Source organism: Salvia splendens, chromosome 19 (assembly GCF_004379255.2).
Source record: "Salvia splendens isolate huo1 chromosome 19, SspV2, whole genome shotgun sequence".
NCBI lineage: Eukaryota > Viridiplantae > Streptophyta > Magnoliopsida > Lamiales > Lamiaceae > Salvia > Salvia splendens.
This window is the reverse complement of record NC_056050.1, coordinates 5,650,692-5,722,780: the sequence shown is the minus strand read 5'-3', so window position 1 is coordinate 5,722,780 and position 72,089 is coordinate 5,650,692. Positions and strand designations below refer to the sequence as shown.

Sequence of the window (72,089 nt, the reverse complement as noted above, 5' to 3'; positions counted from 1 at the left end):
TATCCGACAAAACTATCATTTTATCAGTTTTATTTCATTTTGTCACGTTAAAGTATCATTTTATCAGCTTATATGCAATTTCTCCAGCTAAACTATCATTTTTATAAGCTTACTGTCATTTTATCCGCTTACATTATCATTTTATAAGGTAAAAGTATCATTTTATTAAAAAAAAATGTCATTTTATACACCAAAAATACCTATCATTCTATCGGCTGAAAGTATCATTCTATAGGCTGAAAGTATCATTCTATCGGGCAAAAGTATCATTCTATCGGGCAAAAGTATCATTTTGTCACGTTAAAGTACCATTTTTCAGCTTATATGCAATTTCTCGAGCTAAACTATCATTTTTATAAGCTAACTGTCATTTTATCCGCTTAGATTATCATTTTATAAGGTAAAAATATCATTTTATTAAACAAAAATGTCATTTTATACACAAAAAATAGCTAGCATTCTACCCAGCAAAACAATCATTCTATAGGTTGAAAGTATCATTCTATCGGGCAAAAGTATCATTTTATCAGTTTTATGTCATTTTGTCACGTTAAAGTATCATTTTTCAGCTTATATGCAATTTCTCCTGCTAAAGTATCATTTTTATAAGCTAACTGTCATTTTATCCGCTTAGATTATCATTTTATAAGGTAAAAGTATCATTTTATTAAACAAAAATGTCATTTTATACACAAAAAATAGCTAGCATTCTACCCAGCAAAACAATCATTCTATCGGCTGAAAGTATCATTTTATCCGGCAAAACTATCATTTTACCAGTTTTATGTCTTTTTGTCACGTTAAAGTATCATTTTATCAGCTTATATGCAATTTCTCCAGCTAAACTATCATTTTTATAAGCTTACTGTCATTTTATCCGCTTAGATTATCATTTTATAAGGTAAAAGTATCATTTTATTAAACAAAAATATCATTTTGTACACCAAAATTACATATCATTCTATCGGCTGAAAGTATCATTCTATCTGGCAAAACTATCATTTTATCAGTTTTATGTCATTTTGTCACGTTAGAGCATCCACAACCTTGCTCTTGCCAGCGGCACGGTTGTGAGCCCGGGCGGTACTATTCATGCCTGCTCTCTGGCAAGAGCACAACACCCACAAATGTGCTCTTTCGCAAGGACGAGCACAATTAATATAAAATTCAATTAAACAAAAACATTTCCATAATATTAAAATCCATTTAAAAACCACAATAAATATTACAAATTACAAATAAAATTAAAAAATACATAATTAAAATCCTAAAAATTAAAAATTACATAATTAAAATCCTAAAAATTAAAAATTACATAATTAAAATCCTAAAAATTAAAAATAACATAATTAAACTCCTAATAAGACTACGCATCCGGCGGGATCAACCCCAATTGTTTTTGGAGACCTTTTATCATGGTCTCGTGTGTTTCAAGTTGCGTGGGGGTCATAGATGACCTATCGGCCATATTGAGTTGGCTTAAGAGCATCCACAGCGAGTTGTTCGGGGGTGGAGGTGGCACATAGGGAGCGGGAGCGGCTTCGGGAGTGGCTTCGGTAGTCGAGCTGCGACGACGGTTGGCCGCCGCCTTCTTCCTTCCTTGGGGGCGGCGTTGGGAACCGCTCGGTCCGGCTTCGGGGCTACCCAAGTTAGCTCCGGCGAGTTGGCTAGCCACTTCTTCCGAGCCGGAGTCGGATAGGGCTACCGACCTTGATCGTTTGGAGGAGCCGCTAGAGGAGGATGTTATGCCTCCCTTATACTTCGGGTGCGTCCGCGTCTCATGCCAAACGTTAAGATATTTGAACGACTTACCGTTCATGGATTGGTAGGTGCTCAGCGCGGCGGTGATGATGTCGACCTCGCTTCGGCCGCTCCCGGCATTCCGGGACTCCTGGATGAAATAGCCGTTGAACTTGCCAATTTATTCGTTGGCTCGGCCGATGCAGTTGCGCACCATACTCTCGTTGCGCTCGATCATTCCCGGCGGCCGATTTGCATTGTACCGGCTAGAGACGCACCACCAAAAGTGATCGCCGGATTGGTTCGTTCCAACCACCGCATCTTCGGAGATTTCCAAGTACGCCTTGAACAATCTTTCCATCTCCGCCGGTGAGTACGGTGTGCGGACACCGGCGCGAGATGGAGGAGTCGGCATTTGGGAAGGGGCGCGAGGCCTAGGCTCCGGTGTCCACCCGTAGCGCCCTTCGGAGGCACCTTGGTCGTCGATTGGGTATGGACGGTAGCCACCCGGAACGGCCGAATCTTGGGTTTGAGGAGGGGCCGAATATTCCGTTTCCGAATATTCCGTTTCCGAATAAATTGGGGGTATTTATAGATGAAAGTGTGTATTTTTGGGGTAAAAAAAATGAAAAAAAAATTAAAAAGGTGTAAAAACGGTTATAAACGGATATATTTTTTTGGGGAAGTGAAATTTTTTTTTTATTTTTTATCGGTTTTTTTTAATAAAAAATGATTTTTTAAAATAAAAAATAAAAAATGTTTAAATGCAACGGCTACGCCGTTGACGAATGGGAGCGCGCCACGTGTGCGTCCGCTGGCACGGACGTGCTCGATACATCGAGCAGCGCCGTGCCAGCGGCGCGAGCGCAGCGGCGGCGGATGGCGTCCGTGCCAGCGGCGCGGACGGCGGTGGCGACGGACGCCACCACTGCGCATGCTCTTAAAGTATCATTTTATCAGCTTATATGCAATTTCTCCAGCTAAACTATCATTTTTATAAGCTTACTGTCATTTTATCCGCTTAGATTATCATTCTACAAGGTAAAAGTATCATTTTATTAAAAAAATGTCATTTTACACACCAAAAATGACTATCATTCTATCGGCTGAAAGTATAATTCTATCGGCTGAAAGTATCATTCTATAGGCTGAAAGTATCATTCTATCGGGCAAAACTATCATTTTATCAGTTTTATGTCATTTTGTCACGTTAAAGTATCATTTTATCAGCTTATATGCAATTTCTCCAGCTAAACTATCATTTTTATAAGCTTACTGTCATTTTATCCGCTTAGATTATCATTTTATAAGGTAAAAGTATCATTTTATTAAACAAAAATGTCATTTTATACACCAAAAATACCTATCATTCTATCCGCTGAAAGTATCATTCTATCCTCTGAAAGTATCATTCTATACGGCAAAACTATCATTCTATCGCCAAAAGTATCATTTTATCTACTCAGAGTATGATTCTATCAAGCAAAACTATCATTTTATCAACTCAGACTATCATTTTATCGGAAAAAAGTATCATTTTATCAACTCAGAGTATCATTCTATGTGGCAAAACTATCATTTTATGCATTAAACCTAACATTTATAAGCCAAAAGTATCATTTTATCTACCTAGAGTATCATTCTATCGGCAAAACTATCATTCTATGCAATAAACGTAATATAATCCGCACAATACATAATATACAAACCTACAAAGCAGTAAACGTATAATTTTATCAACTCAGAGTATCATTTTTATAAGGTTACTGTCATTTTATCAAGTAAAAGTATGATTTTATTAAACAAAAATGTTATTTTATACACCAAAAATACCTATCATTCTATCGGCTGAAAGTATCATTCTATACGGCAAAACTATCATTATATCGCCAAAAGTATCATTTTATCTACTCAGAGTATCATTCTATCAAGCAAAACTATCATTTTATCAACTCAGACTATCATTTTATCGGAAAAAAGTATCATTTTATCAACTCAGAGTATCATTCTATGCCGCAAAACTATCATTTTATGCATCAAACCTAACATTTATAAGCCAAAAGTATCATTTTATCTACTTAGAGTACCATTCTATCTGCAAAAGTATCATTTTATCAACTCAGAATATCATTCTATGAAGCAAAACCATCATTTTAAGCAGTAAACATAAAATGTATAAGCTAAAATTATCATTTTATCAAGTGCAACTATAATTTTATCAATTCTAACTATCATTTTACCTGATTAAACTATCATTTTATCCCCTCAAACTATCATTTTATACCCTGAAACTATCATTTTATCCCCTGAAAATGATATTTTATCAAGTGCAACTATTATTTTAGCCCCTGCAACTATATAAGCTGACACTTTAACCTGATAAAATGATATTCTAAACGGATAAAATGATAGTAACCTTATAAAATGATATATAAGCTGAAGAAATGACTTATAAGCTGATAAAATGATACTTTAACGTGACAAAATATCTTACAAGTTACTATTACAACTACAACCCATCTTTACGGGGTTCAAATTCTCTAATCATCTTTTCAACATTGATTTCCCCCTTTTTCCTATCATTCTGAAACTTGTGCTGTATCATTGAAAATGTCTGAAAAGCCTTCTTGTTAGTCTCTCCAACAAGCAATGCTTTAGTATATTTGGCACGAAGTTTTATGAACGCCTCTGTCCCGTTCTTTGTTAAACCTGAATTCCAGTTACGAACTGGACCACCCATGTTAGTCTCCATGTGGCGCATCACATAAACTCCACAGTCAACTTTATTTGTATCGTTCTGCCATGGTAGAGTCATGTGTCTGATTTTTGACGTTTTGACAATACTCTCGATTGTTGGATTAACACCAATTCCAAGATAATTTCGGAAGAAATTTTTCTATTCAAATAACACAAAACATACATGAGGTTGATTAAAAATGATATTATGTTATGGTACTAAATGATATTGAATGCATTTAACTAAACATACCAGAATAGCTGGTGCACCTCCATATTTCTGCTTTACAATCTCTTCCGTAACCAGAGCATTGTCAATCACATCCAGCATTTGACTTTTGAGATTGAAGCACATGATATAAAAATGATCGTGCGCCCATATTGGAAAGAATATCTAATTTTCAAAACATTATATACAAATGTCATTTTAAAAAATATAGGTACGTTGTTCTGTAATGTATATCTCATTATGACTTACCATGTCATAATTTTCCCATTTGAAATCTTCAATTTTTGACACAAATTCATTTAATGCTGTGCTGAATTTTTCATGCGCCTCGGGGTTGAGTCCAATCAGGTTTCCTTGCAGCAACATTGTATACCTGTCATGTTTACATTTTTGTAAAAAATTTAACTTTTAATGTAACGCTATTACTTATTGAAGTGGGTCTCGCTCGACTCTAATGTCGAATGACTAGACTCAGGAGTAAGCGAGTGTGCACATATGAGAATTAATGCAAAGCTCGGTCCAGACACAACGCTCCTTAAATCCACTGGATCACTGGGTCCAGGAACTCTAGAGAACTACAGTGTTTTTGTCGTTGGACACACTCGACTCCCCTTCAAAAAATAAATCCCTCAACCCGAATACTATAAATTAGTATAGGGAAGTGGGGTCGATCCCACAGAGATGGATTCGCAAAGTAGTGCTAAGAGACTATGGAACAAACGGCTGCTGCCACACAAAGGGGTTGAGATTTAAACTACCACTAGATCTAGGCAAGAAATGTAAACGCTGGACCTAGGACACAGAAAACTTACTGGAATCAGACATCAATACCGAAAGACACAATTACTCCCTAGACTAAGTAAACGACTACCTAATCTAGCTAAACAGTAAGCAACTAACAGTGGGGACCATATTTCCAGAAATAGCAAGTACGGTAAAAAGCTGCAGATAACCAACCCATGCTCCAACTAACTACGACATGCACCTTCGCAACTAAACTAAACTCGCAGATGAAGAAAACAGAGCACACTCCTAGATTCAAACAGAATATAAAGATTTGGACGCCGGAAACTTGCTATGAATCGGAAATACATCAGATCTACATAAACTAGGCGAAATGAAATGAAAACACGTAAGCTAGGCATAAAATTAAAACACTCCTGCTCAGAATCACTTCAGACGCTTAATCCACTCCGGATCCAAGCCATCCGAACTCAACAACCAACAAAATCAACTCCATAACTCCGATTCTCACAGATCTGCTCCGATCAACTCCAAATTCCAACAATCACAAACAACTCCACAACATCAGCAAAACAAAACCCCGATTCATCCACAAACAAACTCCATTCTTCCAGATCTCACCATTAACCTGCAATAATCCAGAAAATAACCACGAAAACAACCAACTCCAACAATCCAACTCCAGAATTCAAGTAAACACAATCAATCGACAAAAATCATCACGATCGACGTAAGCGAAAACGAAACTTGCATAAAAGTAGAGAAATATCCAGAAACAAAAGAGGACCGAGCTTCGAACAGCGAAGCTCGGCGAATTCAGCGGAAACAAAAAAACAGAAATAAATTGTTTCTTCGCCCCAAAGAAGGACGGAGTTACAACCCACAAACACTATCGGAATGCTAAATGTGAACCCCAGCGTGAACCCGAGATCCTCCGTGAATTAGAACCAAGTATGTGAAAAGTGAACTGAGCAACAGGCTGTTCGTGAGGCCTCCACCGAGAAGGTCCATCCAGCTTGCATGCTTCTTCCTTTTATAGATGCGGACATAGCCTTCTAGAGTCTTCGTAGAAATCCCTATTCTACCCTTCAACTCCGAGGCTTCCTCCGTCAAGCAATTTCTTTCATAATGTCCGCTCTTTCGCCAGTTTCCTAGGACTATGCAAGCGTCCTCTTCTTTTCCTGGATCTAGCGAAAACCATCACACACCTGGCTTAAAACATGCGTTAGACCCAGTAATTTCACGAAATAAAACCCCTAGACCGATGCATGAAATTAGCCTTATCAAACTGCTCACACTTAAACCATGCTTGTCCTCAAGTATGAAAGACAAGAGAAAGAAATAAGGCGAATTTCAATGCACGGTCCCCAAGAACGACTCTACAAACAAAAACAAAAACAGACTCCTGGACCTAGACAACTGGCAAAATAAAAAAAACAGACTTATAAAAGAAAACAACACAAAGAATCAAAACACAAACAAGCATGAACTAGGTTCGACTTTTAGGCAACCGTCCCCACAAGCTTAAGTTCAATCCGATCGTCTACAGTCTTCAAATCTTCCCCCTTCCCTCTTCTACCTAAACGGTCCGTCAGTTCGTCAAGATAGCCTATTGACACCCCAGCTGTTAGGTTCGCTCGATCACTCATTCCTCACCAGGTATGTTAGGATCAAAACGCTCCCCAGTTAAAGTTATGCCACTGATGCGTTGGGTTATGAGAGTTTTACCCTTCTTACTTCTCTTTTTTTCCCATTGATTTTCCTGGGTCAGGTTGAAATTGCTTCCTGCCCTTGAGGATACTGATATTATATTTATTTATTTTTTTATTTTTTCCTGTATTATATCCCCATTTCCCCTGGACTTCGTCCAGCTTATACCTCCAATTTTTTTTTTTTTTACTCTTCCCCTGGACTTCGTCCAGCTTATTCCACCATTTCCTGGACTTCGTCCAGCTTATACCTCTGAAACCCATTTTTTTCTCCTTCATACTATACCCCCTAAGCATCAAGTGGCAGCCCAATTTACATATTAGCACAAAAAAGTGTTTAGGCTTATAACTCGCTCTTATAGTAGGGCTGCACAGCTGGGTTATCTAAGGCTTTTTCCATCGTCCCAACTTCATTCAGACCACCTTTGGTTTATTAAGGAAGAAGGTGTCAAAGTTGACATGCATTCTCTCTTCAATCGCTCTCACTAAGGGAAACCTGCCTTATTATCTCACTAGCTCATGCGAAACACACATCCTAAAGACTCTTAAAACAGAAAGAACACAAACACCATACTTACTCCCCCCCTCCCACTTCACTCAAGCTTGTCCCCAAGCTATCCTAGTGAAGGGGGGAAAAGGAAGTAAGAACAGCAGACAACAGACACAAATGCAAACAAAGCACAAAAACAAAACAAACTTCTCACACTTAGACCGAACATCGGGCTAAGTGGGAGAAAGCGCAACATACAAAACTAAAACAAAACAACCCCTTCTCACACTTAGACCAAAAATTGGGCTAAGTGTAGGAAGGTATAACACATATATACAGAACGATGCATGCTGGCACATAAAAACACAAGCGAAAGAAAAACGAAAAGTAAAAGACAGAAAAGTAAAAGTTACTTGGTTCTGGGGGAAATTCAATTCGGGTTCTGGCCCCCGCGGGAGCCAGACTTGGGTGGCACTGTCTGTTGGGTCACTTTAACTTTCTTTCTTGCCGGTGACTCCGGCGTTTCCTTCTGATCTTTTGTGGGTCGGGGTACGGTTTTCTTCAAAAGCACGGGCCTGGAGGAAGACGGGGTGGTCTGAGGCCTTTGGGCTTGTGGCGGCTTCTGCACAGCTAGACTCCCTTGACCTGGCGTCTTGGAACCGCCGCTAGGTTCAGGAAGTCCCTTCGGTGTCTCGGGGAACTTCGCTTGAAGCCACTTCGTCATCTTCATCATCAGTGCGACGGCCTCCGCCATCTTGTCGGAAAGCCTTGACGATTCTGCCACTAGGTCGGTGATACGCCCCTTCAGGGCTACGGCCTCCTCTCTACTTCTCCCCATTTCCCTCCGTATCTACGTCACTTCTTTTCGTACACCGATTACCTCCTTCCTCACATTCTCTACTTCGTTTCTCACTTCCTCAACTGACTTTCTGACTTCTGCATCCTCAGCACTGTCCCTTCCTTTACCCCGTAGGGCCACAATCCCCTCCAAAACCATTTTCATCTCTGACCTCATCCATCCAACCTCTTTCCTTACTTCTTCTACTTCTATCCTGGCTCCGGCTTCCATGTCAGCAGTATCCTTCGCCTCCACCATCTCAGGCTCCTGCTTCGTCTGCGCCTCCGACTGACCAACTTCATAAAAGCACACGTCCCTTCCCTGTGTAATGACCAGCCCCTTATTGAAAAAGTAGTCCACGTTGAACACCTCCGGGGGTAGACACATCTTCACTTCTCTGCAGGACTTGTGGATTTTCATAATAACGTTGCGTTGCAGGTAAGCCCCTAGAAGGTGGCATGTGTAAAGATGTCGGGAAGGGTTGGCTGTCACTTGATGGCAGGCTTGGGCTAACCAATAGCCCAAGTGAACACGTACTCCCTTGGCCATGCACCAAGTAAAGTACAAGTTGGGGGTCGTCAGAGCGTTGTTGGCTGTGCCCATCAGGTTGTAGCTAATGAAGGTCTGGGCGAATCGCAGGACCCTGTTCTCAATATGGTGGGCCTTCGACCAGCTGGTTTTGAACTGACCTACCCTAGGGTGAGCCACAAACTCCCATGCGTTCTGCGTCTTGAATCCCGGCGTCAGCTTCGGCGGACCAATCATTCTCTCGCTCCACAAACCCTCATCATCCTCTGCGCGCGTAAGCAGTCCCATCCGTAGAGTCCATTCACGGATGCTCATCACATGCTCTTCATTGAAGAGCCGGAATTTGATGGAGTCAGCATTCAGATCGGTGTGATATACATTATTTCGTTCTACTTTGCCTAAACATTATTCCCTGAAACACGTACATTATTAGACATTACGCGTACATTATTTCATGTACCCATGTACTTTCATAACATTATATTTCGTCATTAATTTCACACTTCTCGCTGCAACTTTTAAAATTAACATGAAATACCTGACAACAATGGAACAGATCAAAAACAGAGATTTATGGTCTACTCACATAGTTTAGTTGATTAAATACAGAAAAAGATGTTCAACTATGAAGAAGTTTAAATTGTTCGAATTGATTGAATATAGCAAAATTGTTCAGACTCCCATCATAACTTGAATTGTTCAACGTTGTTCAAATACTTTGAATACAACAAGAATTAGATACTACGGATAAATACATACCTTCTTCCATCGTTGAATAACACGGGATGATATGGCAGAAAATAGTTAATCAATTGGTTGATATTTCTGCAGAGTTCAAGAGTTGTTCAAATTGTTTGGGAGACGACAACGATGAAATCCTTCTCAGAACGGCGCAACCAAATATTCAGTGATTATTATTTCTTAATTGTGGAAACAAAAACTGAAGAAATAATATTGAAGCGTGATTTATGGGAAACGCATAACTGCCTATTTTTTTTATTTCCTTTCATACGCTTTACTATTAACCATTAGATGAACAAAATCGTATGGATTAGTTTTATGTTTAAGCAATATTTAGTGTAAGGATATGAATACATTTTTATATATATATAGGCGAATCCGAGCAAAACATCGCCAAATCCAAATTCGCCGGTGACTGCCCCTGGCTCGGTCCTCGTCCCAGCCCTCGCCTGCGCCTCCTTCATCCCCCTCATTAACGGCTCTGGCGACGAAACCTAACATAAACCAACCAAATCATCGACATCAAAATCGATCGACCAAATCAAAACAGAAGTAGAATATCCTAAAAAATTCATCACATCAATTCCATTCCGCATTCCTAATTTTTTTACCTCAGCAGTCAATCACTTCAAATTCGGTCCATTAGAAATCAATTTGATCAAAATCTTGAAGCATTCATGGAAAGAAGGGTTCATAAAAGGCACAATTCTACTGCTGACGAACTTGCGTCACTGCATCTGCATTATATACCTAGGGTTCTTCGTTGCGTCGCTGAAAGAAGAAGAAGAAGGAAGAAGATGAAAGAGAAATAAAAATGATAATTTACTTCATTGTTTTCCTGAAAGAGGAAGAAGGAAAAGGATGAATTGAGAAATAAATGTGATATTTACTTTATTTTTTTAAATGTGTCAAAAACGGCTAAACAACTATTCAGCGTTTGTTTATCACGGGGCGCCGTCCATTTTGGACTGATTCTGGTCTGACTTTAAATGTGTGGAATGTAATAATTCAATACGTAATGTCTAGGACGAAAATTGTAAATACGTCATATCTTTAGGACCACTTGTGACCTTTCTCATTAAATAATAATTTAAATTAGCTAAACGTTATTAAGTTAAATTAAATACTCTTATTAATCATGTACTATGTAAAATGGCCCGATGCAATTTTATGTTGATAAGTGGAAATTTTCATGTTGGGGAATGGGTGGCTGACCTCCTATTCCCCAATCCGCCAACGAGGTAAAGGATATATGGTAAAATAGTCGATAGTGATTATAAATTAAATGAAAAAGTATGCATTTTTGTGGTAAAAACAAAAATGATTTCAAACATAATAATTGAGTTATTTTTTATTGTTAATATCCAATAATTCAAATCATATACTCCTTTTTTATTCTAAGTTAATTGACTTATTTTTTTTAAGAAATTCTAATATATTTGAATTATTTTTATTTTTTATAAAAAATAATTTTATAGTACTACCTATTTTCTATCTTCTTAATATATTAAATATCTCTTTCTTAATTTTCATGTCAAAATAAACAATTCAACTAATAAAGAATGAACGGAGTAATAAATAGTAGTAGCTTAAAATTCAATGCATATAGCGTCACGTTATTTAGCAAATTCTAATTTGCAACTCACGTTTTATCAGTTTAATGTACATAGAGAGGATGTGAAATATTAGGTGATTCATAGCGCTATTAAATCTGTTCTATAATTCTTTCCATCCTAATTTTCTTCCTGTCACGTCACATTTTATTCCAAGTGCTGGACCTACAATAGCATCCTAAATTCTGTCCTTAAAATTACCCTATCACATTTTCCACCACTATTTTTTTAAAAAAATATTGTATTATCAAATAAAATAAAATTGAAAAATATCATAAATTAAAGGCAATAACAAAACATGCTTAATTTAAAAAAAATATTACAAAGAAAAAAATATACATAGGAAATATAAAAAAACAAACAAGAAAAAGGGGTGATAAATAGAATGATATTATAGAGTGAAAAAATAGTTAGAAAAAAGAAACCACAGTTTTCTTTGGGGATAAATCCGTCATTAAATCTGCTGATGATCGGTGGTCGCCCAGGACGTGTGCTAAGGCATTTTCTTCAGACAATGTCTCGCTATATCGCTCATAAATCTGCCAATAGGCGAATTTATGGGCGCTATTGCAAATGCCCTAATATCATTAAATGCTTCCTTGATGTATGAAAGCAGTTTTGAGTGATTTTAACTTTTGCAATCGTCATTTGCATAAAAGTGAAAAAGGTCATGCAAGAACTTTTCACTTGTTACGCGCTACAAAATATATTATAATTTAATTCTAGAAATCAAGTTTATTGTATAGTTGAGCAATACATATAACATGAGAAACAAGTGCAAGATTTATAATTTAATAATAAAATATCTTAACTTTTCATTCTAGAAGTCAAGTTTTATTGAGGGAATATCTTTTTTGTTCCACGAAGTATATCAAGTTTTAGGTCCGTGAACTTTGAAAATATCATTTGATGTCCTTCAACTATGAGTTAATACTCCCTCCGTCCCGCACTACTCGCACCTTTCCTTTTGGGCACGGAGATTAAGGAATGAGTGATAGACAAAGTCAATAATTACGGCTGTAGGTATAAATTGTTACTAAAAATGGAAAGAGTGCAAATAACTTGGGACGCCCAAAAAGGAAATAAGTGCAAGTAGTGCGGGACGGAGGGAGTATCATTTAAAGTACTTTTTACTATTTCCAAATTTTTGTGGACGAAAATACCCTTAATACCTTGAAGGGTATGTATTTTTAATAAATTTATCACATTCTCATATATTTTATAAATATCTTTACTATATATTTTTGATGAATTTTCTAAATATAATTTAACCTTCAATATTATCACTTAATTTTGTGACATACAAGAAAAGTTTCTTCTTCAACTTTTTATAATTAAATTTTTTTTAAATATAGATATTCGTAAAAATTAATGTCAATATTGAAGTATAGTATTTATTTTGATTTCAATAAAAGGTTGAGTAGACCATGAGATCTTTTTAGTTCTCTCCATACTTGAATATTGACATTAATTTTTATGAGTATCTATATCTTAAAAATATTTTGAAATTCTGTAATTATAAAAAGTTGAAGAATGAACTTTTCTTGCCGCAAAATTAATTTATAATATTGAAGGTTAAATTATATTTATAAAATTCATCAAAAATATATAGTAAAGATATTTATAAAATACTAATGTGGTAACTTTATTAAAAAAATATATACCCTGCAAGGTATTAAGGGTATTTTCGTCCACAAAAATTTGGAAACAGTAAAATGTAGTTCAAATGATATTAACTCATAATTGATGGATCTTAAATGATATTTTCCAAGTTCACGGACCTAAAATGATACTTTGACAAAGTTTGTGGACCAAAAAATATATTCCCTCTTTATTTTATAGTCTAGCAATATATATCATGAAACAAATGCAACATTTATAATTTGATAATAATCAAGTGTGAAAATATAAATTTGATGGAAATGAAAAGGCCTAGTTTAAAGAATGTTGACATTTATTCTCGAGTATTTGAGTTGGTCTCTTGCACGATTTCTTGCAACTATTTCATCCTCTGTATGATTTCGAGAAATGTGATCCCACGGCATATTCGTGCTAAGCTGGAAAGGTCGTGGATCAACTGTTATTCTGTGTAGTGCAACACCATGCTTGACAAACTTTGCAATCAATTCAAAATGATTAAACACACCACGATAACCAACAAACTCTACTTCCTTGACATGAGAATAAAACTTGCGAAATTTCTCATGTCTATTCCAAAGACGAATTATCTCATCTTTGTCCCAAATGTCATTACCATCATGCAAGTCATCACAAGTATAACACTCTTCGCCTATCTCTTGATGTGATGCCTATTAATCAACAAACAAAATAGGAGCGATTAATCATTTTGCGAATAAGTTAAGAGATACTGAAAAATGAATACCTCTACTACAAATCTCTGCACGCAAGGTGCCACTTCAAACCATGGTAGGATAGACCATTTGTTACAGTAATTCCTCCCAATGACCACCACCAATTCCTTAAGATTAGGCATCTTCTTCTTCATAGTGAACTGTACAATATATGTATGTAAGAATTAAGTTAAATTTATTGAAAATCAACACAAAGTGTATGTACCGTATAGTCAATTTTGAAGGAAGTGTACATCTTGAGAGTATGTAACTGTAGAAGCACAGAACGAAACATGTGTAAAATGCCTTTTATGTCACTAAAATGACGAAATTGCAGATCCGGCTGAATCCAGAGGTGAGTAAGGAGAGGAACATCAATGATGACAAAACGACGACAAGGTGTTCCGCCGTACTTGATGCAGACAACCTCCGATTCTTGGACATTTGAACACCGAAGAGGTCCCAACAACTTGAAGAGACGAAAGGTTGTCTATTTGAGACAAGGAGAGTTGATCGAGTAGACGGCAGTTCCCCAACATAAATGCCACGGCCTCACCACTCACATTCACTGAATGTAAACACAGTTTCTTAAGAAGCTTCAAATTGTCAGGGAAGTTCCCTTGTTTGTATGGGAAAGTGTAACGCTTTTCTGGTAAGTAATCGATCAAGTTCAAATCAAGAGTCTCAACCTTTCTAGTGACAGCATAGTTGAGCCAATCATGGATCCATAGTGTGAAAGATGAAGATAAATGAAATGACAATCTGAAACTGACAAGATTAGAGGAGGATTTGGGGAGTAGCTGTAGTTGGGTGAGTAGGCGATCAACCCATCTAACATACATGCATTGTAATGTGTAGGTCCGTGATGGTGATGTGCATACTACTTCGAACTTACTGGGCTGCTGCTTCTGTAACGCTGCAAAGTAATCGATATGTAGATCTAGACTGGATGTGAACATCCACGAGTACCTCAATCGAGAACAAAGTATGCTAGTCGCCATAGCTTCTTTCATGCTCAATGAAGACAATACTAACCCTAATATTTCATCCGGAAGCGCGCTAAATCGATCATCCTGCAAAATCATATCAAATCAAATTACTTTTTTTAACATAACTTAACAACAACAATCAGTATGTATACAAACAAAAGAATTTACCGTGTAAGCGAGTCGCCTCCGCTCGACTCTCGCCATTTTTATTCAACTCTCTCTTTAACCCCTAGGCTATGTTGTATATATATACTCAATTTGAGTTTTGTTTTTTATTTACGAAATTATCGGTTACAAAAAACATTCTACAACCATAAATCAAATCTTCTACTTCTAAACAGAATATTTGTACCCATAAAAACAAATCTTCTTTTCCGAAATAGGATAAATATAATAGTTTTGGAGATATTTTTTGTATTATTAAAAATATGAGAATATATTAAATCTTTTTATTCGAAGAACTTAAACAAATCTGTAAACAAATTAATCACATATCTATCCCTTTGTTACAGAGGTTGTTTGCTAAAGCGCAGCGAATTATGGTTAAGTCGTTATTGTTAATACCATAAACCTTTTGGTAATATCTAGGCCTGGGGAAACGGTCTCGGTTCTTGGTTAACCAAGAACCGAACCTTATTTTTTAGGTTCTCGGTTAACCGAGAACGGAAAAAATAAGGTTAAGGTTCGGTTCCGGTTATTAAGTTTAAGCTAATCTCGGTTCCGGTTCTAACCGAGAACCGAAAGGTTAGAACCGAATAGCCGTTATTTTCTAAATATGTAATTTTTATATATTTATTTTAGTTTTATTATTTTGGTTCTAGAAAAAATTAGTTTGAATGATGTTGGTTTATATTGGTTTTGGACTTAGTATTGGACTTGTTAGAGTTTTGGTTTTTGTCTTTTTGATTTCACGACTTATTACTTAATGTATTACTATTGCACTTGAGTTCGGTTCCTTATGTGGAACCGAGGACCGAACCGATCAGTTCCTCGAGGAACCGAATCGACAAAGGGTTAGGTTTCAGTTCTAGATTTCGAAAAAAATGGGAGTCAGTTAACTGACTAATCGGTTCGGTCAGAACCGAACCGACCGAATTCCCACCCCTACTAATATCTATACAATTACAAACATGCTCTAGTGCTGTAGTGCATATTTCCGTTGCTTCGTCCTTTGTGTGCATGTGGTTTTCTCCCTTCTTGAGTTTTTCCAAGTTTTAATCTTTGGTATCGTTTCGCTTTGTTTACATTTCTTTTTCTAATAAAAACGTGTTTAAATATTTATGGTAAGAATAAGGAAACCCAAATCAAAGAAATAGATGCAAAAGAGGAAATGGTGGTGTAGTGCACTAATATATCTTATGATGTTACATACCACCCCCTTCACAATGTTACTCCCTCCGTCCACCATTAGGAGTTTCATTCCTTGGCAACACAAATTTTAAGAAATGTTAAAAAAAGTAGGTGGAAAAAAAGTTAGTGGAATAGGAGTCTCACTTGCATATATTAGTTTTAAATGAAATGAGAGTGAATTGAGTTAGTTGAAGGTGAGACCCTATTACCATTTATGCTAAAAGTCAACTGGGACTCCTATTCACGGACGGAGGGAGTAATTAAAAGTAGTAGTACTATCTCCCTGTACATGTAGGTGTTTGCGGTAGTTCTTGATTATTCCTTAAAAATAAGAAGCAAAGTATGCTTATTGTATTCACACCCTTTCTAGATGCCGACACAAACACTCACAAAATTAATTGGTTTTGGTCAAACCTTATTGTATTTGTGTCCTTATTGGCTGACCCATTATTATGACCTATTATTATTATTATTATTATTATTATTATTATTATTATTTGACTCATTCTCCTACTTACCAATTGGTAGCATTAAAATTTGTGTTCAACCAAAATTGCATATTCTTGTGAAAGGTATTATTCTTTTAGAAAAATATATTTTTTAAATTTATTCAATACGTTTGTGTAAAATAATTACTGACAGAATTTTATGTACTCCCTCTGTCCAATAATACAAGGCCTAGTTTGGCCGGCACGAGTTTTAATAAATGTAATGAAAAATAAATGGAAAAAGATAATAAAATGTGGGTCATACTTTTATATATTAATTTTATAATAAAATGTGAGTGAATGAATATCAAAGATGATTCAGATAAAGGCGTTGCTTTTTTATTCTCTTGGTTCGGCATGATCCACTCTCTCCTTCCACCAACAAGGAAGATGGGCTTATTGTTATGGAGGAGATACACACAAAACAGATCCAGTCAATGTCATCGTCTCTCTCCATTGTGCTTTACTGATTCCACGCTGAGGACAAGGAGATTTTCAATCCAAATTTTTTACATTAATTTAGAATATAATTTGTATTATATTTACTATTTATTTCATAAGTTATTAGATTATACTATTTGATTTCGTTTGTTAGGATTTGATTTAGTTCTTTGTTTTAGAAGATCTTTTCATTTCGTATGTTAGGATTTGATTTAGTCCTTTGTTTTAGAAGTTATTAGGATTATACTATTTGATTTCGGTAAGGTACCGAGGTATACCGCGGCATACCGAAATTCGGTGTATACCGTTATTTAAGGTATATACCGTAAAATATAAATATAATTATATATTAAATATATTTTATATATTTTTAAATCATAAAATATATTGTGAAATATAAATATAATATGAATAAAATATACTCCCTCCATTCCATAGTAATAAATGCATTTCTTTTCGGCACGGAGATTAAGAAAAATTGTGTTATATGAGTTAAGTAAAGAGAGAATAAAATGGAAAATGAAAAGGGTAGAGAGATGAAGAGAGAAAAAAGTAAGAGAGAGTAAAGTATGTGTGGAAAAATGTGTTGACTTTTACTAAAAAGGGAAATGACTCTTGCAGCAATGTGTTGATTATGGAATGGAGGGAGTATATTTTTTCACACATACCAAAATGACTCTATTACTATGGAACGTACCAAAATGGCAAAATGTCTCTATTACTATGGAATGGAGGGAGTAGTATTTAATATATTATTTAAATTATAAACTATAAATAGTATTCTAAAAGCTCAAATATTCAATTTTCATTGATGTTGAAAGTAAGGTATACCACAAAAGTATGGTATACCGAACTTTGGTACGACATACCGAAAATGAGGTATGGTATCGGTATGAAAAATCTTTATACCGAAAATAAGGTATACCGAAATTCGGTATACCGAAAATTTGGGTAAGGTAAAGGTATAAATTTTTCGAATACCGAATTTACGATAAGGTATACGGTATGATGGTTTCGGTAAGATATACCTTATCTACCCATCCCTACTCAAAATCACGCCTTGTCCCTTAGGCCATCCGTATTCATGTCTCTTAACTGTCTCAATACCATCTCATCCCTTCATTATTCATGGGCTTCCTCATCTCTTAACTATACACCGCACATGCATCCATCCATCTCTTAACCATCTCATCCCTTAACTATTCATTCAATTTTATTTTTTATTTTTATTTCCAACAAATTCAATTAATAAAAACAAACTTTATTAAATAAAAGAAAATTACAATTTAAAATCTAAAAAAATAAAACAAAACATACAAATCTTTAAATTAAATAAAAATAACACATAATTAAAATCTTTTGACACGCCGCGGCTTCCTCCTCCTCCCTACGTCGATCTTCTTCTAGCGATTCTTCCATTATTTGACGCATTTGCCCAAATTGATCCATGAATGGATTAAATTTGGGAGAAGAATAATGTTTTGAGATAAGAATGTAGAGTGTTTGAATAAGAATAGAGAGTTTTTTTTTTATGGTGGATAATTTGTGGGAATGATTTGATATTTATAGAAGTGATTGGGGGCTAAAAAAATAGAAAAAAAAAATTTGAAAAAAAAGGCTATAAACGGCTAGTAATTTTTGGGTTTTTTTTTTATTTTTGATTTTTTTCTGAATTAAAAAAAACATTTTCAACGGATATAAACGACGCCCACTCGCGGGCCGGCGAGTGGGCGTCACGGGCGAACGGGAGCGCGCCACGTAGCCAACGCGCGTGGCGAGCTGGCTCGCTAGCTTGCTCTCCGCAGCGAGCTATGGGACGAGATGTGGTGACGAGATGGGAGACTGCATCGTTGTCTCGATGCGGTCTCATTTCTTCGAGATGAGATCGAGCCCACACCAAGACGCGATGCGGATGCTCTTAATATCTACTACTATGAAATGGGAAGAACAAATAATACTACGTATCACCATATTACAGGAAGAACAAATAATGCTACGTATCACCATATTACAGGAAATTCCAATAATAAAAATAAAGAATTTTTTTTAAAAAGTCAATCATTAAGAATTTATTCCCATATGTTTAGATATATTTATGCTTTGGTAGAGAAAGAGAATTATTATTTAGAATATAAACCTGAAGATAATCTAAGCTTCCAAGTCCAAGAGAAGATATTTACTTTTTTCAATTAGTACAATCTAAAATAACAAGTTTATCAGCAAAATTGACCATTGGTTAAAAAACAAGTACACGTAGGGGTTGTTCGGTTCGTAAGATTGTATCCGGGATTAAATTTGTAATGTGTTTGGTTCAAGAGATTCAATCTCACAGCTTAATCCTAGATGGATAATCATGAGATAATTAGTCATAGCTAATCCCCTATGTCTAAAATAATCTCACGACCCAATCATTGATTACATCTTGGTACTATTTTATCTTAGAGTACTAACAAATATTTGGGCCTCTATAAATACCATGATAAAACAACCATGGGAACTAATTTACAAAGACAATTAAACTTTTCTCTCCCAATCTAATATACTTAGTTATTCATGTTCTTTGGCATGTTTCTCATCTTGCTTCAATTTTTATTTTTCTTACTGTGTTTTCTTATGTTTCGTTATTTTATTCACAATAACTTATACAACATCTTCATGACATTTTTGCAGTCACCTGTAAATAACAGAGCAAAAGGGAACATGTGAGTAGCTATATGAAGAGAAGAAGACACCAATACCTCATCATGTGAAAATGGTATGACTAAATATGTCTAAGTCAATAAATTCTAAATATAAGAAACATACTAATCCCTTTGTCTCATAATAGATGTCACGCTTTTTTTTAATTTGTCCCACAAAAGATGTCACATATCCTCTTTTGGAAAAAATTATCTCTCACATTAATATAAATATATTATTTTCTCTCTCCACCTACCACACAAAATAACATCTCCTAAAATTATGTGTAATTCTCCAACTATGTCATCTATTATGAGACGGAGGGAGTACAATTGTTGAGCCATGCAGGTCAGATTTTAAGTTGGCAAAAAGAGAATGAGAGGAGTAGAAGTGCAGAAGAATAGAGGAATAAGAGAAGAAGAGTGAGTAATATCATATACAGACTAACAGAAGGTAGGTTTTATTACTTTTTAGAAACGTATTATGGACAAAAGATTTTGACATTTAAATTTTTTATGTTCCAGTGAATCTGCACTTATAAAAATGGCAAGAAAGCAAAGGATACCAACAAGAATGGAATATTCAAAAGAAGAACGAATTCAATGTCATACCTCCTCAAAAACTTACAAGCATTTATGTTTTTTAGGTTTGACAGAAGCAAAAATAAGTTTTCACATGGTTAAAAGTGTAGGGAGTAATTGACTAGTATTAATTATCCCACATTGGAGATGAGATATATCTTTAAAGGTGTATTTATTAAGTGTCCTAACTACACTTATAAATTATAGTGGATAAAGATGGGAGAAAGAGCCCATACACCTGCACACGCGCGCCGGGCAGTGCCCGAGCCCGCACCCGTACCCGTGGTCTTGGACTTGGATCATGGCAATTGGTCTTTGGGCCTGTGCCTGGGCTGGTACCTTGATCCAGACTTAATGTGTTGGACCACCTAAGTTTTGAGCAGCAGCTTGATCAGCAGTCTGATCAACTCGGCATGCTGCGCCTTGAGCAGTAGCCTGATCAGACATGTGACGGTTGAACTAGGGCGTGTACAACATCTAGATTCAATTACTCCAGCTTTCAAACTCGTAATGGCTGGCGGTTACTGCCACGCCATGATGAGCCATGATGACAGTCATCAAGGCTGAGTTGACCCCGCAGTGGACCAAGCGTATAAATAGGCTAGTCATTCCTTGCATCCATACTGCAACACATATCATATCATTGCAACAACAAATACACAAGCATCATACTCTCTGCATAGTCTTTCTTCCGAAGCTCTGCCCTCTCCTCTTCCTTTTCGTCGGAGCTCTGTTGATTGCGGTGCTGCTTCACTAGAGACGTAGCCGTTTTATCTTTGGGAACGACAGCCAAACCGAGAGTAATACCGGGGCGTATCTCGTCTTGCGGAAAGAGGGCTTCCTCGACTCGGCTAGTTTTATTCCCATTTTGTAGTTTCGATTTTCGTTGTAATTTTCAGTTTTCCAGTTCTTCCTTCTCGGGTTGTATTACGCTCGGTTTTGTGTATCTCTTGCAATTTACAGTCAACTCCACCGCCGCCTCCACTGTTCCGGCCACCGCCGCCTCCACTGTCGCCGCTCTCTCATCAACCTTGATGGGTCAAGGCATTCCCAGTCCTGGATCAACTACCCCTTGGGTATGGGACAACCCCTTTGGTGCTTCCACTGGATCCACCTTTGGTGGATCGATGGGTTCCACTTTTAGTGGTTCCTTTGGATCCTTTAATGGATCGAGTGTTGGTGCCTCCGGGCTCAGTACTGGTGTTGGATCTCTCGGAATCAACACGAATGATGGGGCCTTCAGGTCTCACGCGGGTGCTAGTTCCTTCGGGGCTGGTACGACCATGACGGGCTCTATGCCCAACCATGTTGTTGGCTCCTTCGGGGGCAACGGAATTGATTCCTTCCATGGACCAAGCTCGGCACCTTTGGCACCAAGAATTCTGAGACGAGAATTGAGGATGAAACCACTAGTTCTAAATCGGTGGATGGAGAGCCAGTATTGTAACGCCCCACTTTTTGAACCCTAATTTTCGAACCCTAAGATGATTGCTTTAATTTCTTTTAATGTCGCGAATTAAATGACAAATTTTTTTATGTGATTCCTTTGGTGACCTAATTTTGATTTGACTGAGTCAACTTCGTTGGTTTTTATGACGTGGCTTTTAAATAATTGATGCGGGATGAAACGTATTACTTTCTATGTGTGAGTGGGATTAAATAGGATCATCAATAATTTCCTTGCCCTTTCTATTTGAAATTTTCGACCCCTATTATTTATTGGAGAGGAATTCTATTTTCTTGAATTTAATTATTGGCTCGGGATAATTTCCCAAATTAAATCCAAAGCCAATTATATTTTATTTCTTCATGAGAAAAATCGACACCTATGCCTTATACCATGGAGATTTCGAAATTTCCTAATTATGAGGGGAAGAAATTATTTATTATATTAATTGATCCTCTCTTTATTTCCTCCCATTAATAAATTGATATATCCTAGCAAATCTTGTCTTATCTTATTCAAATTAAAGAATTGAAATCATTCCTTGTTGAGGGGGAATAAAACACGCTTATTTCCTATATTTTTGGGAGGCTTATTTTTATTTTTCCTGCTCCGTATTATTTGATTCTACTCCGTGAAATATAAAATTAAATCACAGGCTAATTAAATAGCCTATGATTTTCGAAAATCTCCCCTTATTCCTCCCAAGAATCACGTTAATCCCTCCCCCCTCAAATCTTCTCCAAATCTTCATAAAATTAATTGGAGGATTTATTTTTCTAACTCTATAAATAGGGATAACACAAACCCAAACCCTAGCCCCCACAACCTCACATGCCTACTCCCTCATTCCACACACCCATCCCCTCTTCTCCACTCCTCTCACACTTGTTCTTCTACTCCACTCAAGATCCTTGCATCCTTGCCAAGGGTTTGTTGAAGAATCAAAAGTTATATTCGTTTCTACCGATTGTTTCGTTCAAGAAAGGTACAATCAAACCTCTATTCTTCATTCCTCTCCATCTAAACATTCTTTTGACTCCCTCATGCATATAGTGAGTGTAGGGATTTCAAATCTAAGGATTTAATCGGTGGGAATTCGTATTTGTATGTGTGTATGCGTTTGAATGATATTGTAAGAAGATTTAATGAATCATTGGTGAATGATGTATGATTATATGAAAACATGAGTGTGTGGACTCTTTTAAGCATGTTTGTGTGTTAAAACCATGAAAAGGTTGTGTTTGAATGAATGGGAATAAAACCCTAAATTCAAATTTTTAAGCATTGAAAATTGTGAATTCGGACAGTAGATTCCGACACGTGTTTGACCGACCAAATGAACTCATTTTTATTCGATTATTTTTCTGAGTAAACTTCATGATGTCTTCTGTGTTGTGTGTGAATTTCAACTCATTTGGACAAAAGATGATTGTTTGGTGAATTTTTGAAGTTGACTGCGCAGTTCTGCCGGAAAATATTTTCTCGACCAGTAGGTTACGTTTTCGAATTGACCGACCTAAAAGGATTATTTTGATGTGAAATTTTAATTGAATGATATTTGAGGTGTCTACTGAATTGTGGTAAAATTTTAGCCCCAAGGGAAGTCGGGTGAATTTCTAATGATTTTTATAAAATAGTTGCGCAGTGCTGCCAGATTTCTATCTTTACAAAAACAACTATGTTGTTATAAGTGATATACATGATTTATATATGCGATGGCGTGATGTGTTATTCGATGATGTATGCTATGATGTGTTTCCTTTTGTTGATGGGGAAAAGGGAAACGAGGAGACATGCATAATGATCAGTCAATGTTTGTGACTGATTGGTAATACATATTATCTAAAGGTGATAACTCGTGCGCGAAGCGTGATAACAAAGGGAAAGCAGTACTTGAAATCTAAACGGTCGAGGTGGGCTTTCTTTTAACTAAGGACAATGTCCTAAATACTTTATCGATGGAAATTACTATGTTTATCATGCCGTGTTTTGTTTTAACGTGCCTATCTGATGTGGCTTTTGCCACTATTATTTAAATCGAATTCGGGTCCTCGTAGGGCCGCAAACCCTACTTGGATTAGTGTACACCTATGGTAGATCGTGTGCTAGCGTACGGGCTGGCCGGTCTAGTGACCTGGTTTGCGGCAGCATTCCTTGTCATGTATTGGCAAATATGGCTAACGTCCATGGGAAAATGACTGATCAGTCGACTTTTACAATGGGAAATGATTTTGAATGCCTCGGGCCTTTCTAAAGCTAAACCCCGATGGTTACTTACGTATGGCATGATAAATAACAATCTTTATGAAAATGTTTTCGGCATAATTCCACTGAGTATTTTTATAAGTACTCAGCCCTGCATGTGTTTTCCTTATGTGCAGGTTGAGCGGTGACGAGCAGTTGGCGGTGTTGAGCAAATTAAACAAATTGATAGTATTTTCCTTTACCTATTTGCTTTTGGGCTTGAACTTGATTTTGTTCGGTTATTTGATTTCTTTAAAGTCTTGTTGGATAATGTCAAAATCTTAATCTTTTCCTTGAATATTGATGTCCGACCCAACTCATTATTTAAACCCAGGTCCTCATCTTGTTTTATACTTAATTGCTCAATTAATATGTTGGTCAAACCTTCTTGATGAAACCCTAGCCTATTTTCCTTGTTATATTTAAGTCTGTTTAAGTCGCGATCGCCGCATTTATTATACCCTAGAAGGGCGGTCGTGACAGTTTGGTATCAGAGCCTCAGTTCTCTCCGCTCTGGGCCCAAGAGTCTTGTTGAGTCAAAGTCTATTCATGTGTAATTTGACAAATTGATAAGCATAGAAAGCTCAACACCACGACTCGTCCCCGCCCAACCACGAAGAATGAGGTAACAAGTATCTTGATTAATTGATCTGAAACTGTGAAATGTTGGAAATTGCGATGGGAATATTACTCTTGTGAGAATGAAGATTATTTCGATGGGAATCAAGGATAATATGACGTCTTTGAAAATGTTGCTTGGAAGTATGGGATGATGAAAATACATGGATATGAAATTGCTTAATACGACTATGCCAAAAATGATGAATACTGTTGTGCACACCCCGATAAGAAAAATCGGCGAATATGTGATTGGACTTCTACGAGTTTGGATAGATGAAATTCTAAATGATTGAAAATTACATGAATTATGAAACGTGAAGTATGAGTGTGATTACTTGGTTGTACTATGAAACAACACCTTTGGGAAATGAGTAAATACTATGGCTTTTGGAAAATGTTGTGAAGATATGAACCGAGAGACACTATGAGATTATACAATTGCTTTTGTTTAACAGTGAGGCATGATGGCGTAGAATGTGCTGGATATTGAAGTATGATTGTGAACTTGTATTGGTTATTGTTGAGATTTTCTATTACGTCTACGAAACTACAAATTTTACTTGAAGAAAATACACGTTGCTTCCATGAACGACAAAACTTTCATGCCTAGGCGGTTAAAATTTCATGACTATGAAACTGTGAAATACAAAGCATGATACGCGTGTAGTTGCGAGTTGTGATTGTGATACAGATGAGCATGAACTGCATGATTTATGAAATGCGATTCCATGGATGATTGATTGACTGAGTGTTGCTATTCACATATATTGATATACGGTGTTTGTTATGCTATGGAACACCAAATGATTTATACGAATAAATGTGTTGATTGTGCAATATATGTATGACGTCTATGTGGTGAAAATTTATGACCGATGAAGTACGAGGTATTGTATAGAACCACTATTAAAGTGAAAGGTGGAACTTTTGAACTTCGTTGCGAACGTAGGAGCTATATGAACCTTGAGTTATGTAATGATCATATATACGTTGAAGTACGAGACTTCACGCTATGCTTGAAATTATAGAGTACCTAAGAGGTAGGCCAGACTGAACGTGCTAGAACTTGTTGTAAGTTGACAACTGTAATATCGCTTTCCTGAGTGATAAAACCAACGAAAATATATATTTCGAACTTTGGTGTATCCTCACAATGGCGAGATCATACCTAAGATCTAATAAAATCATGCAGTCTTGCATACCATGCCAAAGTGGCGATGCGACACAAATACGACGACGTTTTCGACACTTTAAGACCACGTGTACAATGGCAATGCATTTCGAAAACTACGTGGCATGGCAAGAAGACTTTGAAGATGTGACCATCAAAAAACAATGTTATTAATTTCGACGATACGATGAATCTCAACTTGGAATCCACGAATTCATATAACGACGTTACCATGTTCAGGCTCGCGAAAAATGTGCGAGGGAGTGCGACCCTCTTAGCTAGAATGAACGATTTTTAAATCAACGGTACTTACTTGGATTCTAAGTTCTTTTCGGGACGTTTTGAATAAACGTGAGCCCTTGTCTATTTAAACACCTTGGTTGACTCCCAATTTGCAAGTAATGTCCATTATTTTTTTTCCATATATCGAGTCATGACTCACTTGTCTCGAAAGTTTGTGTTTTCCTTTGTAACATTGGATAGCTTGATTGAGTAGTCTCCTTTGATTCATTATTCATAAGGACAATATTTTGACCTTATGAACTTCCGTCATTGAACTTCATTCCTAAGGTTGTTTGTAGTTATGACCTTCAGTATAATCACACCTCTAGACATGTTTTCTTCAAAGGATGGAATATTCTTCTTGGAACTACTGGTTCACCTCTTTATTTTGTAACCATGTATGTGGTAAGTTCTTTCTTGCAGAACTGAAATTCTTTTTAGTTCGGTTTCACTACATATATTGTTTCATACTCAATGATTTTCTTTCTGCAACACCAAGTTAAGGCTGTCATGTTCTCTTCTTCCTTAACGGGTTGATCGTGTTAAATTTCTGAAAAGTTCCATTCACTTTGAGTTGTCTTTAACAAACCCGCGAACCCATTGATGTGATTTCATCTTTTTCCAATAACATGATGTTGTTGAACCATCATTTGTACTACTTCATGACATTTGTATATATTTCTAAATCCTGCCGCGACTGATTATTTTTGGCCTTGATATGTTGAACGATATCATTCATTGCTGTCCGGAATTTTTGCAAATTGTGATCTAGCAATCGGCTATGGAATTTGAGAATTTTTGTAGTTTCATCCTGTTTCCATGACCCATCTCATGTTCTTCCGAGCTCTCATCAGAAGTAAATTCTCAAAATCTCTACGGGTTTTATTTGATACCTCTAAACCATTTAATTCTCAGAATGGATGGGTTGAGTCCAATGAAACTCAATCATTGCATTGTTGTTCTTGTTTCCTTGATTAATTTTGGAGCCTTCCCAACTAAAGACATCCTTAGCAATGTTGCAACAATTTGAAATCTGTTCGTATCCAAGTAAGACTGTTGGGTCAAATTTCGAATCCTTGATGCTAGACGGTAGGGAAATGTAGTAGTTGACTCGGATTTACGCAAGGAATAAGTTTCAATAGTCGGACATGCTCAAAAATGACACACCAACCAGAAGCGTCGACATAACCGACGAGATACACATACGAGTGAACAATCAATCGAACGATAAGCGAATAAAGAATATGAGAAGATGTATTTACGGTCACCATCGTGCGAGGAAATTGTAGAGGAAGTACAAGCCCCTTCATAGAGTTTATTGCACAAAATAAATATCGTCAACAAGAGAGAACATATGAAAGACGACGAGAAAGAGCCACGGGACGACGAGACGATCGAGAAAAGAAATGTGTGGTAATACCATGAATATTAGAAAATTGTGTGGGAGTTGGAAGACAAAACGAGGAGAGTTAAGAGAAAGTTTCATGGGAGAACTTAAGTAAGTCGCTCATAATTTGTAAGTTATGGCGATGAGGGATATCGACATAATTCTAGGAATGGTTTGGTTAACCATGAATTTTGCGATGATTCACTGTAAGGAGAGACAATTATCTCTGCAAGCCCTGGGGAAGGTACCCACCATATACTATGGAATCTCGATGAACCGGCGAACATCTATCATCTCCGCGCTCCAAGCTAGTACGATGGTAAGAAAGGGGCGTCCCGCCTATCTTGCCTATCTACAAGGAGAGGAGGTAGGAGAAAGGAAAGTGGAAGATGTTGCCGTTATACGAGAATTTCCCGACGTTTTCCCTGAAACCTTACCTGGACCACCGCCAGATCGACAACTGGAGTTCACAATCGACCTAGAGCCAGGGTCGGCGCGTGTGTCCAAGGCACCATACCGAATGGCGCCTAAGGAGTTAGAGGAACTCGAGATACAACTTCAAGATCTTATGGACCTGGGTTTCATTAGACCCAGCGTTTCACCGTGGGGCGCATCGGTGGTTTTTGTGAAAAAGAAAGATGGATCGATGAGAGTGTGTATCGATTATAGGGAGCTAAACAAGATGACCATCAAGAACAAATATCCACTACCGAGGATAGATGACCTTTTCGATCAACTTCGAGGAGCCGGTGTGTTCTCTAAGATGGACTCGAGGTCCGGGTACCATCAGTTGAGAGTCTGAAGAGAGGATATCCAAAGACGGCTTTTCGGACGAGATATGGTCACTACGAGTTCGTCGTAATGCCGTTCGGATTGACGAATGCACCTGCGGTATTCATGGACTTGATGAATCGAGTGTTTCATCCGTACTTGGATAAGTTCGTTTTGGTGTTCATTGATGACGTGCTTGTTTACTCGAAGAATGAGAAGGAGGACGAGGAACATCTACGAATCACCTTGGAGACTTTGAGGAGCGAGAAGTTGTACGCCAAATTCAGCAAGTGCGAGTTTTGGCTAAAGGAGGTAAATTTCCTTGGTCACATCGTGTCGGCAGCAGGAATCCGAGTGGATCCCGCTAAGGTTGAGGCGGTGCAACAGTGGAAAGCACCTTCAACACCAAACGAGATCCGGAGTTTTCTAGGTTTGGCGGGATACTATCGAAGGTTTATAGAAGGGTTCTCCAAGATAGCGAGACCCATGTTGGATGAAGAACCAACATCGATAAAAGTAGCATTTGCTGGCCCAGACGGGTTGCAATGGAAAGAAGCTGTTCAAAGCGAAATTGATTCAAATTTGCTAAACCACACGTGGGTGTTGGTTGATCTACCTGAAGATGCTAAACCTTTATGATGCAAATGAGTCCTTAAAAGAAAGTTTAAGGCCGATGGAACAGTTGACAAGTTTAAAGCACGACTAGTGGTCAAGGGCTTTAAACAAAATGAAGGGTACGATTTTTACGATACCTACTCACCTGTAACGAGGATTACATCGATTCGAGTGCTTCTCGCGATTGCTGCTGTGCACAATCTTGAGATTCATCAAATGGATGTTAAGACTGTGTTTCTAAATGGTGACCTTGAGGATGAGATCTATATGGAACAACCAGAAGGTTTTGTAGTACCTGGAGAAGAGAAAAAGGTTTGCAAACTGGTTAAGTCCCTCTATGGATTGAAACAAGCGCCATTGCAATGGCACTTGGAATTTGATACCTTGATGTTATCAAATGGATTCAAGATCAACGAATGTGACAAATGTGTCTACATTAAGAACACTGATAATGGATACGTTATAGTGTGACTCTGTGTTGATGATATGTTAATCATGGGTAGTAACACCCAAGTGATTAACGACACGAAAGCCAAGTTAAAGAGAAACTTTGACATGAAGGACATGGGTCTAGCCGATGTAATTCTTGGAATGAAGATTCTAAGAACATCCGAGGGAATCACCTTAACACAATCTCATTACGTTGAGAAAGTGCTAAAAAGATTCAGTGCTTATGATAGCACGCCGGCTAAGACACCGATAGAGCCAAATGTTGACTTGACCAAGAACAAAGGCGAGCTTGTGGCAAGAAGAATATGCGAAGGTCATTGGGTGCATTATGTATATGACTAATTGCATTCGGCCCGATATTGCTTGCGCCGTGAACAAGTTAGCGCGTTACATGAGCAATCCAAGCAAGGAGCATTGGACGGCTCTTGTAAGGGTGTTGAGATATTTAAAATATACTGAAATCATGGGCTAAACTTTACGAGATACCCCCGGTACTTGAAGGGTACTGTGATGCGAACTGGTTATCCGATAACAAATACTCACTTTCTACAAGTGGATACGTCTTTACTATTGGGGGTGGTGCTGTCTCGTGGAAGTCCATGAAACAGACTTGTATAGCCCGATCAACAATGGAATCGGAATTCATAGCTTTAGATAAAGCTGGTGAAGAAGTCGAGTGGCTTAAGAATTTCCTAGAGGACATTCCTTGTTGGTCGAAGTCTGTGCCTCCAATGTTAATTCACTGTGATAGCCAAGCAGCTATTGGGAGGGCAAACAGTGGCTTGTACAATGGTAAGTCTCGACACATTCGTCGAAGACATAATGCCGTGAGACATTTGATCACAACAGGGGTGATTGCAATTGACTATGTGAAGTCAATAGATAATCTAGCGGACCCGCTAACCAAAGGGTTAAACCGTGATCAAATGAATAAATTGCTAGAGGGAATGAGGCTGAAATTGATCAACTCGCATGAGTGACTTGATCAAGCCGCCGCTAAAATCCACAAACTGAAGAATGATCATAGTGGTAACCCAACTATGATGACTGGAGATCCCAAGAACTTGGTTCAATGGGACAACTGAGCTATGAGAGTTCGTGAGGAACACTCATCTAGATCTATTCCCTAGAGAGCAATAGAGTGTTGAAAACCTGCGTAAGTGGTGAGGCTAAGTCTATGACTTTTAATGGTTCTTCAGGATCTCAAAGAGATGGAGTTCTCAAAGAGATCAAGTACGGCGGGGTACTTGGCTAAGAATCACCTATGTAAGTGTGAAGTGTGGTCGCTTCATAAGACGCACTTATGAATCCAAAGTGGTGTCCAAGACCGCAATGGACACAAAACTTGAGAACGGAAGAGGTTGAGGTGTCTAGGTGTGAACATCATTGTCTCGGTACACGCCATGGAGGAATAGTTCAAAGCATCGCGCTACTAGTCCGCCTGTGTATCCAATGGTGCTAACTATGGATGGTTCAAAGCCAAAAACTACCTATCATTATGCTTTCATACCTCATGAGGGTTGAGCTTATGTCTGCATGCATATGCATTTGGCTATTTCCACTCATGTGGGGGATTGTTGGAATCTTGAATTTAAGATGTCCGGTCAACGAAGTTTGACGAATAATAAATGTGACTAGACATTTAATTCTGCAAAATTAAATGGTATAGCGTCGATCTACGTTCCGCGTAGATAACCGTAGTATATTCACTTTCTCAAATCCGATTCCCGGTGAGTGAGAATTAGTGGATTAAAGTTGGTCACATTGTAGTTTTTGATAAAGCTAGGAGTTGAAAGTTTAGGGAGTAATTGACTAGTGTTAATTATCCCACATTGGAGATGAGATACATCTTTAAAGGTGTATTTATTAAGTGTCCTAACTACACTTAAATATTATAGTGGACAAAGATGGGTGAAAGAGCCCACACACGCGCACACGCGCTGAGCCAAGCCGTGCCCGTGCCCGAGCCCGAGCCCGCACCCGCGCCCGTGGAGTTGCAACAGCAAATACACAAGCATCATACTCTCTGCATAGTCTTTCTTCCGAAGCTCTGCCCTCTCCTCTTCCAGTTCGCCGGAGCTCTATTGATTGCAGTGTTGCTTCACCATAGACGTAGCTGTTTTATTTTTGGGGACGACACGCCAAACCGAGAGCACTACCGGGGCGTATCTCGTCTTGCGGAAAGAGGGTTTTCCTCGACTCGGCTAAGTTTTATTCCCATTTTGTAGTTTCAATTTTCGTTGTAATTTTCAGTTTTCCAGTTCTTCCTTCTCGGGTTGTATTACCCCGATTTTGTGTATCTCTTGTAATTTACAGTCAACTCCATCCGCACCAACAAAATATACTCGGACCACATAATAAACATATCATAACCCTAAATCACTTTTTGAAAATAAGAACATACTCCATTATCTAGATTGAAATACTATAATCTACTTGAAAATGGTTATGTACAAATAAAAATACAAAAAAAATATAATAATGAGTGTTGATTTGCAGTAAAAAAAATATAGTAAAACAAAAAATTGACTTTTTCAAAAATTAGAAATGGAACTTGAGAAATACATGAGATAAATAGTTTATAAACTGAATGAGACAATATTTTAGATCCATTATGATTTTTTATTTTTAGGCAGATTTTTTGTAATTAAATTGGTAATCGCAAAATTTTAAAAGGAAATGAAATATGATAACGGTTTAAAACATAAGTAAGATCGTGAAATGAAAGTGTTAAATGAAGAAACTAGAAGTAAAAAAGAAAGAGGCCTGGTGAACGATTTCAAAGGAGGCGCCGCTATGTAATACTCTCAAAAGGACCGATTTTAATTTTTTAAACCCATTAATGAGCCCAATAATTCAATAAAGAATTAGTAGTAATTAATACTCCTACTCCATACTAAATAATACTGATAACGTAACATAAATGGTGTCCCACAATTTATTGAAATCTATTTTTGATTACATCAAAATGGAATCCATTATTACTTACCCATATCTATTTAATTATTTCAATTTTTAATAACTCAATCTGTTGATAATTTAGTGAAATGTGTGTAGTGTGTGAGGTGTATTTAGTGTGTGAAGTGTGTGTGGAATTTTTAATGGTTAAAAATTTTAAATTTTAAATTTATTATAAAATTGTGATAATATTAAATATAAATATAAAATAAAATAATATTTTTTTAAAAATTAAAATAAGAAGAAAGGAAAATGGAATGAAAAGGCTATTCCTTAGCTAAATGGATGGATTTCCATTTGGAATGGAATGGATGGTGTTTCCAAAGAAAAAAATTTATAAAGCAAAAGAATGGAGGTAGGAATGTCATTCCTTTTTCCCATTCCATCCCATCATACCAAGTAGAGCCTTAGGGTTTGAGTCTGTAAACGCAATTGACTCTTGATGCTCTTCTCCCCTCACCACCGCAGGACCGACGAGATGGCACCGTCGTCACCGCTGCCAAGCACCAGCATACCAGAGACATTTGTTTGCGATGTTACTCAAATGGGTGCTCGATCTTTGAATGCAGTATCTAGCCAAAATTGTGCTAAGGGGAGTGGTCCCAAGAGTCCAAGACATTTGTTTGCGATGGGTGTATGAACATGGAATCCAACTACGTTGTTGATAATAACATTGGTTTTTGTTAGTATTATTGACTGATCAAGTGAAGAAAGGCCGAGTAACTATTCAAGTCAGATTAAGAAAACTAGCCGTTGGAGAGGGGGGTCAAAAATTCTGTTTCAGCGGTTACAACCGCTTAAGTTCATCACGAGCTGAGCTGGGGGTGAGAGAGGTAACCGTCGCGCACACACACGCATTGATACAAATAGATGGTGAGTGTGAACTGAGAAGGGTAGAAGTGAGGATCATTCTCAAGTGAAATCACAAGAAGAAATGAGAGTTTCATCCATCGTTTGAGAGAGGTTTTTCCGAGAAGAGAGAAACAAATCAAAGAGAGTTGAATGTTCTTCGTTGTTGTATTCTAGAGCTAGTTGTTATCTTGTAACTCCATTCTTGTATCATCTCAATACAAATCCATCATTCCATCCGTGGACGAAGGCTACGGTCGAACCACATATTTCTTGGTGTTCTTGCGTTTCGATTTGTGCATTTTCTTTTGATTTACAACGTGGCGCCGTATGTGGGAAGCGAGGCATAATCGCGCAAGGATAGTGAAGATGTCGATATCCAGATTTGAGGCTGAGAAGTTCTCGGGGAAGAACGATTTCGGTCTCTGGAGTTTGAAGATGAGGGCGATGCTCGTGCAACAAGGATTGGCCGAGGCTTTGAAGGGCGAGGATAAGGCGAAGTTGCCTGAGGATGTTGATCCCAAAGAGATGGCTAGGAGGGATGAAATCTTTGAGAGAGCTCACAGTGCCATTATTCTGAATCTAGAAGATAAGGTGCTGAGGGAAGTTGCAAGAGAGACAACCGCTGCAGGGGTCTGAGCAAAGTTAGAGTCATTGTACATGACTAAGTCTTTGGCAAACAGACTCTATGTCATGCAGAGGCTCTATTCCTTCAAGATTGCGGATGAGAAGATAATAGAGGAGCAGTTGGATTTGTTCAACAAGATCATAGATGATCTCGAGAACATTGATGTGAAGCTTGAAGATGAGGATAAGGCAATAATCTTGCTGAACGCATTGCCTAACTCCAGTGGCAGAGAGTCTTGTTGTTAAGAGTGCAAAAGGCAAAAAGGGCTTCAAGAAGAATGCATCTAGATCAAAGCAGTCATATCCTCAGAAGGCAGGGCAGGATCAAGAAAAAGAGACAAGGTCTTGCCACTGCTGCAAAAAACCTGGCCACCTCAAGAAGAATTGCTATTCGTGGAAGAAGAAGCAGGCTGAGGAAGAGGGAGGAAAGAACACTACTGACTTCACAGAGGAGTTGGAAATTCCTAAAGCTCTAAATGAGGCTGAGGAACCTGAGGAAATTCCTTAGATCATGGATTCTGGTTGTAGTTTCCATGTATGCCCCTTCAAGAGCTGGTTCACTGGATTGAAGGCAGCAACTGGATCAGTTCTTATGGGAAACAACCAGATTTGCAGAATCAGAGGAATAGGAGATATAAGGCTAAGACTCCATGATGGATCAGTTAGGCTGCTCACTGAAGTAAGGTTAATTCCAAAGATCAAAAGAAATCTGATTTCTGTTGGAGTCTTGGATGCTTTTGGGAACACTTGTGTCCTCACTGATGGGATCATGAATATTGTGAAGGATGGGAAGGTGATCATGATGGCAGAAAGAAGGAGTTTGTACTACTTGCAGGCATCAGGAGCAGTTAATATAGTGCAGAATTTGAGCCTGGGAATCTGGCATCTCAGGCTTGGGCATTTGGGTGAAGCTGGGATAAGAGAATTAGTAAAAAGGGATCTGATCAAGCTAGCTGATCCAAATGAACAGTTGGGATTGTGTGAGCAGTGTGTGCTCGAAAAGAGCAAGAAACTACAATACTCAAAGGGAATTCACAGTTCTGTGGCTCCTCTTGACTATGCCCACAGTGACCTGTGGTGGCCAGCTACACCAGTCACATTAGGTGGAGGTATATATTTTCTATCCATCATTGATGATTTTTCGAAGAAGCTTTGGGTTTTCATATTAAAGGAGAAGTCAGATGCTTTCATAAGGTTTAAGGAATGGTGTAGAGAGGTTGAGGTAGAAAAAGGTTGCTCACTGAGGTGCTTAAGAACTGATAATGGGTTAGAGTTCTTGAGAGGAATGAAAAGGCACATGATAGCTTCTAGTAATCCACAACAAAATGGTGTTGCTGAACGTATGAATAGAACTATTTTAGAAAGAGTAAGATGTATGTTGTTTAGTTCTGGGATGCCTAAGAGGTTCTGGGGTGAGGCTGTGAGCATGGCTGCAGTCCTCATAAATAAAAGTCCTTCATCAGCAATAGGATTTGAGACTTCTGATCAGAAGTGGTATGGGAGATCAGTGGACTACTCAAATTTGAAAGTTTTTGGGTGTATGTCATATGCTCAGACAAAGCAAACCTGAGCCAAGGGCTTTAAGGTGTGTGATGATAGGATATCAAAAGGGAGTCAAAAGATACAGATTGTGGTGCACAGAGTCGGGGAATCAGAAAGTGATTATTTCCAGGGATGTACAATTTGAAGAAAGCAGAATGCCTTTTATGGAAAAGGCACAGTCAGGCAAGAGTTCAGCTCAAGGAAACATGGAATCAGATCATGGCAGCACAATGCAGATGGAATTACTGGAACCTGAGAAATCAAGTCAGGTGGAGGCCAGTTCTGATAAAGAAGAGGCTGCTGAGAATGGGCAGCAGACAGCTGATCAGCAGACTGAAGTAACAGATGAAGAAGAGGCAACCGGTGGAACACTGGAGCCAGTGGCTGGGCATCAAAGTCTGGATGATTATATGCTGGCAAGGGACAGAACTAGGAGAGTTCCTAGGCCATCATCAAAATACAGTGAAGCTGAATATTTGCTGTATGCACTATGTGTGGCAGAAAAAATTGAATATGTTGAGCCATCGAATTTCAAGGAAGCCATGAAGTCTAAAGAAAGTAAGCAGTGGATGAAGGCTATGATTGAGGAGATTGAGTCTCTTATGAAGAACAAGACTTGGATACTAGTCAAGAAGCTAGATGGTCAGAGGCCAGTCAGTTGTAAATGGATCTTTAAGAAAACAGTGGAGGCTGGGAATAAGATCAGATTTAAGGCAAGATTAGTGGCCAGGGGTTTTACTCGGGAAGAGGGTATTGATTATAATGAGGTTTTCTCTCCTGTGGTGAAATATGCTTCCATCATAGTCTTGTTGGCAGTAGCTGCATAGAGAGATCGGGAATCGGAGCAGCTTGATGTCAAGACAGTCTTCTTACATGGAGACTTGGATGAGACCATTTATATGGATCAACCAGAGGGTTTCTGTTGCATGGAAGTGAAGAGAAGGTGTGTTTCCTGAAAAAGAGTTTGTATGGGTTGAAACAGGCTAGTAGGCAATGGCATCTGAAATTTGATGAACATATGGAAAAGATGGGATTTCAGAAATCTGAGTATGACAGCTGTGTTTATTTCAAGAATGTGTTTATTTCAAGAATAGAAATGAGGAAAATGTAGTGTATTTGCTACTATATGTTGATGACATTCTAGTTTCTTGGCCAGACAGAGAAGAGGTTCAGAAAGTAAAAAGGATGCTTGCTGAGGGGTTTGAAGTAAAGGATCTGGGATGTGCTCAGAGGATCTTAGGCATGGATATTCAGAGGGATAGGAAAGCCAAGAGGTTGTGGTTATCTCAAAAGGATTACATAAGAAAGGTCATCAAGAAGTTCCAGATTGATAACAGCAAAGGAGTTTAAGTGCCCTTATCGCAGCAGTTTAAACTCTCAAGGGATCAATGTCCAAGAAATGAGGCTGAGGAAAGGGAAATGAATCAGATTCCTTATGCCAACATAGTTGGGAGTGTAATGTACATGATGATATGTACAAGTCCAGACATTGCTCATGCCATCAGTGTAGCAAGTAGATACATGTCATGTCCAGGGAAGGAGCATTAGTTGGCTCTGAAATACATTCTCATGCACTTGAAAACTCATGATGATTTGGGAGTATTATTCAAGGAAGAAGATATAGCTGGAGAGGATGCTTTAGTGGGTTTTTGTGATTCGGATTATGCTGCTAATCTGGATAACAGGAGATCTCAATCGGGCTATGTCTTCATCTTGTTCAACTCGGCTGTGAGTTGGAAATCAAGTCTCCAATCAGTAGTGGCTTTGTCAACGACAGAAGCCGAGTACATAGCCTTGACAGAGGCTGTGAAGGAAAGTCACTGGTTAAAGGGAATTGCTTGTGATTTTGGAATAAAGCAGGGGAGTGTAGCAATAAAATGTGACAGTAGTAGTGCTATATATCTGGCCAAACATCAGACTTTTCACGAGAGAAGTAAACACATCGACGTAAGGAGACATTTTATTCAAGATGAGATAGAAAAGAAAAAGGTCAGAGTGGAGAAGGTTGGTACAGAGCACAATGCTGCAGACATGCTCACAAAGGCTCTACCAAAATCCAAGTTTTATCATTGCTTGGATTTGGTGGGACTGGTCCGGAATTGATCAGGTGTTGTAAGGAGATGGAGATGAGGTTTGCATAGGGGTTGATCATCCAGGTGGATGATTTGTTAGTATTATTGGCTGATCAAGTGAAGAAAGGCCGAGCAACTATTCAAGTCAGATTAAGAAAACTAGCCGTTGGAGAGGGGGGTCAAAATTTCTGTTTCAGCGGTTACAACCGCTTAAGTTCATCACGAGCTGAGCTGGGGTGAGAGAGGGAACCGTCGCACACACACGCATTGATACAAATAGATGGTGAGTGTGAGGTGAGAAGGGCAGAAGTGAGGATCATTCTCAGAGTGAAAACACAAGAAGAAAGGAGAGTTTCATCCATCATTTGAGAGAGGTTTTTCCGAGAAGAGAGAAACAAATCAAAGAGAGTTGAATGTTCTTCATTGTTGTATTCTAGAGCTAGTTGTTATCTTGTAACTCCATTCTTGTATCATCTCAATCCAAATCCTTCATTCCATCCGTGGACGTAGGCTACGGCCAAACCACGTATTTTTTGCGTTTCAATTTGTGCATTTTCTTTTGATTTACAGTTTTGATACAATAGTTTGCGATGGGAGTTCAGAATCAAATGGTGATGAGAGTTTGGAATCAAATCCCACTTATGTAGGTACTGTTAGCGATGAAATTGTGATTGTGGAGAGAAAGTCAGGAATCCGCACTTGCCATTCAAGCACCGGACTAATTAGGTAAAGAAAAGAAGTTAGATGATAGACATGGGGCACGTAGAAAAGAAAAGAAAAGAAGCAACTCCTCTGATGCAACATTATGGAATACATATGCATAGCCGTGCGTATGGGCGTGTGATGGTGATAGATCCTTGATCGATCGGGATTGAGCACACACGTTTGTAATGAGAACTAAAGGAAGATAAACACTAGTTAAGGTGTTAAGTGGCCGGAACAAGAATGAGAATAATTTGTTTCTTAATTCTCAATGACGAATTCAACGATAATGACTCTATTCATACTACCTTAATTGAATTAAAATAAGAAAAAGATATGCATGAAATAAGAGAAAGATATCCATGAATCTAATAAAATCTTAGAAGACTATCACGTCTTGATATTTTGTTTGCCTTATCACTACAAAAAAAAGGCTCATTTTCGAGCACTTACTTGCAAGGGCATCGGGTGCTTGCAAATTATGACAGTTTTTCAAGCACAATTACGAGCAAAATAAAAAAAATAGCGACCACTTTCTAAATAGTGAGCACTGCTACGTGCTAGAAAAATTGTGAGCAACTGATGCTAGCAAATTGTGAGCAACTGATGCTAGCAAATTGTGAGAGCACAAGTAAATGTACTAGCAAAATCTTTAGTTCTTATCCGCTTTCTTCATTCTCATTTTTCCTCATTTCCAAATTTTCGTTCTTCACATTTTCATTGCATTAATTTGTCTAACTTAATCATTTCTGCTAATTCCTCCTAATTCTCATTCAATTCCCCTAATTCTCAATTCTCCTCTTCGCCGCCAGCCACCGATCAGCCACCGACCAATTCTCTCCGCCGCCAACCACCAGCCAGTCTCTCTCTCTCAAATTCAGGAACAACAATTTCAGTGAAGATCGCTAGAAAGTAAGATCGCTAAAAATTCGACAACGATGTTTTCCTCTTCTTTTTTTTTTGAAATTCTATCTGTTCGATTGCATCAGAATTGAGCAATGCATGCTATATTTTAGTTCATCTAGCAATGCATGCTATTGTTTTAATAATTGGACTGATTTGCATATTTAGGGATAATGATGTCAATTTTACTGTTTCAATTTCGTGGAGAGCTAAATCAGGTGTTTAATTGAATCAATTTTGCTTTATAATATAATTTTGAGTACATTTCTGTACACCTCTACTATTCTGTTACTGCTTTGTGTGATGACCAGCTACACCTTAAAATTCAAGTTGGTAATGAGAGTGAGAGTAACTATACAGACATTACGGTGATCATATTGTGGTCATTGTATGTGAGAGAATAAGCCTTCCATGCCAACTTGAATCAGATGGTATTTCTCTTGATATGGTCAATGTATGTGGAGAAGCGCCTTCCGTTGGTATTTCTCTTGGTTTGCCACAGAAGGCTTATTCAAGTTGGAATGACAAAGTTGACCAGATAATAGGTAACTCTTGTGTCTGTCAAAATTGATTGCAATTGCACTTAAGGTTAGGATTTGTGACTGCCAAAATACTTTTGTTATGTGTTTATAGTTTTGAACTTATTTGCAATCTTGTAGAATTATTTGAGAAGCATAAAAGAACTGACCCCTGGTCTTGCATAAGCTGGAGCTTTGGTCAGGATTCTATCTGCATAGTCTACTACAGAATAATTTAGTTGATAAAGCTTGAAGCATTTGGTAGGTTGGTGAGAATTTTGGTGTGTATTTGTGCAATCAGTTTCTCATTGCCTCTTTCCTGCTATGCGAAACCCAACTGAAACTATAGAATGCTATTAAATATTCTGCCTGCATGGGATATTCTGTCTCGGTTTATCAAATTCATTTCCAATGTTCTTTTTCACTGGTATTATACTTGGTAACACAGTTTTTCCACTAGTATTTGATAGCTCGATGTACACATTATCATTTTTCAGTGGAGAGCCTTGAGATAGTATAACTATAGTTAACTCATCCATTGCATTTACTTGGCAGCACATATTCCTAGTTGAGTATGTCTGCCAAAGAAGATAGCCCACAATTTGCAGTGGAGCAGTTCTTACATCTGCACCCTCGGCCCAGTTGCATCATCGGCTCCCTCTCCAGTTTCAAAGACAAATACAGGTAACCAACCTGTAACTCAATGATATCAAATAGCGGATATGGCGGCGCCATGGTGCTATGGCATGGCACTCGGTGGTGGAAACGCCATAGGACCATGGTGCTGCCATAGCACTGCCATATACGACATTTGACAACATTGCGTGTGTACTGCTTTTAGGAATGGGGCATTATGCAAGAAACATGGATCTTAGAGTTGTATTTTATGCTTTATTAATTATTTTAAGAGTTTTAGATGATATTTTTTATTATTTTCTAATTTTTGAATCAATTGATCAAATCTAAATCTCGGTCGTCTGAGTCAATTGATCAAATCTATATCTCGATCATGCAACTTCTGATGGCGCATAGGAGATGGCAGGTTTTCAGAGGAGAGCGGATTCAAAGAATATGCTTTTTTTAGTGTGAGAAAGTCATCATTGATTCAGTTCAAGACGAAGCTGGATATGTCCATGGTTGCTAATTCCAAAGAGGATCGATGTGATTTTAGGATTGAAGGCAGCTGGTTTGAGCGATCATGCGCCATATACGCCAGAGACACCAATAATGACATTGCTCAACTAAGATCCAGATTTAAACCCACTTCTTCTCTAATTTAAATCTATCCATTAATGATGTAACTATGAAGCACTTGGTTTATGGTCTATCTTATTCTTCATCAGCTTTACTCAATGGATTCTACTACTAATTGGCTATCTTTGTTGAGGTAATTCTGCATCTAAGAGCCTTACCACCATTATGTGATTTGCACAACTAACATAACCCCTTGACAAATTGTTTGGGTTTTATATTTGCTTTGTAACAAGTATTTTATATGATGTTGTTGGAAAACTCCATGTTTCTAGAGAGAGGCCAAAAATATTGTGAGTGATCAAAGGCCTAAACTATTGAAGTTTATCGGCTGGAATTCAAGGTAATATGCATCTTTTTTTTTATCATCATTGATTGGATAGTCTTTAGAATTTACCTTGACTGTCATTATAACACACTTCTTTTCTTTTTTATATTTATTTGATATATTGTTCTAACAGTCTTTTTCTTTTATTATTTGTGCAAAACATGCTAACGTCGAGAAATATGATCAAAATCTCGCTTTAGATGCATTTAAAAGAAAATGCAAAGTTAGGTATGGAGATTATATCAGCAAGATGAGAAAGGCACAAAAGAAAATAGAAGAAGTGGCTAGTAGTATTTGAACTAAATTGTGGAAACTAGTAGTATTTGAACTTAATTTGTGATTTGATTGAATTGAAGTGTGAAACAATATTTTGTATCTATGTAAAATTTGAATTTTCGTCATTCAATTGAGTTATTTCATTTAAAAAATAGATCCTGATATTAATTTTTAAAAAAATTACAAATATGTAATAGAAAGTATTTTCAAATAAATGATGAATAGCGAGCACAGCGGTGCTTGCAAAATGAAGTCAGAAAATGGAATTATTTTTGCGAGCACAAGAATGCTCGCCGAAGTTGAATTTGCGACAACATTGAGGAAGTATTGCGAGCAAAAAATTCTTGCAACGGCCACCAGATTTTGCAAGCCATTTTGCGAGCACTAGTCAATGTGCTTGCAATTTTTCAAAATGTGTTTGCTATTGTTCTCGCAAATTTTGCGACAAGCGAAAAGGCTAGCACCCTTTCTACTCGCAAAGTGCTTGCAAAATGATGTTTTTGCGAGCATATATGCTTATTTGCAAGCACTTTGGTGCTTGCAAATCAACGTTTTTTTTTTGTAGTGTCACCCATGGCTGCACGGTCTTGTAGATTCCTTCGAATCACGTTCAACATCGGGCTCTTCAGTGAATAGGCTTTGCGCTGACAGTGGCTGTCTGACTGTGGGTGATGATATTGGGCTGCGAGGTGATGTATTGGTGACCGAAGGTCCCTACAACTCTCCCACAATTGATATCCACCTTGCCCTCAAAGTGGGACTTGAAAGTTAAAATAGCAGTAAGTAGCTGTCATTATGCCCTTCCTTCTTCGTCTGAAAAGAGTGCTCGATCTCTAGTGCAGGACCTCTATCTCTCATCGGGAATGAACCTAGCTCGCCAAACTTGAAACAAAAATATGATAGATAAGTGTGGAAAATAAGGGTTTGAGTGAAACCATGCATGAAGCAAGAATGAAAAAGCATGAAGCCGAAAGAGAAAGAATGCAGGTGCATGTCACGTATGCATGGCGATAAACTGAGTTGGTGTGCAACGGAAGGATGCTGAGTCACCTCCAGCTGGCATCTAGTCAGCAGCGGAGTTAGTTAGAGAGTTGGTTATGAAATTAGTTGGAAAGTTTGTTAGTTTCATTAATAAATATCTTAGTCATAGTATAAATAGCTAGCTATTGTGTAGCTTGTATTTTGATTGATGTTTAATGAAAGAAGTCTTCATCTTCTATCTCTATCCGGTTTCATATTATCTTCTTTCATGAAATTTCACAATAAAAGACTCCACTCTCCAATACATCAAATGATAGCTTATCCCAGTAGGTTGGGACCAAATCAAACAACTTGCGCTGCCCACAATAAGACATGAAACGTAAGGAAAGGCCTCCTTGGCCTACAACAAGCAGAACATCCCCGTATGCACGACATGGACTTGAATGGCAGTGAAGTCATATGAATCTCGATCTCCAACAAATGCTATTATTTATGCCCAAAAATGCATGGTTCATAGTTTCAAGGGACATGTCTTGCCAATCCTCGTGTTCTGGACAAGACTCCGTAGTCTCACTATAGTATAGCAGAGGAGACTAAATGATACACAAAACATGAAGAATGAAATAACTACTGATACTGAAAGAAAGTAAAGCATATTCGTGTTCAATCGCGAATATGTCATTTTTAAAATTTTGGGATCCCCTGATACCTACGGTCTACGGAGCTGCCATTAAAGCACAAGTAAGTTGACATTACTGGCTTCACTTCTGCATTATCTCCTCGTGGTAAACCAGAGCCTCATTATACTGATTTTTCAAAATGTTTTCTATGATGACGCACGTAGGGATGGGATGTCACTCTAGCCCGCAACCCGTTGGCTGGTCCGAATAGCCCGCCAAATTTATAGGGTTAGGGCTAGAAATTTCTGGCCCGATAAAATTTAACCCGATTAGCCCGCACCCGACTAACTCGCGGCCCGTTAGGGCCAGACCCGAAAACCGGACAAAATTTATATTATTCTATTTTTTTATTCCTAATTCGACATTTCATTGATTAATTTTATAATATACTCCCTCCGTTCCATAGAAATAGAGTCATTTTGTCATTTTGGTACGTTCCATAGTAATAGAACCATTTCCCTTTTTCAGTAAAAGTCAACACATTTTACTATACGTACTTTACTCTCTCTTACTTTTTTCTCTCTTCATCTCTCTACCTTTTTCATTTTCCACTTTATTCTCTCTTTACTTAACACACCTAACACATTTTTTCTTAATCTCCGTGCCGAAAAGTAACGCCTCCATTACTATGGAACGGAGGGAGTAATAACTAAAAAAATAACTTTCACTTTTATATTAAATACATCAAATTATATATTGAATTTTTACAAATATAATAATTAATAAATTAATTAAAAACTTCAATTTCATTTAAAAAATTATTTAAATTTCTAAAACATGCATTAAAATTTCACGAAATATCTCAATATTAGTATTTGATCATGTTTATGATTGAGTTTAAGCATATATCTCAAATTATCATAACTAAATATTTTACATTTTATGAATATAACAACTAATTTTCATCCTTTTATTGGGTTGATCGTTTGTTAATATTATCGATTGCAACCCGATGGGCTAGCCCGAAACCCGAGCTTTTAGGGTTAGGGCCAGACGTTTATAACCCGAAAGAACAAGCCCGCACCGATTGGCCCACAACCCGGAGTAAAAATTCCATGGTCCATCTATACGAAAGTGGCATAGTGAATTGGTGTACCTCACCATTAACTCATTGACAAATAGAAGTAAAAAAGGGCCCACATGCCACATCAAATAAATATCAATTCAATAAATTTAATTGCACAAAATAGACATGTATTATTCATGGAAAGTGGCATTATATTACTACTATTAAATTGAAAAATATAATCATAAAATAGGCGTACAATATATATATATATATGTATATTGACCTATTGGGATGTGATCAGTTGCTAACTAATTACCGATCCAAAACTAAGATCAATTTTTAACCGTTAGATTATGAGATCTAGTGGTTGATATAATGTCAAGCGGAAATTTTAAATGAGTATTAAATAAAATTAAAGGGCATTAATGTCAATTCTCTCTTATTAAAATTATCCTAAAACTTAAAATATACGTAACTCTCTCGATTTAAATTATTTTTTCGCAAAATATATATATCAAATTAAAGGTAATTCTATAAGGATTCTAACGAGATCTCACATGCATATGTTCCGACGATGTTCGGATGATGAAATTTGATGATTTTGTTTCAGTTTTCGTATATATTGATAATCATATATTTTATCAACAAATACATAAAAAAATCTCAATATAATGCATATAGAATAGGCCGAAATGTCACATTTATATGGATAGAACTAGAGTAACTAGTTGGTTAGGATTTATTAAAAAAGATTAGGTATTTCATAATTACTACTAAGATTACCATTGAGAAATAGAAAAATGCTTAACAAAATTTCCTAATACGCCCATTTATATTATGATGATAAATTAAAGAGAGAATGATATAAAAATTAAATAAAGGTATATTAAAAGATTTTCTTTATTTTTTAGATAATTAGGGAAAGTAGAAGCAAAAACTTTTCGATGATAAAACTGAATGAAGAAGTGTTAGTGAAAAAATATCAATCTATATAAAAAAAAATCATCTATAAATACCATTGCTGTAAATTGAGAAAATTCATATAAATGCAAAGACCAATTCAGTTATCAAGGCTGCCATTAGGCATGTATTCATACACAAAGACCAATTCAGTCATCTCACAGCCCCCACGAGCATCCTCTCAATATCCCCAAAACCGTCTCTCTCCCACAGCCCCCACACATGCTCACTCAAAAGACTGGGGGCCTCCACCCCTGTATCTTCAACACAATAGATTCTTGTGCTAAAGCACCTCACCATTGTAGCAAAACTCAGTGTTAAAAGGGGCACAGGAGAAGGAAAAACTCTCATGGTTGAAATGCTTAATCGCAATCTTCCCTACTCACACCACAGCTCAAGCCCCTATACCTATGAATATGATCCTATCATGATTGGCCACTGACCTAACTCTACTACGACAATTCTAAGAAGCCTAAAAGATGTATAATGTGAGTGTCTTTGCGCGTGTGTGTAAGTGTAGAGCCCGTGTGAAGGAAGGTGCTCGGTTGTGGAGGATCTTATCAAGGCTGCCATTAGTCACCAATTCAATCATCTCACAGCCCCCGAGTATCCTCTCAATAACCCCACAGCTGCATCAGCCAACCGTCCCTCTCCCACAGCCCCCACGAGCATCCTCTCAATATCCCCACAACCGTCTCTCTCCCACAGCCCCCACACATGCTCACTCAAAAGACTGGGGGCCTCCACCCCTGTATCTTCAACACAATAGATTCTTGTGCTAAAGCACCTCACCATTGTAGCAAAACTCAGTGTTAAAAGGGGCACAGGAGAAGGAAAAACTCTCATGGTTGAAATGCTTAATCGCAATCTTCCCTACTCACACCACAGCTCAAGCCCCTATACCTATGAATATGATCCTATCATGATTGGCCACTGACCTAACTCTACTACTACAATTCTAAGAAGCCTAAGAGATGTATAATGTGAGTGTCTTTGCGCGTGTGTGTAAGTGTAGAGCCCGTGTGAAGGAAGGTGCTCGGTTGTGGAGGATCTTATCAAGGCTGCCATTAGTCACCAATTCAATCATCTCACAGCCCCCGAGCATCCTCTCAATAACCCCACAGCTGCATCAGCCAACCGTCCCTCTCCCACAGCCCCCACGAGCATCCTCTCAATATCCCCACAACCGTCTCTCTCCCACAGCCCCCACACATGCTCACTCAAAAGACTGGGGGCCTCCACCCCTGTATCTTCAACACAATAGATTCTTGTGCTAAAGCACCTCACCATTGTAGCAAAACTCAGTGTTAAAAGGGGCACAGGAGAAGGAAAAACTCTCATGGTTGAAATGCTTAATCGCAATCTTCCCTACTCACACCACAGCTCAAGCCCCTATACCTATGAATATGATCCTATCATGATTGGCCACTGACCTAACTCTACTACTACAATTCTAAGAAGCCTAAGAGATGTATAATGTGAGTGTCTTTGCGCGTGTGTGTAAGTGTAGAGCCCGTGTGAAGGAAGGTGCTCGGTTGTGGAGGATCTTATCAAGGCTGCCATTAGTCACCAATTCAATCATCTCACAGCCCCCGAGCATCCTCTCAATAACCCCACAGCTGCATCAGCCAACCGTCCCTCTCCCACAGCCCCCACACATGCTCACTCAAAACAATGGGGGCCTCCCTCCCTGAGGCACCACCCCCGTATCTTCAACACAACAGAATCTTGTGCTAAAGCACCCCACCATTGTAGCAAACCTCAGTGTTAAAAGGGGGCACATGAGAAGGAAAAACCAGAGAGATTAATCACAATCTTCATGGGCTGACCTAACTCTACTACTACAATTCAAAGAGAAGGCATTAACAGCTAACTCTACTACACTACTTTATATCAAACCCTCAAAAAAAACAAACAATTAAATGAATAGACAACACCATTTTACAACAAACTAAAGAAAAAACGACAATTTTTCAGTCATTCATATCCAATCGAAATGTCATTCATAGGCAAGAAAAAAAGGATATTCACAAGGTTTTATATTTCTTGCTACAAAAAAATTGGAAAATTCTGATCTGTCATCACCTTTCAATCAACGCCCAAGAGCTTGCATCGGAGCCTAGCAACTTGGGCGCGCTCAAAAACCACTTGATTGGAAGCTAGCACATAGCAATCCAGTCCATAATTAAAGACCTCTTTGGCGATGAGATCCACATCTGCAACTGTTCTGGCGAAGACATTGCCGCCCTCTGCCTCAATTCTTGTGCGCACGGAAGTTCTCTTCCTGGAAGCCAGCTCCACTTTTTTGTTGGCGTCTTTCAATTTCTTTTCCTCCTCTTTCAGACGTCTCTGAAGGGTGATGATCTCTCTCTGAAGGGTGATGATCTCTTTCTTACGATTTGCGACGGCACGTGCTCTTTGATTGGCCGTAGTAACTTTGCGCCTAAATTCAGATCTTGCTTCCCTTAGGTCGGTGACGTTCTGTAACATAGCCGTGATAGGATCCATGGTTGAGAACTTGAGATAATTGAATGTGGATCAAGATTTGGATTTAGGGATTTTCAGCGGGGGTCAAGATTTGGATTTAGGGATTTTCAGCGGGGAAGGAGATCTACCTCTAATTCAAAGTATGTACTATATAGATTCTCTCAATTCGTAGAAATAATAACAAAATATGATTTAAAAAAATATTTAAATATAGTTGAACCGGTTCCCGGTTCGCGGTCCAACCAGTTTGACCAGCCGGTTTTATTGATTCTGGGCGGGTCAACCTACAGGCGATTTTTAGAGGGAAATCGGACCGGACTGCCTACCGGTTCGCGGTCCAACCGGCCAGTCAGGTCCGGTTTTTAAAACATTGGGGAGATGACATATTCTCGATTTATGAGAGATTTCAAACAATGCATCTACAATTAAATCCAGGGCCCAATCGAGAAGAGCATTTTTTATCCAACACTGGATTCATATTTTGCTAAGAGATTAATTTCCTAAATAATCATTCCGTCCCAACTAAGTTGAGTCAAAACTTTTGGGCACGAAGATTAAGAAATTGTGTTGAAAAGTATGAGAGAATAATAAAGTAGGAAACATACAGAGAGAGTAAAGTAAATGATGAAATAAAGTAAGAATGATTTAATGTTTTGTTTTTTGTCAAAAAAAGGAAATAATTCAGCTTAGTTAGGACATACAAAAAACAAATACGACTCTACTTAGTTGGTACAGAGGGAGTAATACATGTGTGCATTTGAAGGATGTTATTATAGAATTTGAGATTTAAATAAAACAAAATCTACCCTTCCCTCAAGAACGACCCCTACCCCCATGCCCGTCATCCCGCTCGTCGCCAACTCCCCACAAAGGAGAGAGACGCCTGCCGCGCGTCGCATGCCCTCCGCTTCTCCAGTGTGAATGCTCTTAAGGGCAAATTGCCAAAAAAGTTATCAAATTCTGATCAATTCATAACTTTTAAAAATTGCTGATTATATTACTATCTTCATTTTTTTATAATAGAAATTTCTGAAACGGCACAGATTTTAATGAACAATTTATAAAGTCAGAAGTAAGAGATGTAGAAAGAAAAGTGATTGAAATATTGTTAGTGGCAATGTGTCTCATCCATTGGAGAGAAAAAAGTTTCCTAGAATAGAAAGTTTCTAATTTTATAGGACATGCCAAAAATGAATAGTTGCTATTTTAAAAAACAAAGTAGTATAACTTTGATGTCTTTCTCAATGATCACATAAGGAGTGTTTCCTTGAGAACTTTGTTAAAATTGGAACTCTAATAGCTGAAAATTATATCAGTTTGTTGACATGGTAATATTAGTTGACATCGAGTGACAAATCAGTTCTTGATATTCATGAATTATCAAATTGATATCGAGTGAGCACCTAATATGTTCTCTAATGCCAACTTACATTAATGTATTTGCGAACTGATATAGTTTGTGTTCTAACTTTAAGAAGATCTCTATATTTGAGAGAAATTATGTATTATGTGATAAATGAAAAATACTAATATATGGATAAAACGTTTGGCTATTTAAATGATGTCTTTAATTACATGTATGCATCACGTCAATGAATTCAGGCATGTAACATCTCTAACCATATGAAAGTTAAAAAATGTCAAAGTTACAATATATTTGGTCTTTAATTTTTACAAATGTACATATCACGTCAATGAATTCAGAGATGTAACATGATGAAGTTTTTCACCATATAGTTGTAATATTTTTTTAGTTTCAATTGTCAACACCCTCCTTCAAACCCTTCAAGGTGAACCTTGGAGGGGTTGGACTTTTTTCTGATTGATTGGACCACTTGGCCCAATTTTGTTTTGGATCGGTTGGACCACTTGGCCCAAATTTGAAGTCCAGATATACTGTTGGATCAGTTATTTTTTCAGTTTTGGTCCAGATATACTGCTGGGTCAGTTAAATTTGACTCATTGTCAGTGACCCGCTCTGATACCATGAAAGAAAGCAACAGAAACCATAATGAAGAGGAAAGAAGATTTGTATTGTATACTCCAAATAGCATAGAGCTGTTTCATTAGATAATGCCTAAGTGAAAATGACTTTACATACTTATACTACAACTGAGAACAATCTACAATCCCTCTAATCTCATGCTAAATTTGAAGTCCAGATATACTGTTGGACCACTTGGCCCAAATTTGAAGTCCAGATATACTGTTGGATCAGTTATTTTTTCAGTTTTGGTCCAGATATACTGCTGGGTCAGTTAAATTTGACTCATTGTCAGTGACCCGCTCTGATACCATGAAAGAAAGCAACAGAAACCATAATGAAGAGGAAAGAAGATTTGTATTGTATACTCAAAATAGCATAGAGCTGTTTCATTAGATAATGCCTAAGTGAAAATGACTTTACATACTTATACTACAACTGAGAACAATCTAGAATCCCTCTAATCTCATGCTAAACAAAACTGAAAGATGATTAATTCTCCTTTACTGAACCAAGCATCAACACATCCTTCCACGTCCTCTTGTGGTCCAGCTTTGTAAGGTTAACAACACATTCCTCTGGTTTCTTTCCTGTGTATTACATCACACCATTCTCTCGTGCACTCGGTGGTCCCTTCTTATCAAGCGCCAGCTCATCACGAGATTCCTTTCCATCGCTACGTATCTTCTCATGCAGCTTGTCTTCATTACTTTGAACATCAACCTCCAGTTCACCATGATCTCCAACACGCCCCCTAAATCCGAGCGTAGATAGAGACACAACTCCTAGTCTGTCTCTATGCTTCACAAAGGATTGCCTATGCAAAGGCTTTGTAAAAATGTCAGCTATCTGATCTTGAGTTGGGACATGCCTCAACTCTATCTCCTTCCCGAAAACTTTATCTCTAACAAAGTGAATGTCCAATTCTATATGCTTAGTTCGTGCATGTAGCATATAGAACTGGATTTGAAGCAAGTGCCATTGCACTCATATTGTCCACCCAAATGACCGGACTTTCCCTCTTTTGAATCTTTAGTTCATCAAGTAACGAGTTCAACGAACTGACTTCAGATGCAGGCTGTGGCAGGCTCCTGTACTCGGCCTCTGTGCTAGACCTTGCTACCATATTTTGCTTCTTAACACACCAAGATATCAGATTCCTTCCAAAGTAAGTGCAATACCCGCTAGTAGACCTTCTATCATCAACATCTGCAGCCCAGTTAGAATCAGAAAAGGCAGAGATGGCTCCATCCGACTTGGTGATCTGTATTCCATAGTCAAGAGTGTCTGATAGGTATCTGAGTATCCTTTTAACTGCCCTCCAATGCGTATCTAATGGAGAAACCATATACTGACTCACCTTTGTTCATAGCAAAGTTAATGTCAGGTCTAGTAATTGCAGCATACTGTAAAGCTCCTACTATACTCCTGTACAACTTTTGATCACTTACTGATTCACCAATATTCTTGCTTAACTCACATTCAGAAACCATAGGTGTAGGGCAGCCCTTCGCTCCCACCATATTTGCTTTCTTTAAGAGATCTTTTATGTATGCAGATTGACAAAGGTGCAGCCCTCTGTCAGTTTTGACAATCTCAACACCAAGAAATACATTCACCTCCCCAAGATCTTTTAAAGAAAAATGAGATTTCAATTGAGAGATCACCTTCCGAATAGAGGAAGTAGAGTTTCCTGTGATGAGCATATCATCAACATAAATAAGAAGATATATCACTTCTTTACCTCTTTTCCTTAAGAATATGGATGTGTTTGCTCTAGACTGAGCAAATCCCAAATTAATGAGGACATAATGAACAATGAAAAACCTAGCTCTTAAAGCTTGTTTCAAACCATAGGTAGACAAATGTCAAAGTTACAATATAATTGGCCATTTTATGGTTTTTTCTTTTAGAATGAATATGAAAACGCCATTATATATGAATCGAACCGGACAAATTATATGAAGTGTTGGTAGGATTGGAATTCACAATGTTTTAACCTCACTAATTCATTTACTAGGCTATAGAGGACATAACCAGTGGTTACTATTTTTTTATACCAACTTTTTTTTAAAAAATGGTTATTCCAACATTCTTTGTTTTTTAATACTCCCTCTGTTCCAAGGAAAACGACCCCTTCCTTCGGCAGCACGGGAATTTATGCAACCTTATTTTGGGTGTGAAGTTGGTGAATAGAGTAAAGTACTCCCTTCGTCCCACAAAAGATGTCACAGTTGTGGGATTTTAGGAGATTTTATTTTATTTGTTAGGTGAAAAGAGAAAATATAATATTTATATTATTGTGAGAGAGAACTTTTTCTAAAAAATGGAAATGTGACATCTTTAGTGGGACAAACTAAAAAGGAAAGTGTGACATTTTTTATGGGACGGAGGGAGTAAGAGAGAGTGGATAAATTAGAGAGAAATGTGATTCCATTTTTAGTAATGAGTCATCTTGGTTGGGACAAACCAAAAAGGAAAATTGGTCATCTTCAATGGGACGGAGAGAGTATGAAAATGGGCAGTTTTCAATAAGTATTACTAATATTCTGTCACTCTATGAATATGGACTGTTTTTATTTTTTATTTGTCCTAATCAAGATAACCAAATACTAAAAAAATGGAACAATTTTGGTCTTTATTACTCCCTCCATCCCTCTATAGTAGAGACGTTTCTTTTTGGCACGAGATTTAAGAAATTACGTTAAAAGTGAGTTAAGTGAAGGAGGAATAAAGTATGAAAGGAAAAATGAGAGAGATGAATAGAGAATAAAGTAAGAGAGAGTAAAGTAAGAGAGAAAAAAAGTTAGTGCCTTTTTACTTAAATAATAAATGATTCAGCTACCGTGAGACAACAAAAATTGGAATATGACTAAGCAAGGGACGGAGGGAGTATATTTTTTCTCTTACTTGACACACAAAAAGAGTACTAAAATTCCAGCACTCTTGTTTTTTTGACTGGGAATGAGCAAGCTGATATTTGTGGAGTTATACCTTCATTCTTAAAGTACTAACCTTACAAGATTTGTTTTAAAAATATTATAAATACAAAAATTTTAGAAGCTTTCTCAAGTATTATTCTATGAACTTTTCTGCTGAGTTTATAATGACTTGAATATTATCGTTGAATTAATTAAAAAATCTATTAGTCACTGTATTAAATTGGCAAACTTAGATAGTACAAACTATTTTTTGAATTTAGGTCTCATATTTTTTTATATGTCTCAGTTTAATTCGAGCATCGAAAGGAAAAATTAGGCCGATATTATTATCATTGTGGATTCGAGAGCATCGTTTTGACTAAGCCTGCTAAACACGAAGATCATTTCAGCATGTTACGATTTTAAACAATTAAGACCTTTTAAATGTTGACTACTCACTAAATATGTAGGCCCATAATTTAGAGTTGGGTTAATTTACCCAGCCCATTATTTATCAGAAAAAGAGCCTTCCCCTGCCGCCACGCAAATCTAGATGAATAAGTAAAGACAAAAATGTAAAAGTTACTTTCTCTTATCTTTTGGTTTTAGAGGAAACCGTTGTACTCCCTCTATCCCCAAAAAAATTAATATACTTGGAACGGTACATAAATTAATATATAATTGATAATATAAGAGTTACAGATAGAATGTAGTTAAAATAATGAAATTCATATTATTATTAGTGTTTAATAATGGGTATAAGTTATAAATAAATTGATGTATATGAGTAATGAGTTTGAGAGAAGTTTTCATAAATGAAAATGAGATATTTTTAAAGAATGGATAAAAAGGAAGGTGCCTTTATTTTCGTGGGATGAATAGAGTATTATTTACTTAAAAAAACTTATGTGAATTCCATTAGAGCATCCGCAATGGGCGGACGATGGCACGCCTGATGGCGCGCATCGTCCGCGCCATCCATCATCCGCACCCATTGCGGGTGCGTGCTATAGGGCGCGGACGATAGTCGCGCCCTATACTTCGGTCGCGGAGGATAGCGCGGACGATGGCCATCGTCCGCCCCATTGCGGCTGTCGCAGACGATGGCCGCGGACGATGATCATCGTCTGCGCCATCGTCCGCCCCATTGTGGAGGTCGCGGACGATCGACGCGGACGATGGCACGCGGTTTTGATTTTCTATTTAAATCTTGTTTCTCATTCAGTTGTGCATACGAACATATCGACTATCTCTTTACATATTCTCTCTCTACATCCAACCAACATGAATCTCGGCGACGACATCAATAGTTCTAGTTCGTCTGAATTCGGTGGTTCGCTTGACGAAGCATTAGATGCAGCCGTTGAAGAGGCCATGGCGGCATGCTATGCGCAAATGCAGCGCGAGAAGGAGGCGGCGGCCGCGACGGCTGAGCAAGTCCATTGGCCTATTCGACATAGGTCGTATGTCCGACGCGACCACCAGGAAGCTCACAGACGTCTGGTTGAATTAATTTTGTGGGCTCGTAACCGCCGTCGCTGAGTTTGCGTTTTTTTAATTCGCATTGTAATGTATTAATTTTTATTAAATGAAATTCAGTTTTTGAAATTCGTATTTTAATGTATTATTTTTTTTAAAATTCGTATGGATTTTGTAAATATTAAAAAAAATGATGACGTGGCGCGCCGTAGGGCGCCCCACTGCAGGTGAGGAGGTAGGAGATAAAACTGCTGACGTAGCGCGCCTTAGGGCGCTCCATTGCTAATGCCCTTAGAAAATAGAGATATCGAGCTTCAAGAAATGGTATAATCAATAGCAGATAACTTCTTGGAAATTTCAATTGCAATTATATTAATCACTGTAGAAATTAGATTCAAGTTTTCTTCAAACCCTTCTCATTAATGGACTCTTTCGAAAAATGTCAAAATCGTAGATGCTTTAACTCTTGAAAAGAGAAGTAAAAAGGACCGGATTAGATTGTCCATATCAGCTGCATCAGTGTTTCGTTCGGTCGATTGCACAATAGAATTTGTGAATTATTGAGTCATTTCTCTTAACCGTCTCTTAGCCGTTTCTGTACTTTTCACTTCATCTCTTATCCGTCTCTTAACCATCTCATCTCTTAACTATTCATTCAATTTCATTTTTTATTTTTATTTCCAACAAATTCAATTAATAAAAACACACTTTATTAAATAAAATAAAATTATAACTTAAAATTCTTAAAAAATTTAAAAAACATAATTAATAATCCTAAAAAAAATGAAAAATACATAATTTAATTTCTTCCGCTCACTCTCTCTAAATTCAAAATCTCATCTCTCAAAGAAGCAGAAGAAAGATCATGTGGGTCTACCGGTTGCCAAATTTTGCCCAAATGTGCTCCATTAGATCATCTTAGAGTTGGGCGTGGACGGTAGAATCATGTGTCCTTGCCCGAATAGACAACCGATCTTGCATAGACGGATGCACTCCACTGCGAGGCGGACTACTTGCGGTAGAGCTTCCCGGGGTTTCTGGGTCGAACAAATTTCCCGCCTCAGGTCCTTCGTCGGCGACAATCATGTTATGCAATATTATGCACGTATACATGATGTCGACCATACTCTCCATAAATCATGTACGAGCCGGGACTTTGATAATGTTGAAGCGCGTTTAGAGAACCCCGAACGCCCTCTCCACATCCTTTCGAGCAGCCTCCTGCTTCTGCGCAAAAAGAGCATGTTTTTCGTTCACCGGCCTGTTGAACGTCTTCACGAAGGTTGGACACTTCGGGTAGATGCCGTCGGCAAGATAGTACCCCATTTTATACCGCCGGTTGTTAGCGATGAAGTTGATGGCTGGCGCTTTACCATCCAAAACTTCGGCGAAGAGGTCGGATTGGTTGAGCACATTGACGTCGTTGTTCGATCCGGAGACCCCGAAGTACGCATGCTAAATTCATAGCCGGTAGTCGGCAGCAGCCTCGAGTATAGCGGTGGGGTGGGTGCCTTTGTGGCCGCTCGTGTATGACCTCTTCCACGCCACATGACAATTCTTCCATTGCCAATGCATGCAATCAAAGCTGTTAAGCATCCCGGGGAATCCGTGCACTTCTACGTGAAGGTGGAGCAGAAACTGACAATCTGCCGTACTTAGCTTTCGGAGAAATTCGTCGGTGAAGACTGCCCGAACGCCTTTGCAGAAGTTCATCAAGCACATTCTCCCAATGCTTTCTCCAATGTGAAGGTATTCGTCGAACAAATCCGTCGTTTATCCAGTAGCAAGCTGACGGATTGCTGCAGTACATTTCTGCAGCGTCGTGTGGCTGGGACGGTCAACGGCGTCGAACCCTTCCCGGGCTGCCAATGTATTTGCGACGTGGAGAAATAGCGGTTTCCGCATGCGGAAACGGCGACGGAAGTAGGTACCTCCCCATACCGGGTTATCACAGAAGTAGTCGCGTACTAACCTTGCTGCGGCTTCCTCCCGGTTACGATGGTTGTAAGTCCGAGATCGTCTTTGGGGTGGCGCGGCTTCCTCCGCCTCCCTACGTCGATCTTCTTCAAGCGATTCTTCCATTATTCGACGCATTTGCTCAAATGGATCCATGAATGGATTAAATTTGGGAGAAGAATAAAAGAGATGATTTGAGATGAAAATAAGATATGAAAGAGAGATGATTTGAGAAGAATAGATGTGTGTTTGTGTGTGTGAATGAAGAGTATTTATAGAATAAAAAAGAAAATAAATAAAAAAGAAAAAATTACCGTTGAACAGTAATATTACTGTTATTTATTTTTTTATTTTTTTTATTTTTTATTAAATTCTAATTTTTTTAAAAAATAATTTATTGTGTCAGCGTGACGAAACCCACTCGCTGGCCGGCGAGTGGACGTCACGCGTGGCGCCAGCGCGTGCCACGTCGCGCGGGCGCGTGGCGAGACGGCTCGCCATCCGTCTCGGCGGGATGGTGACGAGACGGGACGCTGCAACGCGTCCCGCGTCCGTCTCGTCTCGGAGGGACGAGATAAGAGATGCGTTGCGGGTGCTCTTACAATCGAAAAAATTGATCGACTAAACTGTGAAAGTCAGTCAGTTGAATTGATTTCCTGAATTTACAGAGTGTTGTTTCTCATATAACGTCGCACGAAGTTATATGCGGCTCGAAAGGTAGGCCTAAAGCTTCGATTTTGGATGTACTCCCTCCGTCCCATTTTCCTTTGTAACTATCCATTTCTTCTTACTCTAAATTAAAATATTCTAATTAATTTTTTCTCGCTATTTATTCCGTCTAACAACTCCTTCTAAAACATCCTGGGTGGGACGGGACGAATTCCGGGATACTTTCGAGGATCTCGGAAGCTATGGAAAGTTCTTGGCTCTAGAATGAGAGGAGAAGGGGAAGAAAAATCCGGTGAATTGAACTGGGGTGCTACAAATATGGGGATTAACTGTAAATGCTTAATCTTTTATCATTACATTGTTTGGGTCAAACTAATAAAAGTCGAAAATTGATGTTTCCTAATTCAAATACGTATGTTCTGTTCTGTGCATTTAGTCAATGAAATGGAGTAGACGGTAAACACCATTACGTTTCTCTTGATGTGCAAGCTTTTATTTTTTTTCATGTGTGAAATGCATTAGAAATTAGAGAAGAGAAACTTGTCAAAGAAGAGAAGTATAATTCTTAAATTTATGATGTTAGAGTTATTTTATGCTAGATGATAATTTTATTGTTTCTCTGTTTTTGATATGTCTGTTTGGGCATTTCTGGTAGACATGGTTTCTCCTTGGCATATCCTTCACAACAGAGCTAAATTCCGAGAGCTGTTTAATGAGAGTGGTGTTCTGAAGAGTTTTCTTGATAAGTCTTGTATGTCAGCTCTGGAAACAAAGATGAGAGATGCTGAGCTTCTTTTTGATTCTCACACCAGACTCTGGCTTAATCAATCGGATATCCTCTTCTTTGTATGTCTTTTACTTGCATCTCCTGCACTTGTATTCTGCTGAAACAATGCTACCTTTCACTGAAGCTATTTTGTGGATGTTGAATGCCCTCGGTTTTTATTTATACTTTTGAAGAAGATATGTTTTGCCTCACCTAAACTACTCTCATGAACTGTGTGGGGTAATACATGATCTCCATGGCACTGCCAAATATGTTTTTCAGGTTGAGGAAATGTCTGCTCATGCCTTGCTGGTTTCTCTCCACCGCACTCTCAACTCTGCTGGACTGCGTAACACAGCTCCTCTCAAATCCCTCCGCGAAATGGTAACTATCTTGCTCAATTTTCTAGGAAATGCTTCTAATTATATGCCAATCCTGGAATCAAATATCAGGGAAGCTGCTCATAAGGCAGAAGAAGCTCTTATTGAATTCCAATTTCCTCACAAGTTTAGGGTGTCCCACTCAATCGTATATTATCGCCATGCCTTGCTCTTCGTGCTTTTAAGATTCTTGCGCTATATGTTGTTTTGTGCATGCTACGTGCCAGATACTATACCTTTTGGTTTTGGAATTGTAACGGAATTGTGTATAGCATTTGCATCCTGCATTAGCACTGCTATAGTTGTACTCAGAGTTTTAGGAGCTGAGTACAACTCTAAGGCTCCAGAAAACGAAGAGTTGCATCGTGCCATAAATGATTTCAGCATGGTCGTGAGAGATGTGATCAAGATAGAGGAGGCTGGTGGCAACCAAACTGACTTTCCGGCTTATGTTTCTGCTGCTGCTTCGTTTAGACAGGAAATAGGAGGCAGTGGCCAAGATGTTGTAGTAGTGGGACTTGATAGTAACTTGAAAGAGATAAAGGATCGTTTGTTTCAAGATTCCCCGGAACTCAAACTTGCCACCATAGTAGGAATAGGGGGCATTGGTAAAAGTACTCTTGCTGAGCAAGTTTACAAAGATCCAGATATTCTTGACCGTTTTGATATCCGTGCTTGGGTCAGAGTTTCTCAAGAGTACTCTGTGCGCCATGTCTTACTCGGCATTCTGAATACTACAGAGAGGCTCACACACGAAAGGCGTGAAGATAGCGAAGAGGAATTGGCTTTGTATCTCCACAAAATTCTCATGTACAGGAGGTATATAATCATAATGGATGATGTATTGGACACACACATATGGGAATTCTTGAATAGATACCTTCCTGATAATAACAATGGAAGTCGACTACTTTTGACTTCTCGGCTGCAAAATGTGGCCTCTCAATTGGACTCTAGCAGCAAGCCGTATCAAATGCGATGCCTCAGTGATGATAAAAGTTGGGAACTGCTTTGCAGAAAGGTTTTTGGAGCACAAGGTTGTCGAGTAGAATTGGAGTCCGTTGGAAGGGAGATTAGTCAGAATTGTTGAGGACTTCCTCTTGCAATTGTTGTTATTGGAGGTCTCCTCTTTAAGGACTCCGATATCCAAGTCTGGAGAGATGTAGCAGAAAAAATGAAAAAATCAGAATTGCTGTATATGAAAGTGCATTGCTTGGAGATACTAGGCTTGAGCTATAACCACTTGCCCCAACATTTGAGACTCTGCTTCTTGTACATGGGGGCTTCTTTGCAGGGAAATTGTGAGATATCTAAATCTAGACTTGTAAATTGCTGAGGGGTTTGTGCACGAATGTCCAAATAGAGTTTACACAATGGAAGAGATGGCTGGGAAGTATCTGCAAGCACTTGTTGACCGAAACCTGATTTTGGTTTGTAAGAGGAGTTGTAGTGGAAAGATCAGAAGATGCAGCATGCATCAACTCTTAAGAGATGTATGTGTCCGAATTGCTTCCACGCACAACTTTCTGCACGTTGTTGAGTCTGGGGGATGTGTGACCAATGAAAGGCCTTATAGTACTCCGCGAAGACTAAGCATTCATCCTGATGCTCTACATGTTAAATCCACAGATAAATTGTGGAATTCTTATCACAGTGTTCTTTCTGTTCTCTGCATTGCTAGTCAACCAGTTAAAAATCCAATAGTTATCTTCTCAAGATTCATGTTTCTCCTAGTACTAGATGTTCTTCAAGTTCACTTTGTTGAGTTTCCTCGTGACATCATTAAATGTTTTCGTCTAAAATATCTTGCTTTACACTATGATGGTTCACTCCCTCGATCCATATCCAAACTCAAGTATCTTCAAACAATTGTCCACCATTTTTCATTTCGCAACTATTGCTTACTTCCTATGGTGATCTGGGATATGCCTTCTCTTAGGCATCTTTATATGAAGCCAGGTTGCTACTTATCAAAACCTTTTAGGTGGCCTTTTCCCCTGAGTTTACCGAGTCTTCCATTCTTGCAAACGCTTGTGGGAATTAGAAACTTCAAATGGAGCAAAGGCATCATTGGAAGAATTCCCAATCTGAAGAATCTGGTTATTTCATATGATGTCTCCTCTTCTGTATATTGGCCAGCGTATCAGCATGAAACACTTGCATATCAGCACCGACTTGAGAGTTTGAAGATCATTATCAAGTATAATGATGATGATGATGATGATGATGTAGAGACAGCCATTTCTCTTGATCCACCAAAGCTTGAATTCCCTGAAAACCTTAAAAAGTTGTGTCTAAAAGGTTGTGGCGTTTCATCGGAATGCATGACAAGTATTGGTAAATTGTCAAATCTGACGGCTCTAAAACTGAGATGTGGCGCATTCTCTGGCCCATCATGGGAGAATGTGGAAGGGGAGTTCCCTGAACTGGCGTTCCTACTTCTGGGAGATTTACGTTTGACGACATGGCTAACTGATGAAGCTCCCTTCCCGCGTCTTGAATGCCTTGTTATAAGGTTGTGCCACAAGCTAAAGGAGATCCCTTCTACCATTGGTGAAATATCAACACTGGAGAAGATCAAGTTGGTTGAAAAGTGCAGGAAAATATAGCCTAAATTTTCATATTGAAGGGTAAAAAGACATAACTTTGTTTACCAGCAGTTGAGGATTGAATTTCTGAGTTGATAAGTAAAAATATGTTTGTAGGAAGAGAGAGGCAGGTGAAATGAATTTGGAGGCAGGAGGAGTCTTTCCCGGAAGGATGCAGCTTATTTCCGATGTCATCCAAAGCACAGTATGTGATATCCTGCTTGTAGTGATTGTCCTTGCCATTGTGTTCAGGTGAGTTTCTTATTAAAACTATGTCCTAAATTCAGATTCATTGCTCAAAATTGACAATTACAAAAAAATCTTATAAATAAAATTACAGGATGTTTGATCTCGGAACCACGCAGACTAAGCATGACTCTGATAGTAGTCGCCCGTGGCTCATGTACTGACGAGGACTACAGAAGCAGAGAGAGAGTTTGGCTTATGGATAGCTTCTGGCCATATTTTTAGCTTGTTAGGTATCCTTTGATAAGAGTCTTGTAGTTTTCGCATCTTTTATTTCATTGTTATATTTTGTTGAGTAGTTTGGATTTGATTTGTTTTTCATGATGAACTACTAAAAAGCATGTCTTCCCCTTTGTTTCATGTTTTTTCTCACTTGATGTTTCATATATACATCACGTCAAACGGTGTACATAATCAAGATTTCAAAAACAAAAAACAAAAACAAACTCACATTAGTACTACATTGGAGCAGAGAGCAACCATATCTCAGATACAATTTGACTAGGCCTAATGGTGCACCCTTGATAAGGCTCTACTGACCTCGAGCACTTATCTATTCTGTAGGGTAGATATTTTGAAGTTATATGAACAAAAATGACCTAAAATGTGTGTTTTTATCATGTTTAGTATATTTATCTTCCCTACCAAACTATCCTAATGGTGCACCCCTGGTATGCCCACCCGAACCCGCTCGTCACAGTCACAACATATGGAAGGGAGACCTCCTGTCCCTTCCGACACCGGCAACAACATGTGATAGTGGCATGAGTGGCGCTCTGATTCCGGAATATTCTTGGATTCTTCATCACTTGCCTCTATCCCTTCTTCTGTAAGAAGATATGCATTTTTTTATGGATAAATTAATTTAAATTTAAAGACCGCGCCACGAAGGACTCGAACTTGAGACCTTAGGCCTCAAGCATTAACCTCTCTACTGTTTGGCAAACTCATAAGAAATCAACCAAAGGGTTTAAACTATGTTGGGTTAACTTTTTATAGTGACTGATTCTACCGCATGTGGCCCCCTCTCTATCGCTTGGCCAACTCACGCACACTCATAAGAAATCAACCAAAGGGTGGGGTAAGAGTCGTCAATGAAAGCACCAGTTAATAGGAGCCTACTCCTATTATGTTATTTGGAAGAGCTCACGTGAAACTTGAGAGTAATTGGAAGAAGTTTGCCCTAGTTGAAGTTCTAGGATTTTGCCAAGATTTGAGAAAACGAATTTTATTTCATTATTCTCAATGACTCGATCTAGTGGAATTCTATAATTTATAGAATTCCCCTACTTGATTCAGACTTATGACTCGGGAAAGAATCAAGAAGAAAACCCGAGAAGATTGACTCAAAACTAAGGAAATATTGTTCAAAGCAAAAACATAAAATGATTGAAATATTTGGGCCTATTTTATTCTTATTTGTTGGGCCACAAAAAATGTTTGTAGCTAGTACTCCCTCCGTCCCAAGTCACTTGAGTCGTATTCCATTTTTGGTTGTCTCAAGTTACTTGAGTCCTTTCTCTTTTGGCTAAAAACAAAACATCTCATCACACTTACTTTATTCTTTCTTTTACTTTACACTCTCTTCTCTTTCTTACTTTATTTTCTCTTTACTTTATTTAACTTACTTAACACAACTTTCTTAAATCCCGTGCCGAAAATATTTACCTCAAGTAACGTGGGACGGAGATTAACTAAATAGGTTGGCTCATTTTGTGGATTAACTAAGCATAATTATTTTTATAATTTTCGATTCATCAACTACAATTTCATTATATTTTTTGTTTACTCATTTTTTGAAACTATTATTAAAATATTTGGTACTAAGAATTTTAATGGCTATTGTATATACAAATATTCAGTGACTACTTAAAATATAATGATTTTTAAATAATTATTTATATATTATACTCTCTCCATCTGTTCTGAGCGAGTCATTTCTTTTGGGCATATGATTTTTAATGAATTAATATTTAAAGAGTTAAAATGGAGATAGTCAAGTATGAGATAGAGAAAAGTAGAAAAGTGAAAAGAATAAAGTATTTGAGAAAATAAAGTAAGTGGGTAGATTTTTTGCTTTAAGGGAATGAATCACTTAAGGTGGGACATCCCAAAAATAAAAGTAACTCGTTTATAATGGAGAGAGTATTTATTATTATTATATTTAATCCCACGGATTCCATGTTCCGGATCCGCCATTGGGCTCCGGACCAGATCTGCGTTTTCTTGATACAGAGTGATGAGGGGTTCTCGGATGGGCTTAAAGAGTGGGCCACAAATATGGGTCAATTAATCTCACATATAATGTTACATTTATTTGTTCTTCATGGAATGATTTGTGAACTTTATGTATTTCTGCACATATTTTCATTTCTCACATTAAAACCGTATTCTGATTTGATCTTTCTTCCTATATAATAGTACCGATATTTTTAGGAATGGGTGGATTATACAAAAGTCATTCTTATTTTGCTAATGAACATTTAATCCATCATATGGAGACACAAATGGACCGACAACAAAGGATTTTAACCCCATGCCAAGCTAATTTTATAAAAATTTTATGTAAATTATTATGACAAAGTATCTATTTAATCTGAGTCATCTAAAAATATATTCTCAAATACATTTGGAGAACACCGTCCATACGCCCCGTGTATCATAATTGATGGAAGATGGAGATTGTGTTGGCAATTGAAACTAAAAAATAACATATAACTATCACACATCGGTGTAGAGAAAACTGAAATTAATATATAAATCCTATGAGTCACTCCTTCTATCACTAATTAGTTTTAGAATGGAACCCATTGATTTATATCATATTGATGTTTTCACATGTGTATGACTCGAGTTTAGAGAAAGTCCGCAGAAGTTCCCTTTCCTTGCTAATTTATTTTCTCCATTGTATTTGCAAGTACTTATCAAATCAAATATCCCCTATATTTTCACCTGTTAGTTCATTTACGGTAGAAATCCTAATAATAACTTTCTGGAAATTTTAATTGTGCTCATATTCATCACTGTATAAATTAGATTCTTGCTTTCCCCAACCCCTTCTCATTAATGGAATCTTGACGTATTAAAAAGACAGGAAGTAAAAAGGATCGGATTGGATCGTTCATTTTTGTTGCATCAATGTTTCATTTGGTCCGATTTGCACAGCAAAATTTGTAAATTATTGAGTCGCTTCGAATCAAAAAAATCAATCGGTTAAAGTGTGAACTGTCAGTCAGTTAAATCGATTTGCAAAATTAAAAATATTTCTCAAAAATATAGCAAAAGCCGAGGTAAACACTTCACCACATACTATATATTTGTCGAATATAATGAAACTTGGATTCTTTGTAACCGAGTTGTGGATACTATTTGCGGACCTATCTTAAGTGGGTTCGGCTTAATTTGTTTAAGCAATAGGCTCAAATAGTAAATATAAAGTAAAATGTAAGATCTATTTATTAAAAATAGTAAAAGTAAAATGAAACATTTCACTCCTCCCTAAAAAGTATAAACAATTGGTACAACACGAGTTTTAATGTATATTTGGTAAAGTAAGAGAGAGAGATAAATGGTATAGTATAAGTAGTGTTAGTGGAAAGTGGACTCCACATCATTAGTAGTGTAGTGTAATGGTATAAGTTGTAAATAAAATAATGTGTAGCGGTAATGTGTTGTTTAACTATTCTAAAATTAGAAAGTTGATACTTTTCAGGGACAGACTAATAAAGAAATAGTTCATACTTTTCATGGACGGATGAAGTATTTATTAGGGACCGCCAAAATAGAAAATATACCATCCGTCCCACTCTAAGTGATATATTTTCCTTTTTTGGATGTCACACATGAAACTACACTTTTCTAAATATAGAAACGTCACTCTCTCTACTTTTTCCATCTCTTTTACTTTATTCTCTCTACTTTATTACTCATAAAACAACACTACATAAAATCTCGTGTCGTATTAGAAATGTTCTACTTAGACCGGGACGGGGGAGTATATGATATTTAATGAGTAAATGAGGAAATAGATATTTTTGTGGGAAATTATTGATAGTAGAATATTTTTAGCCACGTGTTTATTTTGCAACAAATAAGAAAAAATGTTGCAACTTTGCAAGTTATGCAACCTGCACCTGCTAAGAGCACAACTTAAGTTGGTTATTTTTAGTAAGTAATCGAAATTCATTTAATCCTAAAACGACATACTGAATTAGGTAAATAATGCAGGCTAAAGTTTGTGTGCATCTAAATGTACGATGCATCATTTTTGATAAAATTGAATTATTATTCACTAATTATTACTACTTAATTAGGATTTATTAATCACGTTAAAAATTTCATGTGAAAGTGATATTTGAATCTTTGTTGACTACTACTCCATTTTAACTGAATCATTGTGGCCCAAGTGGTATGAACTATTTTGTAAATACAAAATAAGACTATTTTATAATTATCAAATTCTAGTTGCAAATTTCATTTTACATCATTTAGCTACCTGACACTAATCAAGCATGAAACCCAATTACTGCGAATACCACCATTCTATACCTGCAATCATTGTTGCTATGATCTTGTGTAGAGAAACACTACTTTCAATCATCTTCATTATTTTATGAGTCCAATTCACATATTGCATGATACACAACGCTCCTTGTTATGTGACAAATATTGATTGTACGCGTAGCTCTTTTTCCAATCCAAATATTGATGTCTAGAGAGTTCAGAATAAGCTGTATGAAAAATCTATGAATTTGATATAAGTTCTGGAAAACTATACAGCATTTGTAAGATAAATCTAGAAGATTGGGTCTACATATTACTAATAATAAAGAACTCTAGAAAAAAAATGATGGATTCGTCCATTAACTATGGAGTATTATAAATAGCACCAGATATATAATTTCCAAATCAGTTGAAATACAAGTTTTTTCTCCCTACAAAAACTATCACGTCTTCTTAGTACAATATTTAATCCACATAACTTGATTTTAACGGTAGCTCACTTGAGTCACTATTCTATCTACTCACAAACAAAACCTCTCGGTTTATTGGAAAATTACTTCTTAAGTTTATTAAAAGGCTAAATACTTAATAGCTAATTAAAACACATTCAACTTTCTGAAAAGATGTTCCAATGTTCATCCATTTTACACTGGCTTCGAACTTAGGCGGAGGAGGGGAAATGCGACGCCACCGGCGCAAAACTATCCTTTCTCCGGCAGAGCTTTTTGGATGGGGCAGGGGCAGTGGAGGTTCAGGTTCGAGAAGGTGAGGGAGTATAAATTTGTAAATTTTTTAATTGTTAGAATATTTTAAAATCTAAACCTGCATCGAAGGACGTGTCGTTTCATGCCATAACCCTTGTTGGTTATGGACATGAGGGCATAGTCAAATATTATACTTGTCAGAGTTCATGTGGCCGCAATTGGGGTTATAGAGGTTACTGCAGAATCTCGAAGACTTAGTTGGTCGTATGTACGTTCCTGTGGATACTAGGATTCCCATTGACGCTTCCGGTTCAACTTCAAGCAAGACTAGAAAATGTGAATTTGGTCAATTTGTAAATCTTGTGAGAGAAATAATAACAAAAAAGAAATAAAAAAGACAAAAATTTGAAATCCCTAATTCTGATATATTCACATGCCACTATCCCATATCCCTAAGGGTCAACGAATTTAATCTCAAATTCCGAAAGACCTACGGTCCTTTTTTAAAAATCTCTCCCGTTCTTGTTGGGGCCAATTTTATAATTTTTGATAAAACCATAAAAAAAAGAGCTGGTTCAACCGGTCACTGGTTTCCGGTGAACCGGCCGGTTTACCTGGTCCAAAACAGCCCGACTATCTACTGGTTTAATAGCACAAATCGGACCGGACAAAGCACTGGTTCGTGGCTGACCCGGTTTTTAAAACATTAGTTGACATCATAAAAATCAAAAGGTCCAACTTAAGTATGGCCAATTGATTTTTATAAGTAAAAAAATTGATTTGATTTTATTTTAAGAAATTGTCAAACTGCTAATTTCTGAATCATAATTGCCAAAACTGTGAAAAAACCGGCGGTTTTGAATTATAACCGGAACCGGCTAAGTCCTTGTTGGGTCAATTATGGTTCCACCATTCTGAAACTGGCTTCGGATGTTTTTCTACCATGGGCTTCATATTAGGTCATTGTATGCGGCAAGTGCAATGAGGTTAGAACTTTGTCCTTTCTTGGTTAGAGATTCATGCATCTCTATTTTACCAATTCCAATTGTGTCGTTATTTAAGTGAATCATTTACAATTCATCTACTATAGATGGTGTATTATTTTTCCCTCCATCTCATAATAGTTGAACCGTATTTTTTTCTTATTATCCCACTATAATTGAATCATTTTATTTTTTTTCAATAAAAACAAAACAATAAATCTATTTTACTTGGTCATGTCTTCTACTTTATTCTTTCTCTTCATTTAATTCATAAAATATCATTTTCTAAATCATATACCCAAAAAAAATGCCTAGCGCGGTGGGAGTATGAACTTCATCAAAACAATTCTAGTACACCTACTTTATTTTCTCCCGACTTAATTCATGAAATATTATTTCTTAAATCATGTAACAAAAGAAATGTCAAGTTCATCAAGCACTTGTCATTGGAGCAAGTTGTAGTGGAATAGTTTGAGTGCACTTACCAGATATAGCTCTGATGCTTCATATATACATCACGTCAAACGGTTTATAGAATCAAGATTCAAAAAAACAAACAAACAAACTCATGTTTGTACTACATTGGAGCAAGAGCAACGATATCCCAAATACAATTCAACACGGCCTGAGCTATCGAGTCATGGCTCTACCGACCTCACGCACTTAGGGTGCACCTCGAAGCCACACTCAATGCACTGGTATGCCCACCCGAACCCTTGCTCGTCGCAGTGACAACATATGAAAGGGCCGCCTCCTGTCCCTTCCGACACCAGCAACAGCTCGTGACAGTGGCCAGAGTGGCGCTCTGATTCCGGAAGATTCTTGGACTCTTCATCAACTTGCCTCTTCAACACCTCTATCCTGGCTTCCGTAAACGGATATGCCTTTTCTTGGTACAGGTTGATGAGGCTCCTTCCTCGCTTCGTCACTGTTTTCCCATCCAGCCCCAATATGACAAGGCTCCGAATTCCTTCCACGTCCAAGTATTTTGCAAGAGACTTGATGTTTGGATGACCATAAGACATGGCCATCCATGGCATGGTATCAAAATAGGATTCGAACGCAGATTGGTCATGATCACTCCACAAGTAAACTATCTCAAAGTCGTGGCTGCTGTTCGTGGTGACCTTATCGTTGATCTTTTGGTATATGGAGGCTAACTTTGGCGTAAATTTTGCTCACGGGATGCACCACTGCGCTGAGAAGTAGAGCCCGATTGTCTTCCCAATCAATGATGCAACGGGTACCTGAGGAAGTAAATCAAACAATCACAATCTTTTATACACTCTTTACAACATGTAAACAGAGTTTCCATCACATTGTTATGTTGAGAAAACCGGGTAATTTTCTCTCAAATAGTGAAATGAACCGATTCAGCAATTTCAGAGTTAACCCAATGGGGTCTACTCGATAAAATTACTTCTCCAAATAAATTCTTTGGAAAGACTGGCGAGGACACTGTCCCTCTTAAATACCAGATTCCTAACAGAATTTATCAGTCGGTGTATTTATCACAATATAAAAACACCCAAAAGAACCGTACAAAACACTACTACCAAACCCGCAAATAATATTGAATACAATATCCCAACAGAAAATAAACCCAGAAATAAATGCGGAACAAAATAAATAATAAAGAAAGAGCACACCCGAAACTTTGATAACGGAGTTCGGCCAAATTGCTTACGTCTCCGAGCACCCTCTGCAGAGCCCGCTTATATATAGACGGAGAAGAGAATACAATATTTGAGGATGATTACAAATGAGGGAGGAATGCTCCTTTTATAGGTAGCAACTCCCCCCAACTATTGCTAACCCACCGATGTGGGATTGAAATTGTGGCAAATTTCAACAAATCTCCACCTTGACAAAATTTCAAATCCCACCGAACACGAATCTTCTCCACCAAAATAAATGACACGCGGTGCTTTCATATTGGCGCAGTCAAGCGCTAGCTCCAAATCGCAGAATATTAACCAAGTCCAAACAATGTTCAAACTTGGCTCTCGTCACCACCTTAGTCAACATATCTGTAGGATACTCCAAAGTCGGAACCTTTCGGATGACAATTTCCTCTTCTTCGAGAATTTCCCGCACAAAATGATAGCGAACATCAATGTGCTTCGTCCTTGCATGAAAGACCTGATTCTTTGCTAAATGAATAGCACTCTGGTTGTCAGAATATACTTCAAGTTGTTTCTGACCAGCACCCAATTCTTTCAGCAACCCATGAAGCCAAATCGCTTCCTTCACAGCTTCAGTAATGGCCATGTACTCTGCCTCTGTCGTAGACAAAGCTACCGTTGACTGCAAGGTAGACTTTCAACTAACTGTCGCACTCGCTAAAATGAACAAATAGCCCGTAGTAGATCTTCGCTTATCCAAATCACCAGCATAGTCGGAATCACAATATCCAACTGCAAAATGACCAAGTGATTTATCATGCTCAAACAACAAACCAATATCTACAGTATCTTTGATATACCGCAGAATCCATTTCACAGCTTGCCAATGACCATTTCATGGATCATGCACGTATCTGCTCACAGTACCAACTGCCTGTGAAATGTCTGGTCTTGTACACACCATTGCATACATCAAGCTTCCAACTGCGTTAGCATAGGGAACCTTCGCCATATATTCTCGCTCATCTTCCGTATTTGGAGATAACTGAGAACTAAGTTTCAAATGAGGAGCAAGTGGGGTACTTACAGGTTTGGAATCATCATTTATACCAAAACGCTGTAGTACTTTGGTCAACTACTGCTTCTGTGTCAACCAAAGCTTGCCTCTTTCTCTATCTCTTGTTATCTCCATGCCGAGAATCTTCTTGGCTTTCCCCAAATCCTTTATCTCGAACTCTCTATTCAATTGAGCCTTCAATCTGTCAATTTCAACTTGGCTCTTTGATGCTATCAGCATATCATCAACGTATAAGAGTAGGTAGATGTAGGAACCATCTTGAAGTCTGCGCAAATACACACAGTGGTCGTATTTGCTTCTTGTGTACATCTGATCCTTCATAAACTTGTCAAACCGTTTGTACCATTGTCTTGAAGACTGCTTTAATCCGTACAACGATTTGTACAATTTGCAAACCCAATTTTCTTTACTAGCAACCTTGAATCCCTCCGGTTGGGTCATATAGATTTCCTCCTTTAAATCACCGTGTAAAAACGCGGTCTTCACATCAAGTTGAGCTAGCTCCAAATTCAACTGCGCTACCAAAGCCAACAAAATTCTAATGGAGGAAAGTTTAACAACAGGAGAAAATATCTCATTGTAATCAATTCCCTCCTTCTGGGCGTAGCCTTTAGCTACCAATCTGGCTTTGTAGCGAACATCATCTTTGTTAGGAAATCCCTCTTTCTTTGCAAAAACCCATTTACATCCAATTGCCTTCCTGTCTTTCGGCAATGGCATCAGCTTCCACGTCTTGTTCTTCTGAAGAGATTGCATCTCTTCTTCCAAAGCACCTTTCCAACCATCGCTTTCTGAACTTCCAATAGCTTTCGAAAAGATACATGGAACATCATCAACAACTGGAAGCGCATATGCTACCATATCCGCAAATCGAACAGGTTTCTTATTTTCCCTCCTCGTTCGCCTGACTGCAATTGGCTCTGATTGCTGTGACGGTTCTTGGGGTGGAACCTCTTCATCATCTGACTCTTCTTCTTCCGTAGGAGAGTCATTTGTGGTGTTCGTAGTTGGGATCACAGCTGCTTCTTCGAACTCCACCTGTTTCGGTGTATACTCCACCAGCTGCGAAGTATCACTACTATTTGGATTTACCTTATTCAACGTGGAAGATTCATCAAAGGTAACATACCTACTTACAATCGTCTTCTTAGACTCCAAACACCATAACCGATATCCTTTAACACCAGCACTGAAACCCATAAACAAAGCCTTCTTTGCACATGGATCCAACTTTGATTCAGTCACATGATAATATGCAATAGAACCAAAAATATGCAAAGAATCGTTATCAGTTGCAGGTTTACCAGACCATACCTCTAAAGGAGTCTTGCCATCAATGGCAGAACATGGCAAACGATTGACAATGTGTTGAGCGTATGTGATGGCCTCAGCCCAAAATTTTCTGTCTAGCCCAGCATTAGACAACATACAACGAACTTTCTCCACTAGTGTTCGATTCATACGCTCTGACACTCCATTCTGCTGTGGTGTATTTCTCACTGTAAAGTGCCGAACAATGCCACACTCCTGGCATACATCTTGGAAAGGATCACTCTTGTATTCTCCACCGTTGTCAGATCGGAGAACCTTGATCTTCCTCCCCATCTGATTGTCAACTTGAGTTTTCCATTTCAGAAAAATCCCAAGGACTTCATTTTTGCTCTTCATAGTGTACACCCAAACTCTCCTGGAAAAATCATCAACAAAAGTGACAAAATAGTGTCTACCTCCAAGTGACGGAGTCTTGGCAGGTCCCCACACATCTGAGTGCACGTAATCCAGAATTTCCTTCGTATTATGGATTGTAGTGCCAAATTTCACTCTTCGTTGTTTTCCTAGAACACAATGCTCGCAAAACTCTAATTTGCAAGACTTCGTACCTTTCAATAATCCTTGCTTGGCGAGAATTTGCAATGATCTCTCACCAGCATGTCCCAATCGCAAATGCCAAAGCTTCGTCGCCTCTGCATCCTTCTTATTACTCGAAGTTGCAGTTGCTACTGTCCCAACAACTGTACCACCTTGGTAGTTATACAAATTGTTCTTCCTCACACCTTTCAGCATCACCAATGCTCCTGAAGTTGCTTTAAGAATTCCATCTCGCATCATCACAACTAGGCCTTTAGATTCTAAGGCCCCCAATGAGATGAGATTCTTCTTCAACTGGGGCACGTACCGCACATCCTTCAAAATTCTAGTGGATCCATCCTGATTCCGTAGCTTGATTGAGCCTATCCCGGCTGTCTTACATGGACTGTCATTCCCCATGTAAACAAGTCCACCATTGAGTTCTTCGAAATCAAAGAACCACTCCCTGATGGGACACATATGATAGGTGCAACCTGAATCCAATATCCACTCGTTTGGATGTAATGTTGAAGGTGAAACCGTCAAAGAACAATCTGACTCCGCATCATTTTTGCATTCAGCAACATTTGCATCTTGCGAAGCCTTTTCTTTCTTCTTCAACTTTGGGCAGTCTTTCTTCCAATGTCCTTTCTCATAACAGAAAGCACACTCATCTTTGGCAACTCGCCTTTTCGATTTGGACCTTCCTCTTCTCTCCTTTGATCGGCCTTGTTGACGACCTCTTGCCACTAATGCTTCATCTGTAACTGCTTTGCCTTTCATTTTATCTGCCTTTCACAATTCATGACTATACAAAGCAGAACATACAGTATCTAAAGACACATTCTCTTTACCGTGGAGTAATGTGGTCTCCAGATGTTCAAATTCATCAGGTAGAGACGACAACAACATCAATGCCAGATCCTCATCCTCAATTTTCACATCTAAATTTAGCAGGTCTGCTACTAATTGGTTAAACAA

At 38.0% G+C, this 72,089-nt stretch overlaps 2 protein-coding genes and 1 long non-coding RNA gene across 3 annotated transcripts; all 3 read left to right on the top strand.

Annotated features, from left to right (window-relative positions):
- Positions 1–38,576: 38,576 nt before the first annotated feature.
- LOC121778551 lies at positions 38,577–41,386 on the top strand. Its single transcript, XR_006045691.1, has 2 exons — positions 38,577–40,090; positions 40,449–41,386. It is a non-coding gene; the product is annotated as an uncharacterized LOC121778551 (long non-coding RNA).
- Positions 41,387–56,453: 15,067 nt separating this feature from the next.
- LOC121778820 (probable disease resistance protein At1g58602) lies at positions 56,454–60,725 on the top strand. Its single transcript, XM_042176224.1, has 5 exons — positions 56,454–56,718; positions 57,043–57,233; positions 57,436–60,163; positions 60,239–60,373; positions 60,462–60,725. The coding sequence occupies exons 1-3, from the start codon at positions 56,652–56,654 to the stop codon at positions 58,621–58,623; spliced, it is 1,446 nt and encodes a 481-aa protein (XP_042032158.1). The 5' UTR covers positions 56,454–56,651; the 3' UTR covers positions 58,624–60,163; positions 60,239–60,373; positions 60,462–60,725.
- Positions 58,907–60,531, top strand: LOC121778915 (putative late blight resistance protein homolog R1B-8). The gene is made up of 3 exons (XM_042176302.1): positions 58,907–60,126; positions 60,239–60,373; positions 60,462–60,531. Exons 1-3 carry the CDS (start codon positions 58,907–58,909, stop codon positions 60,529–60,531), a joined length of 1,425 nt encoding a protein of 474 aa, XP_042032236.1.
- Positions 60,726–72,089: the final 11,364 nt, after the last annotated feature.

Coding starts and splice junctions, on each gene's coding strand:
- LOC121778820 (XM_042176224.1), top strand. CDS start 56,652: ATGAGAGGAGAAGGGGAAGAAAAATCCGGTGAATTGAACTGGGGTGCT. Junction 56,719..57,042: donor TACAAATATGGGGATTAACT/GTAAATGCTTAA, acceptor CATTTCTGGTAG/ACATGGTTTCTCCTTGGCAT. Junction 57,234..57,435: donor AATCGGATATCCTCTTCTTT/GTATGTCTTTTA, acceptor TATGTTTTTCAG/GTTGAGGAAATGTCTGCTCA.
- LOC121778915 (XM_042176302.1), top strand. CDS start 58,907: ATGGAAGAGATGGCTGGGAAGTATCTGCAAGCACTTGTTGACCGAAAC. Junction 60,127..60,238: donor AAGATCAAGTTGGTTGAAAA/GTGCAGGAAAAT, acceptor ATATGTTTGTAG/GAAGAGAGAGGCAGGTGAAA. Junction 60,374..60,461: donor GTCCTTGCCATTGTGTTCAG/GTGAGTTTCTTA, acceptor ATAAAATTACAG/GATGTTTGATCTCGGAACCA.